Here is a 63,245-nt window from a genome sequence, read left to right as displayed (position 1 = left end):
TGGTTGGACAATTTCGATCAAGGTGTAAACGTGCGTAAATTTGAGCATTCAGTTGAATCCAGATAAAAAATTTTAACTTTCTATTTCAGACTCAGCTTTAAGGTTCCAATTCGAATTTTGAATCCAATATTTGAGATACAGAATGTAGATTTTAGATTCCATATCCAGATTACAAATTCAGATTTTAGATGTAGTATTCAGATTAGAAACAGATTTTAGATTTCAGAGTCTGAATTTAGATTCAGATTCCAAATTTAAATTCAAACGTTAGACTCAGATTTAATATTCAAAATTAATATTCAGAATTCAGATTTCAGATTCCAGATTCAGATTTCAGATTCAGATTTCAGATTCAGATTTCAGATTCAGATTTGAGATTTCAGATTCAGATTTCAGATTTCAGATTCAGATTTTTGATTCAGATTTCAGATTCAGAATTTAGCCGTACCCTAAGTTGCAATGGGTTAACGGCTGCGGTGTGTATGCCTGTGAAAATGATGGGTCAAACCATCTTTTTCCTGATAGTGTCGTTACACACAATCTTGTTAAACATGGTGTCATAATATGGCCTAAATTGGAAGTGGAGCTGGACATCTCTATTTAGTTTAAGTTTAGCGGTAGGTTCAACGATGTCTATTTTTTCATGATCCATGTTGATAAGATGAATGGGAGTTGAAACACTTGCCCTCCCTTCCGCAGAACAATCGCAACATTTTGTAGTGAAAGTATCACAATTTTCCATAATAAAAGTTGATACTTTCAATAGGGCATAATTCGTTTGGTTAGGTAGTTAGTTGGTTTAGTCTTATATAGAATTAAAAATAGAGAAAACGTGTAGAAGTATCACGATGTTAGGTGAAGGTTATGGTGTTCGCCTCCCCAATGCTCTAGTAAGTGTGTATTTGCGGTTTATGCATTTCGTTGGCTTATTCTTAAATCAAGCATTTTACAAGAACTAGAGGCTCATTGGATGGGAATGCTGTTGTTGAAGAATATTATATTTCATTTGGTAAGATGTTTTTTTTGCTTTTTATTTAATTATTCACTTTTAGCAGATCTTTACATTTTTCGGTTAAGTTTTGAAATTCATCTATGGAAGTAGATAATAGAATGTACGGTTTTGAAGAATAACAATGGTAGTCCAAATACTGATTTCGGGCATTTTAAAATACGCACACTGTATATTTTAATAGAACCCCTTATAGACTTAGCACAGTTTGTCAGAGAGACTGACCAGAATAAGTAATTAGGTTTTAGAAGAACAGCATTGTGCATTTCCAGTTCTTTTGATAAGTAGATGATATCGATCAAGATATTAAAGCTAGATTATTACTGGTTTGAGCTAGGCTTCATATTATATATTGATAGATAAAATGAACTAATATCCTATTTTTCTTTTCTTTTTTTTTCTCTTTTTTTTCTTTTTTGTATTTCTTTTCATGTGACCTTTTGATGATGACGAACGAGCCTTCAAGCCATATCCTCTCAACATTGGACCCCTAAGATGGTTTCGAATCCCAAGGATTTAATCAACACCTATTACAGAGTTCTATAACATGGTGAGAGCGTTCTATTTTATTTTATTGTTTTAAATTATATATAAATACTGTAGTTAGTTTCGTTGGGATTATTTAAGCGACCTGTCTCAAACCGCCAACGTATTTCCTCCAACTGGTATCATGAGGGGTTAGTTCACTGTCTTGTTCTGCTTTAAGTTCATATTCATCCGAAGTGGACTTAAGGAAGTGCAAGATGGTATAGCCAACGTCTCAAGATCGCTTACTATTCTAAGCTGCCTACTCTAAACTTTTATTTCCCTGACCCCTCTACCCACATTTCCTTTTCAGCGTCAGCTTCTCACAGCTATTTAAACGCCACAAAAAAAAAAAAAAAAAAAAAAAAAAAGATTTCAGATTCAGAATTTAGATTCAGATTTCAGATTTCAGATTCAGATTTCAGATTCAGATTTCAGATTCAGATTTCAGATTCAGATTTCAGATTCAGATTTCAGATTCAGATTTCAGATTCAGATTTCAGATTCAGATTTCAGATTCAGATTTCAGATTCAGATTTCAGATTCAGATTTCAGATTCAGATTTCAGATTCAGATTTCAGATTCAGATTTCAGATTCAGATTTCAGATTCAGATTTCAGATTCAGATTTCAGATTCAGATTTCAGATTCAGATTTCAGATTCAGATTTCAGATTCAGATTTCAGATTCAGATTTCAGATTCAGATTGCAGATTCAGATTTCAGATTCAGATTTCAGATTCAGATTTCAGATTCAGATTTCAGATTCAGATATCAGATTCAGAATTCAGATTCAGATTTCAGATTCAGATTTCGGAATCAGATTTCAGATTTCAGATTAAGATTACAGGTTCAGATTCAGATTTCAGATTCATATTCCAAATTCAGATTTCAGATTTCAGATTCAGAATTCAGATTCAGATTTCGGAATCAGATTTCAGATTCAGATTTCAGATTAAGATTACAGGTTCAGATTCAAATTTCAGATTCATATTCCAAATTCAGATTTCAGATTTAGGTTTCAGATTGCAGATTCAGATTTCCGATTCAGATTTCAGATTCAGATTTCAGATTCAGATTTCAGATTTCAGATTGAGATTTCAGATTTCAGATTCAGATTTCAGATTCAGATTTCAGATTCATATTTCAGATTTCAGATTGAGATTTCAGATTTCAGATTTCAGATTGAGATTTCAGATTTCAGATTCAGATTTCAGATTCAGATTTCAGATTCAGATTTCAGATTCAGATTTCAGATTCAGATTTCAGATTCAGATTTCAGATTCAGATTTCAGATTCAGATTTCAGATTTCAGATTCAGATTTCAGATTCAGATTCAGATTTCAGATTCAGATTTCAGATTCAGATTTCAGATTCAGATTTCAGATTCAGATTTCTGATTCAGATTTCAGATTCAGATTAAGATTCAGATTGCAGATTCAGATTGCAGATTCAGATTTCAGATTCAGATTCAGATTTCAGATTTCAGATTCGGATTCCAGATTTCGAATTCAGTTTTCAGATATCAGATTTTAGATTTTAATTCCAGATTCAGATTTCATATTAATATTTCAATAACACGTTTTAGATTCTGAATTCAGATTTCAGGCGCAGATTTCACATTCAAAATTCAGGTTTGAACTCTAAATTCAGAATAAGGTTTGGAATTCATAAACAACGTTAAAATTATAATTCTGTTTAAATTCTTGAATATTTTTGACAGGTTTTGCTTTTATACTTTCAGTGTTAAGAATTGATTGCTTGCGACTTTTCTGAAAAACGATCTACACTTCCATTATTCCACGGTAAACAAATCGTTCAAGCTGTCCGGACCACTTTTTCAATAATCACCTGCCCCAACAAAATGCTCAACTTTACGTCAATTGTCACAACATTTGGAACCAATTTTGCACCAATCTCCGTCTAACGATCAATCGTGATGATCGTTATTTATTTCAAGCTAGCAATAGTTTAACGCCGATTTGACGCTTCGATGTTCACACCAACTTCATCAACAAATCTTTCGTCTAAATTGAGCCGGTCTTCGGAGTTCAATCAACGGCGAGCCACTTGCACCACTTTCCGTACTAAAACTGCTCTTCCGTTGATCTTCGAAGGTTTTTCAACCTTTAACCGGGCGGAGGTCCATTATGACGTATGGTTGTTGCAAAAAAGCGTTTGAGAAACTAACAACGATGGGAACAACTAGTAGCCAAAACATAACATATTTTACCGCACCACGTTCGTTCGTTCGTTCGTTTTTTTCTTCAAGGTTCACTCGTGGAAAACAATACGGGAAACAGCGGCCATTGTTCGACACAAACACCGACTGATAAAAGTTGAGCTGAAGCTCTGAAGTTCACTTCTGGCTGATCGTATCACCGAGTCCCAGTTCCCATATCGAATAGCGAAACAGTTCTGGAACTAATCAGCCTTATCAGCGTTGGATCACACGTAAGAAGGTTTCCTCAACAAGAAGATCACGATCCAGAATTTGGAGAGAGCCAGCGGAACCCTACAAAGTCAGCCAACTGACGTTTTATTGACAACGGTACCACGGAGAAGGAAACACAAACGTACCGCTACTAAACCACGTGCAAAATCAAAACACAAAAATCGAACGCGCGCGCACAACCGTTCCATCCGATCCAAGCCCAACCGCAGTCGAATCGCGAATGATTTTACACCGGGCCCGGCCGAAATACAAAAAGGTACCAAACCAACCACCTGTGCGCCGCTTCTTGATACGCATGAGATAGTTTTGCGTTGCCCCTTTTGGTTGTTTTTTGTTATGTTTTTCGTCTGCGCTGCCTCTCTTTGTTTTATGTTTTTCCCCCGATGAGTCTGCTTGGATGAGGCTCTGGCTGGGGTTTTCCTTTCTGGGTGCTGACCAAACTTCATCAACACTAGTTGGTGCCCTACCTAGCAGCCGATCATTAGCGTATATAAAGCAACCTATGAACTTGATCGGTTTTCTCTTTGTTGCCGGTGTTCAGGGTTTTTTCTGTGTTTATTCTATGCTTCTGGAAGGGACTTTTCTCTTTCTTTCTTCCGTTCTTGTGGGAGTTGTTTTTTTTTTTTCATTTGTGCTTTCAATAAATAAACACTGGATCATCAGTCAGTTGCACATATGAATGTAATGGCGCTAGGCTACCTAATGTAATAAAGAGGACTTGGAAGAGTTAAAAACCGACATCGACAACAAAAAAAGAGAGACCGGTGTCAGAGTCATTCTTCACTGGATTCATCATTCATCAGTAAGTAATCATTAATTACAGAGGCGTGAGAGAATCAAACTTGTAATATTTATTAACTGAAAATACAAAAATGAAAAAAATTAAAAAAAACGACCAAAAATTTATTTTGTCGTTTTTGACATTTTAGATTTTTTTTTCAAATTTTTGTTTTTTTTCACTTCTGTCCCTTTTCTCACTTCTGTCAATTTTTGTAATTTTTGTCATTTGGTTTTATTTTTGTCAATTTTGTCTTTTTGGTAATTTTTGTCATTTTTGTCATTTCTGTCATTTCTGTCATTTTTGTCATTTTTGTCATTTTTGTCATTTTTGTCATTTTTGTCATTTTTGTAATTTTTGTAATTTTTGTCATTTTTGTAATTTTTGTAATTTTTGTAATTTTTGTAATTTTTGTAATTTTTGTAATTTTTGTAATTTTTGTAATTTTTGTAATTTTTGTAATTTTTGTCATTTTTGTAATTTTTGTAATATTTGTAATTTTTGTAATTTTTGTAATTTTTGTCATTTTTGTCATTTTTGTCATTTTTGTCATTTTTGTAATTTTTGTAATTTTTGTCATTTTTGTCATTTTTGTAATTTTTGTATTTTTTGTAATTTTGTAATTTTTGTAATTTTTGTAATTTTTGTAATTTTTGTAATTTTTGTAATTTTTGTAATTTTTGTAATTTTTGTAATTTTTGTAATTTTTGTAATTTTTGTAATTTTTGTAATTTTTGTAATTTTTGTAATTTTTGTCATTTTTGTCATTTTTGTCATTTTTGTCATTTTTGTCATTTTTGTCATTTTTGTCATTTTTGTCGTTTTTGTCGTTTTTGTCATTTTTGTCATTTTTGTGATTTTTGTGATTTTTGTCATTTTTGTGATTTTTGTCATTTTTGTCATTTTTGTCATTTTAGTCATTTTAGTCATTTTAGTCATTTTAGTCATTTTTGTCATTTTTGTCATTTTTGTCATTTTTGTCATTTTTGTCATTTTTGTCATTTTTGTCATTTTTGCCATTTTTGTCATTTTTGTCATTTTTGTCATTTTTGTCATTTTTGTCATTTTTGTCATTTTTGTCATTTTTATCATTTTGTCATTTTTGTCATTTTTGTCATTTTTGTCATTTTTGTCATTTTTGTCATTTTTGTCATTTTTGTCATTTTTGTCATTTTTGTCATTTTTGTCATTTTTGTCATTTTTGTCATTTTTGTCATTTTTGTCATTTTTGTCATTTTTGTCATTTTTGTCATTTTTGTCATTTTTGTCATTTTTGTCATTTTTGTCATTTTTGTCATTTTTGTCATTTTTGTCATTTTTGTCATTTTTGTCATTTTTGTCATTTTTGTCATTTTTGTCATTTTTGTCATTTTTGTCATTTTTGTCATTTTTGTCATTTTTGTCATATTTGTCATTTTTGTCATATTTGTCATTTTTGTCATTTTTGTCATATTTGTCATTTTTGTCATTTTTGTCATTTTTGTCATTTTTGTCATATTTGTCATTTTTGTCATTTTTGTCATTTTTGTCATTTTTGTCATTTTTGTCATTTTTGTCATTTTTGTCATTTTTGTCATTTTTGTCATTTTTGTCATTTTTGTCATTTTTGTCATTTTTGTCATTTTTGTCATTTTTGTCATTTTTGTCATTTTTGTCATTTTTGTCATTTTTGTCATTTTTGTCATTTTTGTCATTTTTGTCATTATAGTCATTTTTGTCATTTTTGTCATTTTTGTTATTTTTGTCATTTTTGTCATTTTTGTCATTTTTGTCATTTTTGTCATTTTTGTCATTTTTGTCATTTTTGTCATTTTTGTCATTTTTGTCATTTTTGTCATTTTTGTCATTTTTGTCATTTTTGTCATTTTTGTCATTTTTGTCATTTTTGTCATTTTTGTCATTTTTGTCATTTTTGTCATTTTTGTCATTTTTGTCATTTTTGTCATTTTTGTCATTTTTGTCATTTTTGTCATTTTTGTCATTTTTGTCATTTTTGTCATTTTTGTCATTTTTGTCATTTTTGTCATTTTTGTCATTTTTGTCATTTTTGTCATTTTTGTCATTTTTGTCATTTTTGTCATTTTTGTCATTTTTGTCATTTTTGTCATTTTTGTCATTTTTGTCATTTTTGTCATTTTTGTCATTTTTGTCATTTTTGTCATTTTTGTCATTTTTGTCATTTTTGTCATTTTTGTCATTTTTGTCATCTTTGTCTATTTTGTCATTTTTGTCATTTTTGTCATTTTTGTCATTTTTGTCATTTTTGTCATTTTTGTCATTTTTGTCATTTTTGTCATTTTTGTCATTTTTGTCATTTTTGTCATTTTTGTCATTTTTGTCATTTTTGTCATTTTTGTCATTTTTGTCATTTTTGTCATTTTTGTCATTTTTGTCATTTTTGTCATTTTTGTCATTTTTGTCATTTTTGTCATTTTTGTCATTTTTGTCATTTTTGTCATTTTTGTCATTTTTGTCATTTTTGTCATTTTTGTCATTTTTGTCATTTTTGTCATTTTTGTCATTTTTGTCACTTTTGTCATTTTTGTCATTTTTGTCATTTTTGTCATTTTTGTCATTTTTGTCATTTTTGTCATTTTTGTCATTTTTGTCATTTTTGTCATTTTTGTCATTTTTGTCATTTTTGTCATTTTTGTCATTTTTGTCATTTTTGTCATTTTTGTCATTTTTGTCATTTTTGTCATTTTTGTCATTTTTGTCATTTTTGTCATTTTTGTCATTTTTGTCATTTTTGTCATTTTTGTCATTTCTGTCATTTTTGTCATTTTTGTCATTTTTGTCATTTTTGTCATTTTTGTCATTTTTGTCATTTTTGTCATTTTTGTCATTTTTGTCATTTTTGTCATTTTTGTCATTTTTGTCATTTTTGTCATTTTTGTCATTTTTGTCATTTTTGTCATTTTTGTCATTTTTGTCATTTTTGTCATTTTTGTCATTTTTGTCATTTTTGTCATTTTTGTCATTTTTGTCATTTTTGTCATTTTTGTCATTTTTGTCATTTTTGTCATTTTTGTCATTTTTGTCATTTTTGTCATTTTTGTCATTTTTGTCATTTTTGTCATTTTTGTCATTTTTGTCATTTTTGTCATTTTTGTCATTTTTGTCATTTTTGTCATTTTTGTCATTTTTGTAATTTTTGTCATTTTTGTCATTTTTGTCATTTTTGTCATTTTTGTCATTTTTGTCATTTTTGTCATTTTTGTCATTTTTGTCATTTTTGTCATTTTTGTCATTTTTGTCATTTTTGTCATTTTTGTCATTTTTGTCATTTTTGTCATTTTTGTCATTTTTGTCATTTTTGTCATTTTTGTCATTTTTGTCATTTTTGTCATTTTTGTCATTTTTGTCTTTTTTGTCTTTTTTTGTCATCTTTGTCTTTTTTGTCTTTTTTGTCTTTTTTGTCTTTTTTGTCTTTTTTGTCATTTTTGTCATTTTTGTCATTTTTGTCATTTTTGTCATTTTTGTCATTTTTGTCATTTTTGTCATTTTTGTCATTTTTGTCATTTTTGTCATTTTTGTCATTTTTGTCATTTTTGTCATTTTTGTCATTTTTGTCATTTTTGTCATTTTTGTCATTTTTGTCATTTTTGTCATTTTTGTCATTTTTGTCATTTTTGTCATTTTTGTCATTTTTGTCATTTTTGTCATTTTTGTCATTTTTGTCATTTTTGTCATTTTTGTCATTTTTGTCAATTTTGTCATTTTTGTCATTTTTATCATTTTTGTCATTTTTGTCATTTTTGTCAATTTTGTCATTTTTGTCATTTTTGTCATTATTTTCATTATTGTCATTTTTTTCATTTTTGTCATTTTTGTCATTTTTGTCATTTTTGTCATTTTTGTCATTTCTGTTATTTTTGTCATTTTTGTCATTTTTGTCATTTTTGTCATTTTTGTCATTTTTGTCATTTTTGTCATTTTTGTCATTTTTGTCATTTTTGTCTTTTTTGTCTTTTTTGTCATCTTTGTCTTTTTTGTCTTTTTTGTCTTTTTTGTCTTTTTTGTCATTTTTGTCATTTTTGTCATTTTTGTCATTTTTGTCATTTTTGTCATTTTTGTCATTTTTGTCATTTTTGTCATTTTTGTCATTTTTGTCATTTTTGTCATTTTTGTCATTTTTGTCATTTTTGTCATTTTTGTCATTTTTGTCATTTTTGTCATTTTTGTCATTTTTGTCATTTTTGTCATTTCTGTCATTTTTGTCAATTTTGTCATTTTTGTCATTTTTATCATTTTTGTCATTTTTGTCATTTTTGTCAATTTTGTCATTTTTGTCATTTTTGTCATTATTTTCATTATTGTCATTTTTTTCATTTTTGTCATTTTTGTCATTTTTGTCATTTTTGTCATTTTTGTCATTTTTGTCATTTTTGTCATTTCTGTTATTTTTGTCATTTTTGTCATTTTTGTCATTTTTGTCATTTTTGTCATTTTTGTCATTTTTGTCATTTTTGTCATTTTTGTCATTTTTGTCATTTTTGTCTTTTTTGTCATTTTTGTCATTTTTATCATTTTTGTCATTTTTATCATTTTTGTCATTTTTGTCATTTTGTCATTTGTGTCATTTGTGTCATTTTTGTCATTTTTGTCATTTTTGTCATTTTTGTCATTTTTGTCATTTTTGTCATTTTTGTCATTTTTGTCATTTTTGTCATTTTTGTCATTTTTGTCATTTTTGTCATTTTTGTCATTTTTGTCATTTTTGTCATTTTTGTCATTTTTGTCATTTTTGTCATTTTTGTCATTTTTGTCATTTTTGTCATTTTTGTCATTTTTGTCATTTTTGTCATTTTTGTCATTTTTGTCATTTTTGTCATTTTTGTCATTTTTGTCATTTTTGTCATTTTTGTCATTTTTGTCAGTTTTGTCATTTTTGTCATTTTTGTCATTTTTGTCATTTTTGTCATTTTTGTCATTTTTGTCATTTTTGTCATTTTTGTCATTTTTGTCATTTTTGTCATTTTTGTCATTTTTGTCATTTTTGTCATTTTTTTCATTTTTGTCATTTTTGTCATTTTTTGTCATTTTTTGTCATTTTTGTCAATTTTGTCAATTTTGTCATTTTTGTCATTTTTGTCATTTTTGTCATTTTTGTCATTTTTGTCATTTTTGTCATTTTTGTCATTTTTGTCATTTTTGTCATTTTTGTCATTTTTGTCATTTTTGTCATTTTTGTCATTTTTGTCATTTTTGTCATTTTTGTCATTTTTGTCATTTTTGTCATTTTTGTCATTTTTGTCATTTTTGTCATTTTTGTCATTTTTGTCATTTTTGTCATTTTTGTCATTTTTGTCATTTTTGTAATTTTTGTCATTTTTGTCATTTTTGTAATTTTTGTCATTTTTGTCATTTTTGTCATTTTTGTCATTTTTGTCATTTTTGTCATTTTTGTCATTTTTGTCATTTTTGTCATTTTTGTCATTTTTGTCATTTTTGTCATTTTTGTCATTTTTGTCATTTTTGTCATTTTTGTCATTTTTGTCATTTTTGTCATTTTTGTCATTTTTGTCATTTTTGTCATTTTTGTCATTTTTGTCATTTTTGTCATTTTTGTCATTTTTGTCATTTTTGTCATTTTTGTCATTTTTGTCATTTTTGTCATTTTTGTCATTTTTGTCATTTTTGTCATTTTTGTCATTTTTGTCATTTTTGTCATTTTTGTCATTTTTGTCATTTTTGTCATTTTTGTCATTTTTGTCATTTTTGTCATTTTTGTCATTTTTGTCATTTTTGTCATTTTTGTCATTTTTGTCATATTTGTCATTTTTGTCATTTTTGTCATTTTTGTCATTTTTTAATTTGTTTTTAACTATTTTAAATATCAAATAATTCTTTTTTTTTCTACAGGTGTATAGGGTAAGTGAACCTTAACTTGGCATGCTCCTTATCTTGGCATGCCAAAATGCATTTTGGTGATTTTCATGTCAAACATACGCCTGAAAATGGAATAAAAATCAAACATAAAAGAAAATCGCATATGGCAACATTCTGCATAGCATTTTTCCACTATTAAATCCAAATGACTGCGTAATAATTTTTTTTTCGCATGGCAAACTGCAAATGAAATTATGATATTCGGAAAAAATCTTAAATGAACCTACCTTGCCAGTGCATCTGCCGTCTTCGTATTGATTTTAAAAACACACTTTCTTATGAAAAAATCACTAAAAATTACCACTGGTTACAGCAAAACATGGCAAATAATATAAAATTATAACTTACTCCAAATAACGTACATTTTCTATGTAGAATTGAAGAAAATATAAACATTTTTTTTGCCTAATCTTGGCATGCAATTCCACAAATAGAAGTATGTATGTATGTGTGAAAACGCCATAGCAGGCAGCCGGCAGCCGGCGGCCGTTCGTCGGCCGACGGTGCACAGTGGTCTGGAAATTAAAAAGTCGGTCGAAAGAAAAATGAGTGATTGAAATAATTTAAAATTATTATGAATGTATTTTGGACTATAATCAATTTATTTATCTCTCAAGCCGACTCAAGCGTATTTGGCATCTTAGTTAGAATTATAATACTACAATTTGAGCTGCTCTTTCATGGTAAATTTCGAGAACTTTTATTCTCATTAAAATTTACCTCTCAATAAATTAATTTCCAAATCCGAAATGATATCTTGGATCTCAATGTTGTTACTATATCCACACCTAAAAAAATCGACATTTGGAAAAACGGTTTAACATATTTTGATTTCATTTGATTTGTATTGAAGATGAACATTTGCTGCATATGTGTCGCTTTGAAAGGAATTGTTTTAAAGTTCAAATTATGACACTCTAAATAATAATATAAAAAAAAACTGCAATGCAATGTTGAAATACTATGTTGTAACGAGCTGGAATTTTTATTGTTTTCAATTTCATGTGAAATCAAAAATAATATTTTGACCCAGATTGTTTTTTATTATACATCACTGTGCATCAGCAGGAGGTGATGACGATGTTCTCTGTAGGAAAGAAATATGCGAAGGAAGCGCTGCCTAGTTCGGGTAATGATTTTGCATGAGTGCGAGAGGGATGCAGCCTTTATTTCATCCAGCTTTTTGCTATTTGCTGAATTTGCTATTCGCTTCCATTGCCTATAGCTCCCAAACGAACGAGTGAGATGCAATATATTTCTATCAGGCTGGCTAGAGTGAGCGAAAGTTTGTTTTGCTATCCGAGTGTACGCATATACGATTGCTAGAAAATTCCTAAGGGCGACATTTTAAACATTTATGATTCAAAGAATCGTTCGCTTACTTTAGCTTAAGCTTTAGTTTGCTTCTTGCCTCGGTCATAATGGTTTTAAAAATGTCGGTCCTCCTTTTAAGGGAGTGGAATAAAAAAAAATGAACATTTACTATCTTCTGTTAACCTGTTAACTTCAATGGAAACAGATCTTTCATGATGGTATGTTAAAAATTTAGCGAACGATTTGTTTGTTTCATTAATAAACATATTTATGTTAACCAGTGCAATAGTTTGGAACCTGTTTGTTTTAGATTTTCATTCTTATAATAGAAATTTTAAATACACAAAAACTGAAATAAACAAGTAAAACTTTTTTACGTAAGATTATCATTCTACATGCAATTATCAATTCTAAAAGTTGATTGACATTTCGTACTCCCGACTTTTTGAAAACAGTACAGAACATTCCTTCCGGGATAGTTTCAATGAATTCGTGGGGGCTGTTGTTGTATTAGTCAGGCAAGTTTATTCTAGAGACGGCCAATTTAAGGAACTCACAAAGGGCCAAAATTCGGCGCGGGGGCTACAATAAGGAGCATTTCAATCAAAAGTTTGATCAGGTTTATCTCAAATTATCAACCGCTTTCAAGCAAAGACATATTTTTGCTGCATTTCAGGCTAGTAAGCAATCATATTTGTCGAAGGACTTTTGAAGGTACACATTACAGGAAGACTACAATCATGGGAAATCTAGTCAACCATGCCTTAGGGGCCAAGATTGGGGACATTTACCCTATTCCCACAGTTAAAATTAAGATCGGCGCGAAGCGATTGGACGATTAGGCACACGCTCTTTTTTTTTAACTCAAAATTAAGTTCGACCGAGGTTCAAAACATAGTTCGATTCTATGAACTTAAAGTTAAGTACCCTTTTTTCCTCCTTGCGATGGATCAAAACGGAGTTCGAACTGCGAGCTCAAAATTGATCCCTTTTTTCCTTCGGCGAGGGATCAAAGCTGAGTTCGACCTTATGAACTAAAAATTGAACTCTCTTTGTTGGACCACAGAGAACAGAGTTCGAGCTGGAGCTCAACACGTGTGTGTGAATACCAACCTAAGTCTCAAACCAAATGCGTAAGTGGACTAACATACATAAGATGTCGCTACCGGTACACCTATTTTTTTTTCATTTTTTCGACACGCTTAGAAATTAATACTCATCACTTATCTCAAAGGAGGCAAGTGCAATGTACGACAGTAACATAAATTTTGATGTAATAAATTATAAAACATCATGATTTAAAAAAAATGCAAATCATATTTCAATCTCAATTGAACGCTGTCATATGCCCCATATTGTTCAAACAATTTTGGCACTGAATTGAAAGTTGGATTCCAAGTGTTAAAGTATGTGTTGGGATTATACTATCAGTTAACAGTTTTCTAGAACAGAAAATGTGAACATAAATGTTATAATTGTAAACTATGGATCGATATTCTGGTTTATGTTACCTGAGATCGATAGATGAGGACTTGTAACTCAGGGTTAGTAATCAGTAGAAATGATTAAAGTTATTCATAAACATGAGTTACAAGATAACATCAACCGGAATAACCGACCCATAATTAACAATTATAACATTTATGTTCACATTCTCTGTTCTAGAAAACTATTTACTGACAGACATACTTTAAAACTTGGAATTCATCTTTGAATTCAGCGCCAATATTGATTGAACCATATGGAGCATATGACAGCGATTAAAGTATTATTGAAATATGATTTGCATTTTTTTTTAAATCAAGATGTTCTTTAATTTTATTACACAAAAAGTTGTGTTACTCTCATACATTGCAATGGCCTCATTTGAGATAAGCTATGAGTATTAATTTCTAAGCGTGTCGAAAAAATGGAAAAATATGTGTACTGATAGCGACATCTTATGGATGTTAGTCCACTTACGAATTTGGTTTGAAACTTAGGTGGGTATTCTCACACACGATTTCAACAAATTTTTGTTCGGGGCCCGATGTCTGTTCTCTGTGGTTGGACTGAAAACACTTAGCGAGTTCAGTCCGAACCGGAATAGCAACCAATGAACACGTCGCAAAATTATGTCGTTCCGGAACAATTACCGGAAGACTATGAAGGAACTTCATAATGAAATGCATGTTCACCGTGTCAGCGTAAAATTCTGTCCGTCATTGTCATCATATGGTGAGCGGCTTGGAATGTCCGGAAACTTCCGGATGTTGTTTACTTCCCGTGGGAAGTAACATCCGGAAGTTTTCTTTGACCGGGAATGTCAAAACATTCCACCGCTCTGTAATTGCAATGCAATGTACCGGAACAGCAACATCCGGGTACAACAAATTTTAATCATCCTTTAATTCCCTGAAAATCAGCTACCCTCGAAAAAAAAAGGATAAATTCGAGTTCGGCTGCCGAACTTAGTATTGAGTATGCCTATCAGAACTTAGTTTTGCTATTGCCCAGTCAAACTCAAAGTTGAGGGAAGCCTCCGAAGAGCTGTTTTGAACCAAAACTACTTAATTTTGAGTTTAAAAAAAAGAGCGTGCAGCTTTCAAGGAACTGCCTGAACGCGCTCCAATGTGTTTTCATTTTGAGGCACGCTGCAACCAGTGATGCCATATTGAATATGATGCTCTAATTTAAACTTTTTTTATATTTTAATTCGGAAAACCTCCCTTAATTTCAAAAATCTCTAGCAGGAATTTAATGTAATAATCTAGTTTTAATTTGTGCGTCCACCAATTCCACTCTTTTTAAATGTTTACATCCAAGTTGCTAGATGAATGTCGAATCGGAATCATTTTTAAATTTCAGATAAGGTTTGTATAAAATAATGAACATAGACTAGCAGCACGGCACCTCAAGAAAAGAAAAGAAAAACTTTTTTGTTTTTGATGCAGCAACGCTGATTTTCGACTGCAGCAGACAAAAGGCAACGTGAAACGTATTTTATTGGTGAAAAAACCGAAAAACGGCAGTTCAGTTGTTAAGAAACATTAGCAAACTGCCTTCTGATGAACCCTTCCACTCGCAGCAAGCCGGTAAGTTGGGTAGCGACAGAAAAACGTGCATTTCCCCCGTCTATTGTTCTTATTCATTGAAGGAATTTCTCTTCCTTTTTTCCTTGCAGAAGAAGAACTCGAGCAGTTCCGACAGTGAGGATCATTCGAACGACGACATCTGGGACGATACGCTCATCATTCGCAACTACGACGAATCGTTGGCCATGGTCAAGGAAGAGGTAGCCAAACGTTTGGCCATGAAAACCAACAAAAAGATGCTGTCGGGGGGCGCTGCTGCCGCTGCCGAGAAGTCTGCTGGGGGATCGAATTCAACGGCTGCCTCAGCGGAAGAGAAGAACTCGAAAAAGGCTCCAGCACCGGAAACGGATGGTGCCGTGGCTGGTGTCAGCGGAACACAGGTTAGGTTCTAAAACTTCAGTTGAATTGAATCAATAAATAACAATGATTTTACTATAAATTTTCTTAGGACGAGGACACCGAGTCATCCGGATTGGATGTTAGCATTTCGCCCAACTTCGAGAAGGGGGCAAGCGAGACTGGGGCCAAGCCCGTGTACAAAGTCGGCGATTATTGTCGGGCCACCTACGAAGATGGCGTCGATTATGAAGCTAAAATCCTGGCCCTAAACATATCCGGGGACGCCTTGATTCGCTACGTTGGCTATAATAACGAGCAGACGGTAGTGATCGAAGATTTGGTACCCTCCTGGGGTAGAAAGGCTCGACGCAAGCAGCGGGAAGATGCCGCTGACCTGGCCGCTGCAGAAGTCCCTGCAAGTCAGATGGACATAAGCGACGAGGAACACGAAAAATTGACTAAGAAAGCCAGCAAAATCCGCATCAACATTGACCCGAACTTTAAAATGCCAAAAGGACCGGCCCCGAATCGGGCGGCTAACGCTGGTTTTAGTGCGGCCATGCGAGGTGCCGCTTTCATGGTTCCACCTCCACCTCCAATGCCCCCGATGCTCCAAGATGAAAACGATCTCGAACAGGAGAATCTGTCCGCCATGCTCATGTCCTGGTACATGAGCGGCTACTACACCGGACTGTACCATGGCCAGAAGATGAACCAAAAACGACCACGCCCATCCTAAGCAGGTGGTCGAGCTTTGTTTTAACGTTGAGACATATGACTTTTGTAGGTATGTAAGCATTATCATTATTAGTTGAACTGAAGTGAACTCCTTTTTTTCGTTTCTAATGAATTGAAACACTTTTATTATTTTTTCGTTCTTAAGAGATACAATTAAAACGCGAATATACTAGTATTAAAAGTTGCTTACCCATATGCTTAATTTTATTATTGAGAAATTTATTCCGGAAGCTTTAGGATTGATTGCCGAATTTTCGATTCCATTCGCGATGTTTTTCAATCAGATTGCACGACGCCGGTTGTTGTAGCTCAAGAGCTTTTTGTAGCTGTTCAAAGCCAACGTCCTGGCTTATCGAAGTACTTTTGTTTTGTTGTAACGAACCTGAAATATGAATAATATTTGTCATAAAAAAACAAATCCATTTTTTTTTAAAAATCATACTTTGTTCTATTTTCTCACGAATCTTCATCATCGAAGCTTCCTTGCAAGCAACCCTAATTTCATCTCCAGTGAAGTTTTCCGTCATCTTAATCAACTCCTCCATCTGCCTGGTATCCCATACGCAAGAAATCGGTAGCAAATCATTTATAATCTCCCGCCTTCCTTCAGCATCCGGTACGTCGATCAATATTTTCTTTTCGAATCGCCTCAAAAAAGCGGCATCAATATCCCATGGAATATTAGTGCTCCCCAAAAGAAAAACTCGTTCTTCCTCGCATCCCCCCTGATCCAATCCATCTATCAATGAAAGAAATTCATTTTTGAACCGCTTAGAAGCTTCATGTTCCCCAATCGAATCTCTCCTCGAAGCCAACCCATCAAACTCATCTATAAAAATGATCGACGGTGCGTAAAATCGTGCAACATCGTACAGCACCCTCACGAGCTTTTCCGACTCGCCGCGCCACTTGGAAATCAAGGTGCTAGCAGTGGCATTGAAAAACGTTATCGACTCCCGTGACTCTGAACAGAGCGTCCGAGCAAGCATGGTTTTACCCGTTCCGGGTGGTCCGTGTAGTAGGATGCAGCGCCATGGTTTTGCTAGACCGACAAACAGTTCCGGATATTTCAGTGGTGTTAGAACGCTTTCTTGCAACAGCTTGATGGCCGTGTTTTGTCCCTTTATCTGGTGCCACCGGTGGTTTAGGTCTTTTTTGATGAGGTCTCTTCAAATAAAATTGAGGAAAAAAAACATTGTCGTCTAGAAATCATTGTGGTACGAAAATGGCATCAAGGCTGACTGATTTTAGGCCCTTTGATTCGAGGAAAAAAACTGCGTACTGTAAATCGTTGATTACGTTACATCAGGTTTTTTACACGGGTATTTACGTTCCGCGTGGAAAAATTTGAGAGTAAACCGTGTAGTAAAAGCTATTTGCAGAAACCGTGTAAAAATTAACGAACTTATTCCAATTCTATGAAAAATGAGATGTAACTTGAGACCTGAGACGTTTAACCTGCGACTTGAGAGTTGAGATCTGAGAGCTAGGAAATAAGATCTGAGATCGGAGGTCTTCGACCTGAGATCTGACTAGGCGAGACATGAGAAATGAGACTTGAGCAGAGAGGAGTGAGACGTGTGAAGTGATACGTGAGACGCGCGAAATGAGATGTTAGAGGTGCGAAGTTTTTTATGAGAAGTGAGACGTCTCATTTTTCATGTCTCAGGTCTCATGGCCTCAATTCCTGGTCTTATATTCATGTCTCATTTATCAGGTCTCATATTTCAGGTCTACATGCCCATTTTTCATGTCCCCTGTTCCAGGTAGTAACGTCTCAAGTCTATGGTCTCATGCCTCAAGTCTCATGGTTTGGGGCTAATGTCTCAGGCCGCGTATTTCAGGTGTCATGTCTCAGGTCTAAAGTCCCATTTTCATGTACCTACGATTTCGAATTTAGGTCTCAAAACTGAGTCTCACTCCTCATAAATATCTCAGGTCTCATGTTCCAGCGAGTGTGCGTGAGAAATGTTTAAACTAGAGGTTGAACCATAACCCGTAATCTCTTAGTTCGCGCTAGTGTTACATCGCCAAAATTTCATGAAAGCCGATAGGACCTGATATTACACTGGAAAGGTAGTCTTTAAATTTACCCAAAAAACGTTTTGGAAGGCTTAAAGCGACAGTGATTCGAAAACTGTAAATGCTATCAATTTGACGATAATCGAATTTTAAAATGTGGTCCAAAAAATGAAAATAAAGATAACAGGTGCTTAGTAATAGGTATAACCCGTCTTTGCTTTTCTTCGTCGTTGTATTTAGACATGATACGGATATAGAATTTTTGTTGTAAAATTAAGCATGATTTGACTAGTTTGTATGCATTGACAGTAATGTATAGTAAAATAATCAACACTTGTACCTATATGAGAATACACTTACCAAGTGAAGTCTAGTCCGACTTGACTTTCAGAGCATTAATAGATTCTAAGATTCTACCAGAACTTATTAACTCACCTGCAAACTATATCGGCCAACTCTTTCCACTCACTGGAAAAATGTTCATGTAACCTCAGTAAGGGTTTCAAGTTTACGGCCGCATTCTGCGCTGCTCCATTTTCCACCGGATGATTTGAGGGAGACACTCCATTTGCCTCGCTACTATTTGCTGACGATTGAGTCAGCATAGAGCAAGACTTACTTGGTGATGGCAGTTGTGGTTCCGGTTTACCCAGCTGCGATACCATAAGATTGAAACTCAGTGCTTCCGGTTCCGGTTCGGCTCTCGAAGTGATTTGAGGTTGTGGTTGAATTCGAGCAGCCGGAGCTTGGGAACGTTTTCGACCGCCAGACGGTCTGCGCTGAGCAGAAATTGTCGCCGTCGATTGCGATGATAAAGACTCATTTTTCTTTACAACTCTGGGGAGTTTCCCAAATTTAAGCAAATAATAGCTGGAATATTCTTGATAGATAGTGTCTAGGTCGATGTTGTCGCAAATTTCGAATTCATCCGTTAGACGCGTTTCGTCAAGCAGGGCCTGGCGTGATTGTTCCAACCCCATCAGGGATAAATAGTTGGATATCAGGTACAGGATGTTTCGACGTCTCTCATAAATCGAACGCTTATCTAGCTGAAAATGTGTCCGATAGTTTCAATTGTAATAAGAATTCCAATGAAGAAAATTCAAAAAGTAGAATTACCTCGAAGGACATCTTTTACTGTTTGCTTTTATAGATTTCTAGTATTTTTTTCACTAATTACCGATCTATTCCACGGAAAAAAATCGAATAATCCAATCAACAAAACTATTAAACCCTTCAGCAGAAAGTCCTTTCCGAGACAGGTGAGTGGAGCGACTGCCAATCCAACTTCGCTACTTAACAACGCGGCCCACCAAAAGCCGGTTGGCGTGGCATGCTACCATTTTGCATAGTCAAAATAACAACTCGAAACACGTGCTTTCTCATTACCCAATGCTCACACGAAACGCGGTCTCGTAGCAAGCAAGACGGAGACGTTGGCGACGCACGGGCTCCAAGGAATATTTAAATTTTTTAATATTCCTTGCACGGGCTCAAAGTTTGGCGTTGTCATGTTACTGAGCACGAGTGATTAGCAACGATTCGACTCTGTGATGAATGGTTTGGGGAACTCATATTGCTGTGACCTTTGGTCTTTGGTTGTTGAATGAACTTTTCCTGTTTATAATTGGGATTGGGCCTGCTAAAAAGAATAAAGCTAGCTCTTTACTCTTACACAGATTTCCATAAGAATGACAGCTAATCGGAGTGAAATTGGAGTGAAAGCTATTGCTTTCTCTGTTTAACACACGAGAAATCGTATACCGGGATTGCGAGCGCGCCCATCGCCCATGGAAAACCTTCACTTGAAGGACGCTTCTTAGCATAGATGCCACACCTACCGATTTTTCGGTATTCATACCGATTTTTGGGCAAATTTTTATCCAAGAATCGGTATATACCGAATACCGATTTTTGGCAAAACCTACCGATTTCATACCGATTTTTGAAAATATCGTTCTGACAGATTTTTTTTTTCAAAATACTACTATAACTTTCGTTTTGCTTTTTTTTTTTGAATTTTGAACCAATAAAATTCTAGTGCCTATTTAGCTAGCAAGTCTCAGAGTATTCGAAAGCATCTTTGTAGGCATCTTGAGATTGAATTTTGATTATCATATTACATGGTAGATTTGGGAGTATAGCAGTTTAAGACATAAAAAGATCATGTCTTGCAGTTGTATGATAAAAATTTAGGAATTTAGGATAAGTATATGCGCTCTTGTTAAATAGCACAAGTCTAAAAAATAAAATAAAAACTCCGATGTTTTAAGATAACTTTTGAAATCTGATAAAAAATCTTTTAAAATTTGTGTTCTGTTTTGTCAAAGCTCTAAAACATTACAAGTATTTTAAAAATAAAGAGTTTCACACAACAATCAACATTCCCGGAAACCACGAGTTATTTTGATTACAAAGAAAAAAGTTATGGAAGTTTGGATTTCGTTATTTTTTTCTACACCGCAACAAACGGTAATATTAACGAAATTTTAGAGAAATTTTAATCAGAATAGAATTTTTGATATTTAAAAAAAATCAATAAGTCAAATCGTTTCGTAGTCTTCAACATAGTTTTTAAATGAGCCAAGATATATAAGGGGCCGTTCAGATACCACGTGGACAGAAAAATTGACACCCCCCTCCCCCTACGTGGACAAGCGTGGACATTTGGCAAACCCCTACCCCCCTCCCCGGATGTCCACGTGGACAGATTTGAAATTGTTTTTTTTTTTTTTTCAAAAACTCATTTGACAGTTAGAAAACACTACGTTTTGCCTATTTGTTAATGGAATGGCAGATTAAAAAAAAAGAAATAGCTTTACCTGGTATAAAATAATTTTCAAATTTTTAAATTTCTTAATAATCATATTTATTACATGCTTTCAAGTGGCTTTTTATTGTTTAAATTTAAACTGGAAAGCTTTGTAATTCTATGATTCAAACAGGAAGTATGTCCACGTGGACATGACCCGAACCCCTACCCCCCTCTCCGTGGACAAGCGTGGACATTTCCATACACCCCCCCTCCCCCTAAGTTGTCCACGTGGTATGTGAACGGCCCCTAATATAAAATACTCAATAACTTTCTTGAATGTGGTGAGAAATAGCTATAATCTTATCTATTCCAAATTATAAAAACTGTAGAAATAAATTTTTCCTCAACTTTGCATTTCCGAAACAAGAACATCCAGGCAAGATCTGGATTCATTAATGTAGAATAATAAAGTGATTCAAAATCATCACTAAAAATTCTGTTCCCCTGTGTAGTTTTCAGTATGAAAATACTAAATGATAATAGTGTTTAGAGTGAGTAACACAATAAAGTCGCAGTGGACTGTCTTTTTAACAGAAATGTTTTAAATCGCGATATCAGCAAAATAGCAATTTTTTAAATATTAATTTAATAAAAATGGTTTCAGTTCGAAAAAAAATCGGTATTAATACCGATTTTCGAAATTTTCATACCGAATACCGATTTTTTCGGACTTGAAAATACCGATTAAAATGTGGCATCGCTGCTTCTCAGTCTCGTTTTGAATGCGCTCACGTACAGACGTGTTTAAACCTCGCTCTTCCCAGTGCTTTTCACCCGAGTTTTCAAGTTGTTCCCGCGTTTTTTCTATCCCGGACATCGTTTTTAAAGGATTTTTCCTAAGTGTCTTTGCCTAACAAGAGACTTCATAGTGCTGCAATTTGCAGCCAGTGCTATGTCGGTGGATGGAAATCCACCATGGGGCTCCCAGGCGGATCCCCCTGGTCGTAGCAATCGGAGAACAATGCCCTCCTGGATGGACCGTGACGGAATGCACGGAGACGTCCAGTTCTTGATACTAAAACCGACATCCAACGCCAAGCTGCCATCCAATCCATTCATCATCGCCAAGACTATCGACCAAGCTGTTGGTCGAGTTGAAGCTGCCAATCCCACCGACGGCGGAACCAGCTACTTGCTGAAGGTTCGTAGCCAGGAACAAGCCACCAAATTAACCCGCATCGTTAAACTCATCGATGGAACCCCCGTTTCTATCAGCTCCCACCCAACTCTCAACACCACCCAATGTGTTGTCTCTTGCCGGGAGGTGGCTGGCATGTCCGACAAGGATCTCACCGAGGAGCTGGCGGATCAGGGTATCACCCGAGTCTACCGCTTTTTGAAAAAGTCTAATGGAAAGGAGGAACCAACCAACACCATGGTCCTCACCATTAGAGGAACTGTACCCCCAAGCCACGTCTTCTTCGGCTATGTCCGAGTTCCCACAAGACCTTACTACCCTCGCCCCATGATGTGCCATAAATGTGGCAAATTTGGACACACAAAACTGCGTTGCCAACATGCCGAAATGTGCCTTGCTTGTGGCGAACCTGGACCACACCCAGAATGCAAAAAAGATCCCAAATGCCTCAACTGTGGTGGACCACACACTGCCATAAATCGCACTTGCCCGAAGCAGCAGGAAGAACAATCAATCGTTCGGATCCGTGTTGACCTGGGAATCTCCTAGGGTGCTGCTATAAAAGAATTCCAGTCCCGATGTGCTGCCGCCAGAAATGCCAGCTCAGTTCAACTTCGTCTGGACACAGCCAGACGTGCCACCGTCAACGACGAGAAGGATCGCCGAATCCAACAATTGGAAAAACAAGTCGCTCAACTTATGGCCCTGTTAAGCAAACACCAAGAAAGTTCCAGACCAACAACTGATACCGAAGAAGACACGTCCGACTCCGATGCAACCATGACATCAGAAACCAGCTCCGCTCCTACCACGCCCAAACGCAACAGGAACCGCGGATCATCAGAGGACCGAAGCCCAACTTCTGTAGACCTGAAAAAGAAAAAGCCCCTACCAACAAATGGACCCAAACCTGCCAACAACCGGAACTCCCGAAGCAACAACTAGCCCCAACCCTCTTCCCAGATCGGTGAGTAACCAAATCTTTCTATCATCTTTACAAATGGCTCCACTTATTGCCACTCAAGTGAACCAATCCCCACCAATCAATAACAACTGTACAAGTACTACCTCACTGGTCTCAAATATCACCACATCTCCTACGCCCAGAAGTAAATTATGTTTTGCCTTGCAATGGAATTTACGAGGTTTGAGATCCCGTACAGCTGAATTGGAACTACTAACTAAAAAATTCTCTCCCATTGTACTTGCCTTACAAGAAACACTCACTCATCAAAACCAGATTGCTCAAAACCTTATCAATGGCTATTCTCTCCATTTGAGCTCCAACCAAGGGCAAGGGGCTGGTTTAGCTGTTAAAAACGGGTACCCATACACAACAGTATCAACCAACTCTCCACTAAATGCAGTCAGCGTCCAACTCAAATCACCCATAAACATCACCATAGTCTCGCTCTACATACCCCCCACGAAACATCTGTATGAATACACCCAAGAATTCGAAGAACTCCTAGAACAACTCCCCCAACCAGTCTTAATATTGGGTGACCTGAATGCACACTCCATCAGCTGGGGGTGCTCTCAAACCAGCCGAAAAGGAGCGTTCATTGAAAATTTCTGCTCCACCAACAATTTGGACATTCTGAACAACTCCTTACCTACAAGAATTGACCGCTCCACTGGGAATACATCTGCCTTGGACCTGAGTTTAGTATCCTGCAATCTCAGCCAGAAATTCTCCTGGACAGTTCTGGAAGACACTCACGGTAGTGACCATATCCCAATCGTTGTATCTCTCGAGCATTCCACCCCCCAAGTAGCCACAAGACCTCGGTGGAAATACGAGGATGCTGACTGGGTCGGCTATCAATCCGAAATCGAGCTGGCTTTGAAAAACAATTCCCACCACACTTATGATTCCTTCACCAGACTACTGTTCAACACTGCCTCTCTGTACATTCCGCGAACCACTGGGGTACCAGGTAAAAGAGCCGTGCCATGGTGGGGCCCAGAAGTTCGGGACTCCATCAAACTTCGGCGTAAAAAACTCCGAGCACTACGTCGCCTCCCCAATGATCACCCCCAACAAATTTTCGCCCTTGGAGAGTACAAAGTTGCACGATCTGCCGCAAAGGCTGCCGTTAAAACCGCAAAAAGAAATAGTTGGAGGGATTTTGTGGAGGAAATCAATCCCCAAACTCCATCCGCCATAGTTTGGGATAAAATCAAACGCCTGAATGGCTCCAATCGCACCAGCCGTTTCCATCTGTTGCTGGGTCAACAATACTCTAACGACCCTGCATTGCTCGCTGAATCCTTCTGCACACACTTCTCCTCCGTCTCTTCTGCGTACCCAAATTCCAACAACGAAAACGCTATCGACTTTGGTACTGGTTCAAACACCGATTACAACTCCGATTTCACCTTACAAGAACTCGACATCGCCCTTAGTAAGGTGAAAGGACGTTCCGCCGGTCAATACGAGATTGGTTATCCCCTTTTGAAACACCTCCCACCGATTGGCAAGATTCTGTTTCTGGAAATTCTCAACAACATCTGGGACGTTGGCGTAATCCCTACGCAGTGGAAAGAAGGCCTGATCATACCAATTCCCAAACCCCATCAAGACCTTCACCTCATTAACAGCTACCGTCCCATCACCCTCTTGGACTGTGCAGGAAAGATTCTTGAACGCCTGGTCAAATGCCGTCTAGTCTCCTTTCTTGAGTCCAACAACCTTCTCGACACAAGACAGTTTGGCTTTCGTCCTGGATGCTCTACCGACGACCACCTTACCACCTTTGAAAATCTCATTGCCGACGCCATCGATAACAACCAACATGTGGAGTGCTTATGTTTGGACCTCTCTAAGGCCTTCGACCGGGTATCCCGTCATCAAATTTTGTCCAGGCTAAAATAATGGGGTGTTCTGGGCAGAATGGGATACTTCATCCGCAGCTTCCTGACTGAACGTAAAGCTAGGGTCTACATCGATGGGAAGCTATCATCCCCCCACATCATAGCAAACGGTGTGCCCCAAGGCTCTGTTTTGGCCCCAACGCTGTTTCTTATTGGGATGCAATCACTTTTTGACGTAGTTCCAGAGGACGTCAATGTTCTGGCCTATGCCGACGACATAACCCTGATATCCGTGTCCCCCTACTCAGTACTATCCAGAAAGCAACTACAAATAGCCGTAAATAGGGTAGACAACTGGGCACCTTCCATGGGTTTTACCTTCGCTCCAGAAAAGTCAAAACTCATGCATCTTAGCAGCAGGAAGAAGAAGCTGAACAAACTTCCCCCACTTATTATGGGTAATAAAGTTATCCCCATTGTCCACTCATCCCGCATTCTTGGAGTCTTAGTGGATGATAAACTCAAATTCATCAACCATGCAAACCAAGTTCGGAAATCAGCCTCACTCAAACTCAACATCCTTAAAAAGTTATGTAGCGCCCGGGGCGCCGGATCCCGCACTTCACTGTTCCGATTCCTTCATGGATGGCTGATGCCTACCATGCTCCACGGACTGGGCCTATTTAGTCGCGGTGGCGACCGTATTAACGAAAAATTGGAGCCAATATACAACCAAGCAGTTCGCATCATCGGTGGCGCCTTCCGGAGCAGCCCAATCGTTTCTATCATGGCAGAAAGTGGACAGATCCCCTTTGACTACGTGATCGCAAGAAACCTTTCCAGCAAAACGATCCGCTGGTTATCCTACAACCGAAACCCCGAAGTACCTATGGTCCAGCGTACCGAAAGCTACCTACAAAAGTACGAAACATTTATCCCTGAAATATCATCCCGCCCTGAACCTAGACTTCGCAAATTCAATGCCCCTGTCCCAAAAGTCGATCTCAGCCTGCTTTCCGCGGTACGAGCCGAAGGAAGCTCTACCGTTGCCCTGGCCAACTATCATCAGCTCGTCAACCGAAAATACAAGGAAATACCCAAGTTCTTCACTGATGGTTCCAAGTCCATTGACGGCTATATTGGATGTGGCATATTCAGCACTACCGATAGTGTGGCCCTTGCTCTACCACCCAAGTGCTCCGTTTTCAGCTCTGAAGCTTTCGCCATCCTGAAAGCAGCCCAAGACCTCTGCCCGTCCACCGGAGCAGTCATCTTCTCCGATTCTGCAAGCGTGCTGAGAGCTGTCCAGGCAGCCAACACCAAACACCCATGGATCATTGCCCTTTCCAACATTGCAGCCGCGAAGAATATAACTCTGTGCTGGATTCCTGGTCACTCCAAGATTCCCGGCAACGAAGCAGCAGACCGACTAGCTTTCAACGGTAGTCAGCTAGAACCCCCCAATATGCCCATCCCTCCCTCAGATGCCTCCCACTGGCTTAAGAACCACCTGCTCCTCTTTTGGGCAAACACCTGGAACAATATCACCGAAAACAAGCTGAGGGAGGTCAAAAATTGCACCTATGCATGGAACGACCGGAATTCTTTCTTTGAGCGGAGAGCCCTAACCCGAATACGCATAGGACACACAAGATTAACCCATGGCTATCTCATGGGTAAAGAGGACCCTCCCATCTGCCCTGCTTGCAGCGTAATCATCACCATCAAACACATCCTCACGCAATGTCCTATACACCAGCAAGCCCGCCTAGACTGCGACCTAGCCGACAACCTTCGACTGATCCTGTCGAACGACCCTGAAGAAGAGGAAAAGGTTCTCTCATTCCTCCGGAGCAGCAGCATTTACGAGGAAATATAAACATCACTCTACCCATCTGTCCCTATTTCCTTTCCCTTTCCCCCTTCCTCCCACCCCCCCCCCCCCAAAAAAAAACAAAAAAAAAATTCCAAAAATAAAAACAAAAAAAGTACACTAGCCACGGTAGGAGATGGGATGAATCATCCAACAGGATGAAAATCTCTGAAAAAATAAAATAAAAAAAAAATAAAAAAATAAGAAGGACGCTTCTATTGATAATGCCTATGTACCTACCTATGACCACTGCAAGCTTTGTATGGAAAAAAATATTGAATTCATAAAGTTTTTTTTTCAAAATTCATTACCCGGAGTATGATATCCTAAAGATTGCATGTACTCAATCCTTCAACTCATTTGATTTTAGCTTATATTGCTGTCCTCTGTCCTCTGCAGTATCTTATGGATGTACTTCGCTATTAAATATCGATTAAGGGAGTTGTTCGGCAGTCTAGAATGAAACACATAAAGTTTACTACTGTGTCTCTACATCTACTCCAATCCAGCCAGTCTTCCAAACTATGCGTTCGGTCTTCAGTTGGATGTAGGAAAGGAGCTCGGGTTCGAGTGATGAAAATAGGAACGATACTTGTTTAAAAATATTGTTTTTATTTAAGTTAACAGAGACTTGATCCTTTAATCAGAACACCTCAACCTTGTTGAGTATAGCAACCATCAACTACATGCTTAGCGACGGAATAACACACATCGCAATAATTGTTGAATTTAGTTTAGTTAAATTTTCACTTCCACTCTATCCATTACTTAATAAAGACATCTTTTGTAAATGATCTGCCTAATTTATTAGGTTATGGGCCCAGAGCCAAAAGAAAGTAGTTCTTAGTTTTTGCTCCAGAAGGATAAACGTGGTTAGCAAGATGAGCGAGGAAACGTTGGGGCTGTTTGACGGCACGAATTCCAACTAGAAATTTCGTGTCGAGGTGCTAGGATAGAGGGCAGCTGCATTATTTGACGGATGTCATAGAGGACGAGGAATTCGCGAGGGATCTTTCGGACGACTCCGTTCAGGTGAAGGCTGAGAAGAAGAAGAAGAAAGTCAACGAGCGTCGTCAGACTCAAGACAGGAAACGCAAGAACCCATCGTATCGGCGAAGACCTGTTTGGACTACTTTGTAACCAACGGTTCCCCAGACTGCTCAGCCGAGCAAGAACCCCCCCTCTAAGCATCAGGGTCGTCACACTCGAGATTCGGAACAAGGAAACACCTTAAATGTGCGTTAAAGAATTCCCACCTTTATTTCCCTATCTTATTATTTATTTTATATTTATTTTATTTATTTCCCTATCTTGGGCTTACAATTATGGCCACTAGCACTTCCCCTAGTAATATTGGGTTGTCCTACCTTGTGGTGGCGACTTACAGGCGGCGAGCGGGAACAGCCGAGGCATATGGGCCTCGGAATGGCTTGTCCAAGGCGACGGGTGCCGGAAGGACTCTTGAATATCGGTCACAGGTAAGGTCCACGGTCTCTGCTGGCACTGATTGCACGGCTTGTCCACCTATGGACGTCTAGACCGACGATCGTTGAGGGCTGCCTGGTTGCACTACTCCAATTCCGAACACCACGAAGAGGGAATTCTGGTGCAGATGGTCGACTCCCGCGGTTAAAGTACGGGCGGTCAAAGAGCCAGGCCAGGCACAGCACGGATCCCAAGACGTTCAGCAAATTTGACGGATGCTGGTAATGCGGCCAAACCGGTTAAAGCCCTAGAACGGCCAGCATGGGTATACAGATGCTGATAAGGCGGCGGGCTGGAATCAACCTTACAACGGCCAGCACTGGTTGGCGGACGCTGGCAAGGCGGCGGGATGGTTTTCTAAACCAACAATTCGGGGTCCTGTAGGAACATGATGGGAGAAAGGATTGCACCAGCGTTAAATTCTTGCCTTTTTCGGGGTGGAGTCGGATTGCTGCCTGGATGTTCGAACGCTCTTCACGACTGCTAAATGGCGTTCACAGGATTGTGTGGCTTCGTCGAGATCTTCCATCCAAATGAAGTGGATCTTTCATGCGGTCTTTGACCCCGATCTCAGGTCAAAGGCTTTGTGGTACATCCATGGATTCCTCCCATCATGCCCTCTTGTCATTCTTGGTAATTTTTTTTTTAGTTGGTAACCACAGGTGGTAAATCCCGGTTTACGGATTGTATTCCAAGGCACGGCGAGCCACCGCGTCCCCCCAGTTTGCTACTCTGGGTCCATGGGTACAATGGGAAGACTCATGATATACTCCGTGTATACCCCCTACTCCCTAAACTCCACCTGGGGCCGCAGACCTGGTCATTCTTGGTAATGGTGCTACCAAGACGTACAGCACCTTCTATCCGCCAAATACGCCCTCGTTGACCTAATCGCGCTGGTTAGTGGTGCGCTAGGAAATGTCAGGTGGTCCTCCTTCGTTGCTCACTAAGGCGCTTCCCTACTTCCCTCCTATTCCCTACTAAACTAGGCAGCACAGTTTATGCTGGTTACAACTTCAACGATAAGCGAACCCCCGAGGACGCCTGGGACGCACTCTGTATTGCATTTGAAAGTGTCGGAATTGCCGGTAACCTTTATCTCCGGAAGTAATTTCAAGAACTGCGACTGCTGGAAGGAGAGGACGTCAAAGCATACAGGCATACCTTCTGAAGTTCTAATAGGTTCTACAAGAGTTGCGAGCGACTGGAGTGAATTTGGAAGAAGAAGACGTCGTTTGTCAGCTTTTGAACTCACTTCCAAAATCCTACGAGGCTCTGATCACGGCGGTGGAAACGATTCAACCGGAACAACTGACGGTGGCATATGTGAAGAAACGGCTTTCGGACGAGCAGGTGAAACGATCGAACCAAATCTATGTTGCTGTCGAATCTGTGTTTTCTGGAAAATTCTGTGGATTTAAATGTTTCGGGTGTGGGAGGTACGATCATAGGCGAGTTGGCTGGAAAATCCGTCGAGAAGAACCCCAAGTTTGCCTGGAAGCCCAGAAAGAAATCAAGAGGTGGGGTAAAAGTGGCGCTGGAATAGACATTTGTTTTCTAGTTACCACGGGCAACGCAACGGCACTCTTAGCACCTAGCAAGTCGACGAAAAAGTTTTGCTGGTTTCTTGACTCAGGACCACATGGTCAACGAAAAGTCCTTATTAGAAGAGCTGTATCCATTAAAGAAGAAGATTCACATCGTTGTAGCCAAGTGTAGTGAGACATTGGTTGCTGAATCAGTGCCGCATGAAGTACCTTATTCCGGCACCACCTCCAACACAAGTACACCTTGTGATCACCGTACCAAACGCAATCACAGTTCAACCACGTTTTGATAGACAGCCGGCACATCATCGACGTTAAATCCTTTGGAGGCGCCAACATCAAGTCAGACCACTATTCCGTGAAGGTTAAGATGCACCCAAAACTTTCCGTAGAGGACAACAGAAGAAATCGACGTAAGTGTCGGTTGAATATTGCACGACTTAAGCAACCTTGGGTCGCAGCACATTACGCGCAATCGCTCGAAACAGCGCTGCCGGCAGAGGGCGATCTCGACGAAGCCCCTCTCAGGGACTGTTGGAATACCACCAGGACAGCCATCAACAGCGTTGCGGAGAACGTCATCGGGCATGTCGAACGAACCCTACGGAACAACTGGTTCGACAAGGAGTGTAGGAGGGTGAAGGGTGAAGAGAACGCCGCGCGGGCGGCAGTAATGCAAAGATGCACCCTTCGATAGCGAGTCCGAGTTTTCAAGGAGAAAAAGCGTCGCTTTGAGGAGGAAGAGCTCGATGAGCGGGAGCAGCTGCATCGTTCTCAAGAAACACGAAAGTTCTATCAGAATGAAATGCCGGGATAAGGACGGGGGCGTCCTGATGGACGATCGTGAGGTGATCAAAAGATGGAAGCAGCACTTCGATAAACACCTGAACGGCGCACCAAAACAGTGGATGAAAGTACATTGCCGACGAGGTGGAGCCACTCCCAACGATGAGTGAAGTTAAGGAAGCCATTCGCCAACTGAATAGCAACAAGTTGGCTGGGAAGGATGACATTACAGCTACATTGGTGAGTGGATCTGGGACACAGAACAGCAACCGCAGGAGTGAAAGGAGGAGGTAATATCCCCCAACTACAAGAAGGGCGACAATTTGGACTGTGAGAACTACCGAGCGATTACTGTCCTCAATGCCGCCTACAAAGTGTTGTATCCTGTGTGAAGTGTGAATCCTACTCCGCCGCCTAATGCCACAAGCAAACAGATTTGTGGGAAGTCATCAGGCTGGCTTCGTGGAGGGACGGTCTACGACTGACCAGATCTTCACAAGTCCCTACGCATCATCTATTCATCGACTTCAAAGCCGCATACGAACTATCGACCGTGATGAGCTATGGAAAATCATGGACGAGAACAGCTTCTCCGGAAAGCTAACCAGACTGATCAAGACGACAATGGATGGAACGCAGTACTGTGTGCGGATTTCGGGTGAATTGTCGAGTTCATTCGAATCACGCAAGGGGCTTTGACAAGGTGATCGTCTATCCTGCATCGTCTGTGTTCAACGTGGCGCTAGAAGGCGTTATTGGACGAGTGATGGACGAAATTCGGGGCACGATTTTCAACAGATCCAGCCTTAACTTACCAGTGATTCAATGTCAAGGACCAGTCAGTGATTTGAATGAATCGGATGAACCTACAGCGAATGGACCAAGATGCTTATGGGCGTGCGAGAAGCGCTGCTGAACCTGCAGCAGAAATACACCTGGGCGGATCCAGAGTTTTGTGCGCCGAGAAATCACCGAAAATAACTGAAGTAAGTCAATTTTAAATTACACCTATTACTTTTGTTGAGGTCATCAGGTTTCTTTTAAAAAGTTATAATTTAAAAAGACATTTAAAAATCGTTAAGAGAAAATGTTGAAATGTAAAATTAGATGCACCGATGATGACTTAATCTGTAAGACTGAATCTTTGCAAAGACGTTGTTAGGTAAGACAGTTTCCGGTCAGTTTTGTTGTGCTTTTATCACATAATTAGCCTTGGTTATCATAACCATTGACCATCGATTTACAATTGGCCATTTCGAAATACGAGCGGCAAATGGATTCACATTTGATAAGCCGAGGGAAGCCATGTGTTTCGTGCTTAGGCCCGTGTGCGTCGAAAAACATCCGGACCAATAATTACAGCCGAGCGGCGTGGCACCGGACAAAAGGTTGTGGTCAATTTGGTTACTGATATCATAGAAATTCCGGAATTGCATCCAATATTTCCGTTTTATTGGATCGCGGCCATAATGATTGGAAGTCTGGAGTCCATTTTGGTAGATTTGTATAAAACACGAATGACACGAACCGGACAGGTTATGTTGTTGACCGTTATCCGTACCGGAAGCGGCCGAGTACTTTCGATACAGCTGTGATTAGAAATTAAATGTGAGTGTTTTCCCTCAATTTTTCAATCATTGAAATCATCCAAAAAATTAAACAGTGTTTAGTGAAAGTTATTACAGTTATTAGATATAGAAAAACCGAAAAAAAAATTCCAACGATTACTACATAACTCAGATAAAAAAAAAATCTTGGAAAGTTTTGTGAAACGAAAATTATTCTCAATACGTGATAAGTTATGATACCAAATAATTTTGGGATTATTTTCAACGTCAAGGGTTCTCACCACCTATAAATTTCACACGCCGTTTATCTCACATATGAGCCGATTGTGACTCAGCTTAATCCCCGATTGCGGCAATCCGTGAATTGGTGGTACCTATCTGAAAATTGAATGCATAACTGTCAACTAGCGTTTATCACGTGCTTATCGCCCCCGGTGTAATGATTCGTTGTGGATGAATCCAGTGCGATTAATCGAAGCCCATTGCTGGTGACTTAACGCTTATCAATTGAAAAAAAAACATGAAAAAAAAAACAGTGATCGTTAAGATAAAAAAATGAACGTTTTGTTACGGTCAGATTTTTGAAGATAATAAGAGGCTTATTTGAAATTGGCCTTCATTCGGGAATCAAAAACTGAAAATTCCTAAAAAGAGAGTACTGGGTTCTGAATTCGAATTCAGAATTATAAACTCCAAATTCTGGAATTTGGATTTTAAGTTCAGATTTTGATCACATTTTTTTTATTTAGGTCAGCGGCTTTGGCGTTGTGGTTAGAGTTCAAGTCATCTATACCAATCAGGGTGGCAGCCAAATGGGTCATGTCGAATTTAGAAACCCGGCCATATACATTTCGTAAATTGGCTCATAAACCTGACCTGTGCAAAATTTCAGCTCAATCGCACTTGATTTACGGGTGCCTCAAAGCGCTCAACGTTCTGATTTTTTACCCTTAAAAAAACACCAAAGGGGGAACCAAAAGAAATAGGAAAAATCAAAATTTTAATGTTGATGCCAATTGACTGGAAAAGCATGATATGTTGAGATCTGGTGTAACCTCGAAAAAAAATTGCACCCAAAATTGACAATCGGAAAACCGATTAAGTCCCAAAAAGTCGATTTTTGGTCAATTTTTTTTTGTGATAACATAAGATCTCGACGTTGTTTTGGTTCCCCTTTGGTGATTTTTGAGGGTCTTTGAGCGCTTTGAGGCACCCCAAAATCTAGCCCGAATAACCAGAAATTTTGCACAGGTCAGGTTTTTAGGCCAATCTACAAAACGTATTTGATCGGTTTTCAAAAACATTACTGTCAAGTTCATGAGATTGAATCCAGGCCATGGCACACATAATACTGGATACATAATACATAATACTTTCTGGAGCTTGGTGGTTTTAGCATTTGTAAGATGCTAGCCATCATAACCTCGAAATATGTACGCTTAGGTCAAACATGAAAGATCTTTTCAAAGAATCATGAAATTTTACTGAGATCATATGAGTGTGTTCGTTTTATTCCAAATGTATTATTTTGAGAAATGTTTGAAATTTCTCGAAGTTGGCTTTTTTTGTCTCTGGAGCCACTCCAAAGCTTGTTCTTTTAAATTAGTTCCGAAGTTAGAACTTAAAGAGAAGGTTTTTCGACATACACTCAATATGAGGTTTCAGTGAAACCAAATGACAAAAATTTTCTTTGCATTATCTTCAAAAAAAAAATTAGCCTTACAATGAAAGCGATCGTGGCCATCACTTTGCTGGTGGCTTTGGCTGCCTTCGTGGGGGCCAAAAATCTCAAAGAACCCAACGAAAAAGCAAACAGAATGTTGCTGTGGTGCCAGTAGTCGTGTGGCTCTCTAAGTCCCGGTAGTAGCCGACAAGCGTATTGTGATCGAGAAGTACTTCACAACCCGGCTGGATCATTTCAACTCTAAGAACACACAGGAGTTTCAGCTCCGATATCTGCAGGTGAGTGACTTCTATAGACCCGGTGGTCCGGTTCTGATCTTTCTGGCTGGCAACAATGTGCTGGAGGACTGGATGGTTTATCGGGGTACTCTGATCTACCAACTGGCCGAGAAAATGAACGCCCTGTTGATTGGAGTTGAGACACGGTTTTAAGGAAGTAGTCATCCCACTGAGTAAGTTTGTTCAGGGAGTTTGGGAAGAGTTTTAGCTTTTGAATTCTGTGATCCTACGTTTCCTGAACACCGACAAAATCTTGGCTGACGTGGCTGTGTTCGTGACTTACGTGAGGAACGAGTTCACGCTTTTGTCGATTGCTTCAATACGAAATTTTTGGAAAATCGAGATTGTGCCATCAGCGATGTCTACACAGTAAACGAAAATTACCGAGTTCGGTGATTTTTTTACCGAAATCCTAACATGTGTAAATCGTTAAACTGTTCGGTAATTTTTTCGGTAAAAAATAAACGAACATCGGTAAATGAAGAATCGATTTACCGATGTTCGTTTATTTTTTACCGAAAAAATTACCGAACAGTTTAACGATTTACACATGTTAGGATTTCGGTAAAAAAAATTTCCGAACTCGGTAATTTTCGTTTACTGTGTACGAGTTTGTCGAAAGATACACGCCAACGAACTGGGACGATCCCTTGAACGCGGAGGGAGCTCGTCAATGGGGCTACCAGGAGTGTACTGAATTCGGTTGGTTCTGGACCACCGATTCGGACAACTAGCCGTTCGGTAGCCGTTTCTTCTTGGAACTGTGTACGGAAATCTGCCGGCTGGTGTTCGGCGATTGGCTTACCTATGAATCGATCTACTACGCCACTAATCGCTTCGGGGGGAACAATCCTCGCATCGAGTACGCTCACTTCACCAATGGTGCTGAGGACCCTTGGCGTAAGGTTAGCGAGACCAATACCCTGAACACCAATGCGTTGGTTATCCCAAGGGAGCTCAGTAGTGCCGATATCTGGGCCACATCTGAAGACGATTCTGTCGAGTTAGCAGAGGTGAAAGATCGACTTCTTGATCTGCTGTCCTATTACCTGTACCCTGGAAGACCCCGTGGTGAGGCCAAATCGGTTGATGTGGCTGTAAACTAAGAGTTAGTCAACACACTCATGTGCGAATATGCAGTAATAAAATATGAAACCTTTAATTTTGGCTTTGGCTTTAAGTTATTACAAAATTTGTATTAGAACTTAAGTTCAACTATCTTCTATCTTCTATTTCCACATAGTGGAACATTTATTCTTAGGGATCTGTAGTCCAATAATCGAAATTTTCCTCAATTTTTCTGCCAAATTAATAGCTTTACAATGAGAGCGATCGTGGCCATCACCTTGCTGGTGGCTTTGGCTGCCTTCGTGGGGGCCAAAAGCCTCAAAGAACCCAACGAGAAGGTCAACCGTCTGCTGATGCAGCAGCTATTGGCCAAGCGTAGTGGTGCAAACAGCCGTGTGGCTCCCAAAGCCCCAGTAGTAGCCGACAAGCGAATCGTGATCGAGAACTACTTCACAACCCGCCTGGATCATTTCAACTCCCAGAACACACAGGAGTTCCAGCTCCGTTACCTGCAGGTGAGTGACTTCTACAGACCCGGTGGTCCGATCCTGATCTTCCTAGCTGGCAACACTGCACTCGAGGATTGGATGGTTTATCGAGGTACTCTGATTTACCAACTGGCCGAGAAAATGAACGCCTTACTGATTGGAGTTGAGTCACGGTTTTATGGAAGCAGCCGACCTACCGAGTAAGTTATTTGTCAAAATTTACGAGAATTTCACCTTTTCAAAACTATAATCCAACTTCAGGGACACGACTACCGAGAACCTACGTTTCCTAAACACCGACCAAATCTTGGCTGACTTTGCCGAGTTTGTGACCTACCTGAGGCATGAGGTAGTTGAGAATGAGTACGCCAAGGTCCTGGTGGCTGGTTCGGAGTACGGAGGATCATTGGCTACCTGGTTCCGTGTTCGGTATCCACACTTGGCTGACGTTGCCTGGTCTTCCAGTGGGTGGCATCAGGCCAACATGGACTTCCAGGAATTCACCGAAGCCTGGGGCGAAACGCTGATCGAGCATGGAAGTCAGGACTGTTACAACGAAATTTTCGTAGCCTTCCACGTGATGCAGAACCTGTTTGACGCCGAACGATCCGAGGAGGTTTCGGAAATGTTCAACATCTGTACCCCGGTTGATCCCGAGGATAGGTTGCAGGTCATGTTCTTCTTCAGCATCATGATGACCTCAATTGAAATGTACACCCTCAGAGATAACCAGTAATTATAGCTATCTCAAAAATCAGTGTACCAGAAGTAATTCACTCTATAATTTTTTTCTCAGACTCGGCGACTTCCATGAGGTCTGTGACGATCTGCTCGAAGGAGATTATCCAACGGCCGTTCACGCCTTTGCCGATTGGTTCAACACAAAGTTCTTGGAGGATCGAGGTTGCGTTATCAGTGATATCAACGAGCTAGTCGAACGATTCAGCCAAACCAACTGGGATTCGCCCTACACTGAGATGGGAGTTCGTCAATGGGGTTACCAGGAATGCAATGAATTCGGTTGGTTCTGGACCACGGATTCGGACAACCAGCCGTTCGGCAGTCGCGTCTACTTGGAACTCTACTCTGAACTCTGCCGTATGGTGTACGGCGATTGGATTACCTATGAGTCAATCTACTACGCCACGAATCGTGCCAACAATCGCTTCGGAGGAAACAATCCTCGCATTGAGTACGCTCACTTCACCAATGGTGCTGAGGACCCTTGGCGTAAGATTAGTGTGACCAATACCTTGAATACAAACGCATTGGCCGACGTAATCCCAAGAGAGCTGACCAGTGCCGATATCTGGGCTACCTCCGAAGATGATTCCGCCGAGCTTGCTGAGGTAAAAGATCGACTTCTTGACCTTCTGTCTTATTACCTGTACCCAGGAAGACCCCGTGAAGAAGTCAAATCGGTTGATGTAGCTGTCAACTAATCCTTTCCCCCCCGATAGCATGCCATAATAAATTATGAAACCTCTAAATGTGACTCTGGATTCAAAATTATCACCCGAAATATCCCTTATCAGCTGATAAATGACAATCTGTTTTCGATTTTGTTTTTATGGGTGGATTACGCGATGAGCTTTATGGGTGATCAGATGACCGATATCGGAGGTAGATGAAAAATAATACTTTCTGTCAAATTTGTAAAACTTTACTGCAGCACACAGACATTGACACAGAATTTTAAAATCAAAAACTTTAAATTCTATTTGTGGCCTCCATGAAGGTCATTTGGTCCATGTCGACAGTTTAGTTTCTAATCCACGCATTAGTGCTCCTTCTTTCGATTTCGTCAAAGTGGCTTAGTATCTCGTAGTTTTACAGTAGTTGTTTGGTGATAAGCCCGTACTTTCGGGAGCACCTGATATAAAATGAATCAGATAAGGTGGCTCGCGCTGAGTTTTGATTGGATTTTTGACCTAGGTGGCTCCCGAACAGTGTGGTAATTAACAATTGGTGACCAAATTGATTAGTGGATTCAAAGCTTTGATCGATTTTTTCTAGAACGATGAGGGCTATATTCGTGATAGCTCTGGCCCTGGTGGCCGTTGTGGCTGCTGGAAAAATTCCCAAAGCGAAACGGGAGATGACAGCCAGTCAGAAGAAGTTGATGCAAGCTTTCGTCGGATTACCGGAAATACGTGAGGCTGAGAAGCCCAGTGAACATGTGGTTTTTGAGAACTACTTCTTAACTCGGGTCGACCACTTTGATCTGCAGAGTACCGATGAGTGGGCCATGCGGTACTTCACCATTCCCGATTACTACACACCGGAAGGTCCAGTTTTGATCTACATCAGTGGCTTTGGGCCGCTGTTTCCACAGTTACTTGAAGAAGGTTCTTTGATCTATGATATGGCCAAAGATTTGGGGGGAGTTGTATTTGGTTTCGAAACTCGATTCTATGGACAGAATCACGTCGGATTCACGTAAGTTTTAGCTTTATGAACGATTACTTAAAATTCCAGAAGTTCAAATCAAAATTACAAATCTATTCCATAGAGAGGCGAGCACGGAAAATCTACGTCTGCTCAATACCGATCAGGTGTTGGCCGATCTTGCCGAATTCGTTCAGTACATTAAACGAAACGTTATTTACAATGACAATGCACGTGTTCTGGTTGCTGGTTCGAACTATGGTGGAGCTCTGGCCAGCTGGTTCCGAGTTCGTTACCCACATTTGGCCCAAGGTGCTTGGGCTTCTAGTGGTTTCACGCGAGCTATCATGGAGTTCGAAGAGTTCGCCGAAGCCTGGGGAGAGTCGTTGATCAACTTGGGTAGCCAGCAATGCTACAACGATATCTTCGTTGCCTTCCACGTGTTGGAGAATCTGATTGATGCTGGACGTACTGATATTTTGAATGACCGATTCAACCTTTGCAATCCGATCGACGGTGAAGACGAAATGCAGGTTGAGTTCTTCTTCAGCGAACTGATGCACTCTCTCGAGTTCTTTACTCTCCTTGAAAATAAGTAATTTGATTCACAAGCGTCAAGAGATTTAAAGTCTAATTTAAACATCTCTTTCTCAGTGTAACTGCATTCGAACGAGTTTGCAACGACATAACTGGGTCCAATGCTACGACCTCATTGGACGCCTTAGCTAACTGGTTCAATGAAAACTTTGCCGAACCATCAGGTTGCGCCATCAGTCGATTGGAAGATCTCGCCGAGTGGTTCCGTGATGATGGTTGGAACGATTTCCTCGTTAGGACGGGTTTGCGTCAAAGTCTGTATCTGGAGTGCACCGAATTCGGATGGTTCCGTACGGCCTCATCGGACAATCAACCCTTCGGCAGCCGTATCGATTTGGACATTTATGCTGAAATGTGTCGGCAGGTCTTCGGCGATTGGTTCTCGGTAGACTCGATGCGAAGTGCAGTTGTTCGGACCAACAACCGTTATGGAGGAGATTCTCCGGCCGTGCGCAATGTTCATTACTCGAACGGTGCTGAAGACCCATGGCGAACGGTTTCGATTAGCCGGCCCGTTGGACCGGACACCTCGGCCCAGTTGATCCCGCGAGAGCTGTTGAGTGCGGATCTGTGGTCCATTTCCGAGTTCGATTCCGAGGCACTACAGGCGGCAAAACTTAAAATTAAGGCTGAAGTAGCGTCCTTCTTGTATCCGGCCACTCCTTATGAGGGCGTTCAGGAAGCTTAGGGCTTTTGTATAATGACAATTATAAACAAATAAATATTAATTTTAACAACTTCCCTTAGCTTTCAAAGGAAAGGTTGCTGTTTCACGTTGACTCCAAAAATCATATCCCTCAATAGAAAGCTTAAGCCTGTAAACCGTCATATTGAACATCGATTTGCGAATTCGCTAAGATAGTTTTTGGACTTATGATATAGCTCAGTTGGCAGTCAGTACAGTCAGTACACAGTAAATTTATGCTTCGATTTCCATAAAAAAAATTGCTGGAAAAGTCCAGCAATCCAAATTTTCGCTGGAAACCAGCAAACATTCATCATTTTGTTGATTTTTTCAGCACTAGATCTTTATTGCTGAAAAAACCAGCAATCGATCTGTCAAACTTGAATTTGGTTGCGCGCGAAAAGTGTTTGACTCAATATGCCAGCAATGAAGCATTATTTAAACCAAAGGAAGATTTTTTCCGAAGAGATTGGGTATTTCGTCAAAGAAACTAATATTTTTAATTTTTATTTCAGATGGAGATTATTAATTTTTTTTTAAATAATAAATGTCGTTCAAGTAAAAATAACTAGCACATTTCTCTTTGTAATTATGACTACACCATGGGGGTTCAAATTTAAAATCTAATTTAAAATCCGAAAAATTCCGGTTGTTTTATGAAAAAAAGTTGATTTCCAGCAATTGAGATAGCTGGTTTTCAGCAATTGATATTGCTGGAGTTCCAGTAATTTAGTTCGCTGGATTTTCCAGCAATCAAAATCACTGGAAATTTTGCTTGAAAGCCAGCGGCACAAAATCCAGCAAAATAAAATTTGCTGTGAATCGAGCTAGCAAACAGTCAAATTGGCCATCATGAAACAAAACAGTGTGGCCAAAATCCGTGCTTGGGATACAATCAAAAGTCGCAATTTTACTTAAAGAAGTTCACATTTGGCTGAAAAAATGTTTTACGGGAGCTTCAGGTGACTCTTGTCGCGTAAAAGTTACTCGGGAACTTCCATCGCCCTTTGAAAGGTTAAACTATCGATAACGGAACTTCTAAGCGCTTTTAATGGAACTTCTTTCAAGAAGCATAACGTTCGCGTAACATTCTAAAACGCACCATTAAGATACTTGAAGGTGTTTTAATGAACCTGTGTGGGAATTCTAAGCGACATGTCAAAAATGTATGTCAATTTCTTGTCATGGTATTTGTTTTGTTTGTATCTGTACTGATATTTACAAATGGAATTCGATTCAAGATTATTTCGATTTTTTCTTATAAATGTTAAGATATTCGAACAAATTTTTGATGATGCGAATTTTTGTTACTATTCATATTGTGTACTGAAAGTCCTTTAAACGAAATTAGGTACAATCTATTGACCAACCTATTCAATCATCTCAAATGACATTAAGTTTAAATACTAATTATTACAGTGGCAATGAACTATTGCTGGATTGGTCGAGAGGCTGGTGAGTTTCATTGCAACCTAGAGAGCAGCGGTTCAATTCTCTGGACGTTATCAAAACAATATAATTATTTAATCAAAACCAATGAGATAGACCATGATAGATCGGCAACCTAGCAATCTGACATCTGTAAGACTGGCTGTTAGCCAATCTCTAGAAATGCAGTGAACCCCTATCAATCCCTAGGGTCGGTTCGCTTACCACTCTATATGCTATGTTGCAGTAGACTGAGTCGATTTGGGGTCATTGTTGAATTTCTCAAACCCTGGGGTCTCAAAAGCTTCGTTTTGCTCCAAAACTCATCCATGATTTTTTGCAGAATTTTTAAGTAACGTTTACATGAGTAAATTTGGACTTTTAGGTTTGTATGGGAAAATTGAATATTTTGTACTGAAAAATCAACATCATTTTTGTTTCTTCTGTGCAACCAAGCCTGCAAATGTTTTTTGTGCCAATTTATAAATTCTTCAAAGAAAATTTTCCGCTGAACAACTTTGTCGAAGACCATAAATTCGTATCTTATTGGACAAAAAAGTTATTAGCTGTTCAACAGAGGTATGTCTTTTGGCATTGATAAACAATAAATTTAATAGACACCACTGCTGGATGCCTTGCGAGGTATTGCGTGACTATAATACTTTTCATGCAATACTTCGCGGGGCACAAGCAGTGGTGTCAATTGAAATTATTGTATATCAATGCCAAAAGACATACCCCTGTTAAACAGCTAATTACTTTTTTGTCTAATAAGATATGAATTAACGGTCTTCGACAAAGTTGTTCAGCGAAAAATTTCCTTTGCAGAATTTATAAATTGGCACAAAAACCATTAGCAGGCTCGGTCGCACAGAAGAATAAAAAAGATGTTGTTTTTTTAGTACAAAATATTCAATTTTCCCATACAAACATAAAAGTCCAAATTTACTCATGTAAACGTTACTTAAAAAATCTGCAAAAAATCATGGATGAGTTTTGGAGCAAAACGAAGCTTTTGAGACCCCAGGGTTTGAGAAATTCAAAAATGACCCCGAATCGACTCAGTCTAATGTTGCAGGGAAGTTCGGGAGGACTAAGGTAAAACTCCTCAGTTACAATAATGGTACCGTTTATTCAAAGTTGCAGTTTGTTCACCCACCACTTTCTTAACTTATCTAACCTGACAATTTAGTTGCGGCTACTTCCTCTTCTCCTGTGTCGTCAAGCTCGGGTTCCTAGTCGATAACTTGGAGATCGGCAGGGTCGTGACGTTTGTACCCAGTCCCACCTTGGGTGCTGAACTGGGCACGGCTGGTCCTCAGACGGCAAGCGGCTTGATAAGGACGTACCTGGCCCCACCTTGGGTGCTGAACCAAGTACCTTGGTAAGTAACACCGACTATTGGCGGTCGATGTTATGGAGTCACGCTATGCGGTGACGTGGGGTTGATTTCACACCGGAAAAGCGAGTGGCTTTCTTAACCCAAAACAGCGGGGTCCTGTAGTATTCAGGGACAAATTAGGGGCCGGTTATGGACAATGGCAAAATGGCGAAGGTTAGTTACCTGTCGTTCAATCGGTTAACGTTCTACGTTGAGTGTTGGTTCGGTTTTGTCCTACCAATCGTTCACTATATCGCACTTTTAGATACGATGGTTTTAGGATTCCAGAACATAAGTAAGCTATATTTTTAAGCTGATGTACAAACTTTAATCAGCGTTCAGATGTCGTTCGCAAACTTCCATAATGACCGGAAATTTCCTGATTCCCCGGCCTTGAACTCTAAGCCGTTCGTTGCCCTCGTCCCGCGTTCTTTTTCGCTTCGCTCAACCGTCGATTTCGCCGATTCGCTTCTTCGCTCTGCGTTTACGGCTCACATCTTCTTTTTGCCCTCTGGTGGTAGGTTGTAGAACGACTCTTTTTTGAGAGGTCGTTCGTCTGGTTAGGGTGGCTTGGTGAACTGCTTCACCAAGGAGAAACCCTTAACCCCCACGGACAACACTGCAACATTATTTAATTCCAATTATACATCAAGATCACTGCGAAATCCTTCGACTGACTAGCAACGCTTACACATCTGAATGTCAGAGCAATCTGTCAATCAGATTTTTTTTTCGGCGCGTAGAAGTTCCTTGACATTCTCTTAGAAGCTGAATAGCGTTCTCTACAGCCACCTAAACGAACTTGAAAGTAGCTTTAAGAACTTAAATTTTGGGCTGATTAGCATTCTCTTCAGACACAAACGAGAGCTGATTAAGCTTCTATGGAACCTTTTTAAGGGAATTCTGGTTGCTTGTCAAGGCTGCCTTCAACTGAATTCAAACTTGTTTTTGCCGACAAATTTGCACGAAAATTTATGATTTGGCAGGGCATTTGCAGCTAAGGCCAAAAAAACGAAAGTTTTCGTTATAAAAAAGACAATGGCGTCGGAACTATACCAAAAAGAGTGCCTCCGAAAATGAATTTAGCCGTTCATTTGATCCCTCGACCATCCCGTGATGTTTTGGCCGGATTTGGCAAGCTACGTCAAAAACGTCCAGTTTGTTCCGAAAAACCTTAACCCAACCAACTGCCTCCAGTCCCACCTTATTGAGAAATACTGAACAATCATGAAGAGAAGACTCAAGAGTCAAGGCAAAAGGAAATGTTGTCGAAGACATCAAGCAGATGAAGACCTGGTGGAACAAGATAGCTGAAACGATGGCGAAGAAGATGTGCGCCGCCTAATGAGCCGTGTTTCAGGAAAAACCTTAGAAATCGTTAATGATAATTTTATTCATATGTTTTCTTGAAAGTATGAAAAATTATATATTTATATTTGTATGAAAAAAGATCTGGAATCCAACACTCAGAGGAAATCTTATTATAAATTTCATAAGATACATCTTATGAACCACTTTTTTGCGTCCAAACTAATTTTTCATAAGAGTCTTATGAAATTCTTTCAATTTTCATACGATGTTCTTATGAAAAATAGAAGAAACGGCATTGTGAAAAAATGATGAACACATTCATTCATAGCATCAGTTTTTTTTTTCATCATCTAACAGTACGAAGCAATAGCCAGTTCATAGTTATTATAGTTTTCCTTCAATGTTAAATTATATTGTTATCTCCGGAATGGTAAGTTCGATTTGATGTTTTTGGTGTGAACGTTGAATATATTAGTAAACTAAAATACATTATTTGTTTACTTTTCAGGAAGCTGATCGGCAAAAAACGAAAGGTCGAAGATTAAGATGCGGCAAAAAAAACTTTGATGGAGCCGTCTGTTGATACGCTGCTGATGGTGACCATGAAGAATTTAATTTTAAACAAATTTGGCAAACAATAAAGTGAATATTTTCAGCATGAAATATCGAGAATTTTTCTTATTAGAAAGTGATTTACTGTTTCCATAAGGTCGAATTCACAGTGAGCGCGGTGCGAAGTGCGAAGCGAATTTCCAATTCGCGCGAAAAACCGCTTCTCATTGAAACACGTTGAAAAAAACATCGACCAGCCACAGTGCAAGCGAATTTTCGTGCGAAGACCCGGCTGGATCGCGCGAATTCATCCTGTTCATCCGGACATACACTGAAAATATTCTCTTGGATATTTTTTATCGTAAAATGATTTATCAAAAAAATCTTTTTCAAAAGTTTATTTATTTAATTATCATTGCCGTTTCTGTGTTGGTAATGAAAAATGCGCGGTTTTTTAGCGCGACTTTTCGAAAAAAACGCGGTTTCATTCTTTTTCAATTGAAACAAATTATAACTGGCAATAAACGACCGGTGGCATGAAAGCCCCACAATATGTGTATAGGGTGAAGAGGCTGAACGGATAGAAGTTGGAATTTGTTATCCGACGCCATCTTGAAATCCAATATGGCCCCTTCCACTCAACTTTAAAATACTGGAAGTGACTGAAAAGTACACGAAACTCCCACAATATGGGTATTGAATGAAAGTACTCAATAAGTAGAAGTCTCTTTGGATGTCCGACGCCATTTTGAAATACAAGATGGCGGTTTGCGCTTAATTCAAAATGCAACAAATAACTGAAAATCGTAAGTTCCATCCACAATATAAGAAATGAGTAAAAGGGATAAAAAAGTTGATGAAAAATTACTGACAAAAAATTAACAAAAATTTTGAGATAACTGCAAAAAAGCACTGAAATGAATAAACAAAAATATAACAAGTGTTATTAAACTTAAGAAATATTGACAAAAATAAAACAAAACTGTGGGAAAATATGAATAACTATTACTAAAATTTAAAAATATGACAAAAAAAATAGTGACAAATGACAAAACTTTGAATAAAACACGCCAAATGTGGTTATAAATTAAGCCAAAAATATGACAAATATTACAAAATAAGACAAAAATATGAGAAAAAAATCACAGAAATGGCAAAACTATGACAAATGAAAAAAAAATTTATGACAAAATTATAATCAAAATTTGACAATAAAATGACCTGACAAAACTAATATAAGGGCCAATATTTGACAATAAATTTACAAAAATGACAAAATATTAACAGCAAATTTACAATAAAATCACAAAAATAAGGCAAAATGGCTAGAATATGAAAAAGTTCTGAAAAAAATATGACAATTTGTCAAAAATAATCACAATAATCTAACAAAATTATGAAAAATGAGATAAAAATATAACAAAATACTTTCAAATATATGTGAGAAAAATGACAAAATGATGACAATTACGACATAAAATCACAAAATTTAAAAAAAAAGACAAATCCGAACATATAATAATAATTATAATAATAATAATAATTTATGAATGATGAATATGTAAAAAATATATCGCAAATACGACGAAAACTGACACAATCTATACAAATCTATGGGCTTGTGATATGTGTAACTCAAATGGCAAGTTAGTTCCCTCCTAAGCCAATGTCCGTGAGTTCAAATACAAGAGTAATCATCGAATGCAGTTGTACTGGAAAAGACTTTCAGTATGAAGAGAAGGTAGTAAAACGAATATAATCGAACGAAAAAAGACAAAACTATAAAAAAAACTTACATTCAAATGAACAAAATATCTGACAGAACTATGACAAAAATATGACAAATGAAAACATGACAAAATTATGACAAAATTTAAAATAAAATGAGTAAAATCTTACAGTACTATGACAACCCTTGTCAATTGTCATAATTTTGTTTTATCATGGTTTTGTAACATTTTTTTCATATTATTTGTTGCATATATTTTTATCATATTTGTAAGATTTTGGTCATATTATTGCCAGATTTATGTTATTTTATTTCAAAATTTTGGTCATAGTATTTTTTATTTTTGATTAGTTATTATATGTGTCATATTTTTATTTCATTTTTCATATTTTCCATAATGTTGTCAAATATTTGTCAAAGTTTTTATTTCGAGTTTTGGTATTATTATTAATTTGTTGTTATTATTTAGTCAATTTTTATTAATTTTTGTCACATTTTTTTTAAATTTGGTCATGACTTTGCCATTTCAATGTCAAATTTATCATAGATTTGGTATATTTTTCTCATATTATTGTAATATTTTTATCACCTTTGCCATATTTTTATTAAAGTTTTGTCAGCGTTTCGTAAAATTTGTTATTATAATATTGTTTTTTTTTTCTAAATTTTGTTATATTTATGTCATAGTTTTAGTAGATTTTTTCTGCGATTTTCAGTCATTAAAAATATTTTAAAGTTGAGCGGAAGCCGCCGTATTGGATTTTAAGATGGCGTTTCATAGCGTCAGACTGCAAAATTCGACTGTTACTAATTGATTGAGTTTTTCGGAATTAACGCGCTCACAGTTTTGTTAATTTGCAAAGATTTTTTCACGTGTGATTAATTTTTGCAACACCGAAGGTTTTTTTCAGTGTTGAACCGCTTCGCAATTCGCGTGCACTGAGGCCGGCCTTCAAAAACGAACTTGCGAAATTCATCCGGTGAATGAATATTTCGCTTCGCAGTTCGCTTCGCGCTCACTGTGTTCGTACCCTCTAAGAATCTCTTATGAAAAGCAACAACCTTTCATTGAAGTAGGCGTTCATCTTCAGAATTCATTCGCGTCATAAGACAATCTTATGAATTTCATTAATTTTTCTTATGGCGCCACTTCATAAGAGAATCTTATGGCATACATAATAGTATTTTTCTGAGTGAATAATAAATAACTGAAATACAGGCAATTATTTTTGTTCCAATTTTAAATGAAGCAAGCTTTATATCTTTCATGAAATATCTACCAATCCAATCAATACTCACCCTTGATTTGGTGTGTGGTTGCCAGAATATAGAAGAAAATAAATATAATTGTATGATTTATTGTAACCTTGCTTGAGCGTACGAAAACAGACAAACTTCAATTTGACAACTCGAATGCTGATTGTCTAGCAAACTAGACCAATAGCTGGAAAGCCAGCAGTTGAAAACCGATTGCTGATTTTACAGCAATTTTGAATGCTGAAAAATCCAGCAATTAGAAAACCGATTGCTGTAGCGAATGACGAACCAGCCCTGTTGATACGGATCGGAATTCGCGATCCTACATCAAGAGGGCTACCAAAAGTGAAAATGACTAGCCTATGTAATGTCCATTTTTTTTTTTAAATAGTTTATTGACGCTTTAACCTTTAGCCGATGTAATGTCCATTGCAACCATTGAGAAGAATTGAATTTCGCGAGCTATTTATCTACAATCAACCTGTATACATTTCTAGAAAGGTGGTGCAGATCCCCACAAAAAGAAAAACAAACCCTACGTCACTACTGACGAAGCGAATATTTCCTAGGCAACAGCAGTTTTTGTTTGGTTAGCGGATGTCGTTGTTTTGGTGCATGAAAAAATTGAAAGAATTGATCAGGAAATCAAACGACTTGAAACGGCCCAAGATGTTGGAAGAACTGAAAAGCTACGGATCCAGAAAGTTCAAGCCCGGTTCAATGAGTTGGCAAACATATAGGGACACTGGAGGATTTAGTTAAGATCGATGAAACGAGCACTGAGGGCCAGCTTCTGTCTAAGAATGATGTACTACTACTGGCTCCTACGGGAGGATGCAGAATTTTGTGCTATCAACTGGTGCTGGTTGCCGAACGTATTCCGATGATAATATCCCCTTTTGATTTTGCTGGTAGAACATCAGGTTTTTGCGCAGAATAAGAAAGAAATAAATGTCAAGAGTTTGAGCATCACCGTGGACATAAAACGTCCTAAGTTGTTAAAAAGCATTTGATGGAAGAAGCTGACGAAAGTTTACGGATGCTTCACATCACGCCGCAGAGGATTTCTAAGAATAGCCGGTTAATGGCCACCTTGCAGAAATGTTGGTCATTACATTTTTTTTCATTGTATGATTAAATCACTGACCACAATTAAAGCATGTTTTTTCTAGACGAAGTTTACTGATGCTCACAGTCTGGTCATGATTATCTAACGGACTTCAATCTGTACTACCATGTGCTGGAAAAAAAGAACGGCCGAGCAATGCTCCAACTGCTGGCACATCTGTAAAAGTGAAAGTTACGAAACATGAGCTGTAAAATTTATAAGTTTTCCGTTAAGGATACAGAGGAAATTCAAACCAGTTATTGTAGCAAGACGTCAAAGTTCATTCGTATCATACAGCGAAGAAAAACATGCCAGTTTTGACCATGCTTTCGGAATAAGTATTGATAAACCGGACGTGCGATTTGTTACTCATCATGAGCAAAAGAAAGAAAACTCTTACCAGAAGAATGGTCTTTCCGGGCAAGATGCAAATGAGTCCGACTTCGATGTCCCAGGAGGCTTTTCCAATGTTCACTCGATATTTAAATACTGAATCAATGGGAAAATGTAAGTATGTATTCGAACTTTCTAAGCTTGAAAAAAATGACTGCAATTCTATTTATCTGCTACTTTGGTTGTCTTCTGATTACTTTCAGCTTGTCACTTTGCGGATGTTTGTGACGATAGTCGTCAACAGTGTAATCAATCCTTTACCGAGATGTGGATTATTTGCTGAACGAGAAATCAGCACCAGACCGTTACCAGACTGTGTTGGTCATTCTGTGTCGCCTTTAATACAAATAAAACTTATTAAAAATCGAAATTATAACAACTGCCCTGATGACTCAGAAAAGAAACGACTGAGTATTCAGCAAAACAGAAAATTTACTTGAAAAGAAGAACTAATCAATGAAATCATGCAGTAAGAGAAGATACATTCAGATAACCATTTTGTTCTGTTCGCTCTAAACGATGTTAATTTAATTTAATAATTTAATGTTATTATTTAAGCGTGTCGGTTCGGGCGCTAACGTTTGAGCCGAACAAAACAAAAATTGAAAACAGAGTTGAGCAGCTTAAATAAACAAGCGACTGGAAGAGCTGGTCTCTTTTTGGTTTAGGCTACGTAACAAGTTAAACGCGACTTATTAATACTATCCGAAAAAGTTAGAGTTTTTAGTGGCGACGAGGATGAGATTGTGCTAGTGAACTAGTAGTTTTGCCTGCGAACGAGTGGCATCCAACCGGCATCGAACCAACTTTGCGAATTCCGAGTGGCGTGCAAAACGGTAGTAGCTTCGAAGATTTCGGTTCCGGTTTTTAGGTTGAATACCGGAATTGGGTAATTTCCCGGATTTGGTAAGAATACCAGTTGTGTTTTAAATATTGGTTTTATTTTTTCTTCTTCTTCATATTGATACTTGTAAATTTACAAATCAATCTGAATACTTTGGGTTTTTTTCCTTATTAACTATTACGAAAAATGGCCTCAGCAAATGCCTTAATAGCCATTATTGAGCCTTACAGAAAAGGAACTCCATTTTCTGATTGGGTGGAGCGTTTCACCCAAAATCGACTCTCTGGGACTTTTTTCGGAAAACCAATTAAGTCCCATAAAGTCGATTTTTGGTCAATTTTTTTATGATAACATAAGATCTCGATGTTTTTTTGGTTTCCTTTTGATGATTTTTGAGGGTCTTTGAGCGCTTTGAGGCACCCGAAAATCTAACCCGATTGACCAGAAATTTTGCACAGGTCAGGTTTTTAGGCCAATCTACAAAACGTATTTGATCGGTTTTCAAAAACATTACTGTCAAGTTCATGAGATTGAATCCAGGCCATGGCACACATAATACTCTTTCTGGAGCTTGGTGGTTTTAGCATTTGTAAGATGCTAGTCATCATAACCTCGAAATATGTACGCTTAGGTCAAAAATGAAAGATCTTTTCAAAGAATCATGAAATTTTACTAAGATCATATGAGTGTGTTCGTTTTATTCCAAATGTATTATTTTGAGAAATGTTCGAAATTTCTCGAAGTTGGCTTTTTTTGTCTCTGGAGCCACTCCAAAGCTTGTTCTTTTAAATTGGTTCCGAAGTTAGAACTTAAACAGAAGGTTTTTCGACATACGCTCAATATGAGGTTTCAGTGAAACCAAATGACAAAAATTTTCTTTACATTATCTTCAAAAAAAATAAAATAAAAAAGCGTTACAGTGAAAGCGATCGTGGCCATCATCTTGATGGTGGCTTTGGCTACCTTCGTGGAGGCCAAAAGCCTCAAAGAACCCAACGAAAAGGCAAACAGAATGTTGATGCAACATCTCTTGGGCCGACGCAGTGGTGCCAGTAGTCGTGTAGCTCCCAAAGTCCCGGTAGTAGCCGACAAGCGTATTGTGATCGAGAACTACTTCACAACCTGGCTGGATCACGCAGGAGTTTCAGCTCCGATATCTGCAGGTGAGTGACTTCTATAGACCCGGTGGTCCGGTTCTGATCTTTCTGTCTGGCAACAATGTGCTGGAGGACTGGATGGTTTATCGCGGTACTCTGATCTACCAACTGGCCGAGAAAATGAACACCCTGTTGATTGGAGTTGAGACACGGTTTTAAGGAAGTAGTCATCCCACTGAGTAAGTTTATCCAGGGAGTTTGGGAAGAGTTTCAGCTTTTGAATGATGATCTAACTACAGAGATACGAGTACCGAGAACCTACGTTTCCTGAACACCGACCAAATCTTGGCTGACGTGGCTGAGTTCGTGACTTACGTGAGGAACGAGGTAGTTCAAAACGAGTACGCTCGAGTCCTGGTAGCCAGTTCGGAGGACGGAGGATCATTAGCCACTTGGTTCAGGGTTCGATATCCGCACTTGGCTGATGTTGCGTGGTCTTCGAGTGGTTGGCATCAGGCCAACATGGACTTCCAGGAGTTCACTGAGGCCTGGGGAGAGACGTTGATCGAGCATGGAAGTCAGGGCTGTTACAACGAAATTTTCGTAGCCTTCCACGTGATGCAGAATCTGTTCGATGCCGGACAAGCTGAGGAGTTATCGGAAATGTTCAACATCTGTACCTCGGTCGATGCCGATGACAGGCTGCAGGTCATGTTCTTCTTCAGCGTTATGATGTACTCAATCGAAAATTTCACCATCAAGGACAACCAGTGATTATACCTATCTTATGAAATTTCTAAGGCAGCAATGATTCCTTTTATACCTTACAAGCTGAGCAGCTTCCAGAAAGTTTGTGAAGACATACTCGAGGAAGATTACCCAACGGAAGTTCACGCTTTTGCCGATTGGTTCAATACGAAATTTTTGGAAAATCGAGATTGTGCCATCAGCGATGTCTACGAGTTTGTCGAAAGATACACGCCAACGAACTGGGACGATCCCTTCAACGCGGAGAGAGCTCGTCAATGGGGCTACCAGGAGTGTACTGAATTCGGTTGGTTCTGGACCACGGATTTGAACAACCAGCCGTTCGGTAGCCGTGTCTACTTGGAACTGTATACGGAAATCTGCCGGCTAGTGATCGGAGATTGGCTTACCTATGAATCGATCTACTACGCCGCTAATCACTTCGGGGGAAACAATCCACGCTCACTTCACCAATGGTGCTGAAGACCCTTGGCGTAAGGTTAGCGTGACCAATACCCTGAACACCAATGCGTTGGTTATCCCAGGGGAGCTCAGTAGTGCCGATATCTGGGCCACATCTGAAGACGATTCTGTCGAGTTAGCAGAGGTGAAAGATCGACTTCTTGATCTGCTGTCCTATTACCTGTACCCTGGAAGACCCCGTGGTGAGGCCAAATCGGTTGATGTGGCTGTAAACTAAGAGTTAGTCAACACACTCATGTGCGAATATGCAGTAATAAAATATGAAACCTCTAATTTTGGCTTTGGCTTTAAGTTATTACAAAATTTTTATTAGAACTTAAGTTCAACTCATTTTCTATTTCCTCATTGTGGAACATTTATTCTTAGGATCTGTAGTACAATAATCGAAATTTTCCTCAATTTTTCTGCCAAATTAATAGCTTTACAATGAGAGCGATCGTGGCCATCACCTTTCTGATGGCTTTGGCTGCCTTTGTGGGAGCCAAAAGCCTCAAAGAACCCAACGAGAAGGTCAACCGTCTGCTGATGCAGCAGCTATTGGCCAAGCGTAGTGGTGCAAACAGCCGTGTAGCTCCCAAAGCCCCAGTAGTAGCCGACAAGCGTATCGTGATCGAGAACTACTTCACAACCCGGCTGGATCATTTCAACTCCCAGAACACACAGGAGTTCTAGCTCCGTTACCTGCAGGTGAGTGACTTCTACAGACCCGGTGGTCCGATCCTGATCTTCCTAGCTGGCAACACTGTGCTGGAGTATTGGATGGTTTATCGAGGTACTCTGACTTACCAACTGGCCGAGAAAATGAACGCCCTACTGATTGGAGTTGAGTCGCGGTTTTATGGAAGCAGCCCAAGTTCACCCTTTCAAAAGTATTTATTATCCAACTTCAGGGACACGACTACCGAGAATCTACGTTTCCTAAACACCGACCAAATCTTGGCTGAATTTGCCGAGTTTGTGACCTACGTGAGGCATGAGGTAGTTGAGAATGAGTACGCCAAGGTCCTGGTGGCTGGTTCGGAGTACGGAGGATCATTGGCTACCTGGTTCCGTGTTCGGTATCCACACTTGGCTGACGTTGCCTGGTCTTCCAGTGGGTGGCATCAGGCCAACATGGACTTCCAGGAATTCACCGAAGCCTGGGGCGAAACGCTGATCGAGCATGGAAGTCAGGACTGTTACAACGAAATATTCGTAGCCTTCCACGTGATGCAGAACCTGTTTGACGCCGAACGATCCGAGGAGGTTTCGGAAATGTTCAACATCTGTACCCCGGTTGATCCCGAGGATAGGTTGCAGGTCATGTTCTTCTTCAGCATCATGATGACTTCAATTGAAATGTACACCCTCAGAGATAACCAGTAATTATATCTATCTCAATAGATCAGTGTACCAGAAGTAATTCACCCTATAATTTTTTTCTCAGACTTAGCGACTTCCAGGAGGTCTGTGACGATCTGCTCGAAGGAGATTATCCAACGGCCGTTCACGCCTTTGCCGATTGGTTCAACACAAAGTTCTTGGAGGATCGAGGTTGCGTTATCAGTGATATCAACGAGCTAGTCGAACGATACAGCCAAACCAACTGGGATTCGCCCTACACTGAGATGGGAGTTCGTCAATGGGGTTACGAGGAATGCAATGAATTCGGTTGGTTCTGGACCACGGATTCGGACAACCAGCCGTTCGGCAGTAGCGTATACTTGGAACTCTACTCTGAACTCTGCCGTATGGTGTACGGTGATTGGATTACCTATGAGTCGATCTACTACGCCACGAATCGTGCCAACAATCGCTTCGGAGGAAACAATCCACGGATCGAGTATGCTCACTTCACCAATGGTGCTGAGGACCCTTGACGTAAGGTTAGCGTGACCAATACCCTGAACACAAACGCATTGGCCGATGTAATCCCTGGGGAGCTGACCTGTGCCGATATCTGGGCTACCTCCGAAGATGATTCCGCCGAGCTTGCCGAGGTAAAAGATCGACTTCTTGACCTTCTGTCTTATTACCTGTACCCAGGAAGACCCCGTGGAGAAGCCAAATCGGTTGATGTAGCTGTCAACTAATCCTTTCCCCCCCGATAGCATGCAATAATAAATTATGAAACATCGAAATGTGACTCTGGATTCAAAATTATCACCCGAAATATCCCTTATCAGCTGATAAATGACAATCTGACTTCGTTTCTGTTTTTATGGGTGAATTACGCGATGGGCTTTATGGGTGATCAGATGACCGATATCGGAGGTAGATGGAAAATAATCCTCTCTGTCAAATTTGTGAAACTTTTCTGCAGCACTCAGACATTGACACAGAATTTTAAAATAAAAAATTTTAAATTCTATTTGTGGCCTCCATGCAGGTCATTTGGTCCATGTCGACAGTTTAGTTTCTAATCACGCATTAGTGCTCCTTCTTTCGATTTCATCAAGGTGGCTTAGTATCTCGTAGTTTTACACCTTTGCTTGGTGATAAGCCCGTATTTTCGGGAGCACCTGATATAAAATGAATTGGATAAGGTGGCTCGCGCTGAGTATTGATTGGATTTTTGACCTAGGTGGCTCCCGAACGGTGTGGTAATTTACAATTGGTGACCAAATTGAACAGTGAATTCAAAGGTTAAGTGATCGATTTTTTCTAGAACGATGAGGGCTATATTCTTGATAGCTCTGGCCCTGGTGGCCGTTGTGGCTGCTGGAAAAATTCCCAAAGCGAAACGGGAGATGACAGCCAGTCAAAAAAAGTTGATGCAAGCTTTCGTCGGATTACCGGAAATACGTGAGGCTGAGAAGCCCAGTGAACATGTGGTTGTTGAGAACTACTTCACAACCCAGGTCGACCACTTTGATCTGCAGAGTACCGATGAGTGGGCCATGCGGTACTTCACCATTCCCGATTTCTACGTACCGGGAGGTCCAGTGTTGATCTACATCAGTGGCTTTGGGCCGCTGTTTCCACAGTTACTTGAAGAAGGTTCGTTGATCTATGATATGGCCAAAGATTTGGGCGGAGCTGTATTCGGTTTTGAAACTCGATTCTATGGACAGAATCACGTCGGATTCACGTAGGTTTTAGCTTCATGAACGATTACTTAAAATTGCAGAAGTTCAAATCAAAATTACAAATCTATTCCATAGAGAGGCGAGCACGGAAAATCTGCGACTGCTCAATACCGATCAGGTGTTGGCCGATCTTGCCGAATTCGTTCAGTACATCAAACGAAACGTTGTTCGCAATGACAATGCACGAGTTCTGGTTGCTGGTTCGAACTACGGTGGAGCTCTGGCCAGCTGGTTCCGAGTTCGTTACCCACATTTGGCCCAGGGTGCTTGGGCTTCCAGTGGTTTCACGCGAGCTATCATGGAGTTCGAAGAGTTCGCCGAAGCCTGGGGAGAGTCGTTGATCAACTTGGGTAGCCAGCAATGCTACAACGATATCTTTGTTGCCTTCCACGTGTTGGAGAATCTGATTGATGCTGGACGTACTGATATTTTGAATGACCGATTCAACCTTTGCGATCCGATCGACGGTGAAGACAAAATGCAGGTCGAGTTCTTCTTCAGCGAACTGATGCACTCTCTCGAGTTCTTTACTCTCCTGGAAAATAAGTAATTTGATTCACAGGCGTCAAGAGATTTGGAGTCTAATTTAAAAATTTCTTTCTCAGTGTGACTGCATTCGAACGAGTTTGCAACGACATAACTGGATCCGATGCTACGACCTCATTGGACGCCTTAGCTAACTGGTTCAATGAAAACTTCGCCGAACCATCAGGTTGCGCCATCAGTCGATTGGAAGATCTCGCCGAGTGGTTCCGTGATGATGGTTGGAACGATTTCCTCGTTAGGACGGGTTTGCGTCAAAGTCTGTATCTGGAGTGCACCGAATTCGGATGGTTCCGTACGGCCTCATCGGACAATCAACCCTTCGGCAGTCGCATCGATTTGGACATTTATGCTGAAATGTGTCGGCAGGTCTTCGGCGATTGGTTCTCGGTAGACTCGATGCGAAGTGCAGTTGTTCGGACCAACAACCGTTATGGAGGAGATTCTCCGGCCGTGCGCAATGTTCATTACTCGAACGGTGCTGAAGACCCTTGGCGAACGGTTTCGATTACACGGCCCGTTGGACCAGACACCTCGGCCCAGTTGATCCCGCGAGAGCTGCTGAGTGCGGATCTGTGGTCTATTTCCGAGTTCGATTCCGAGGCACTTCAGGCGGCGAAACTTAAAATTAAGGCTGAAGTAGCGTCCTTCTTGTACCCGGCTACTCCTTATGAGGGCGTTCAGGAAGCTTAGAGCTTTTGTATTATGACAATTACAAGGAAATAAATATTAATTTTAACAACTTCTCTTAGCTTTTATAGGAATGGTTGCAGTTTCACGTTGACTTCGAAAATATGTAAACCATCATATTGAACATCGATTTGAGAACTTGCTCTGATAGTTAAAACTTGCTGTGCCCAGTTATCTTTCGCCTAGTTCGGTGGTTGAGACTAAAATAAGTTTATTCGTTCGAAAGGGCTTCCTCAATTTTCTTGTATCTTCTGGACACCTTACAGCCTATCCTTGGTCTCGAAGCCCGTCAGTGAACTTCCGGGATTTCACACCAAGCGGCAACAATACGTAGATTCCGTTCGGTCCAATGTCATCTTTAGGTAGCGAATGATGAACTGGCCCTGTTGATACGGATTGACTTCACGATCCGATATCAAGAGGGCTACCAAAAGTGAAAATGACTAGTCGATGAAATGTCCATTGCAACCGTTGGGAAGAGATGCTTGAATTTCGAGCCCGATCTACAATCATCGCCTCGGCCTAAACCCCAAGACAAACTCATAGGAGGAGGCAATTGGCAAGCTTTCTTGCTAGCACATCAAATTGCATCACGGAAAAAACGCTGAAGAAATTTATTTTTTAGGAATTATATCTTCAGCTTTCGCTTATAATCAGATAAGATTGTATAGATCACGTTGGCCATGCTTCACTGTCAATTTTTGGTAAATTTTAAAAAATGTCGTCGAACGAAAAAGAGCGTTGTGTATTAATCCTGCGCACTCATTTCGAGAATCCGGAGTTGTCACATCGGGACATCGGTAAGATCCTAGGAATCGTCCAATCCACGGTCAGCAGAGTACTAAAACGATACTTCGAGCACCTAACCATTGACCGGAAGGTGAAGAACGGCAAAAATGAATGCTCCGTCAGTGAAAAAGATCACAAGCGCGTTGTTAAGCAGTTTAGACGTGATCCAGAAAGTTCGATCCGGGATGTCGCCAAAAAGCTGAATTTGTCAAGTTCGTTCCTCCAGCAGACCAAGCAACGGGAGCGCCTACGTACATACACGGTTCAGAAGGCTCCTAACCGCGACGAAAGGCAAAACATGGTGGGGAAGACGCGAGCCCGAAAGCTGTACACCGAAATGCTGATGAAGGCTGCATTGCCTGGTAATGGACGACAAAACCTGCGTCAAGCCGAACTCTCGTCAGCTGCCGGGCCTGTTGTTCTTCACTGCAGAGGACAAATTTAGATAGAAGGTATGCTCTAAGACGCTGAGCGGGAGGCATCGGCGCGTACAGATTTGAGTCTGAGGTTCTAAATAATTGCTGAGGTCAACTTTGGTTCATGCACTGAGAAGGACGACCTGAGTATCTAAATAGGAGTGGAAACAGCTTCGTAGGCAAATCATATTTTGCATGCAATCGAGTCGATAGTCTTCTTCTTGGTGAAAAAGTTCTACCATAGTTAAAACTAAGGAATGAAATAGTTCTTGAAACTTAAGTTAGATATATGTTATCGAGACTAACATGGTTCAAAAGTCTGATACAGGAGATATGAGGATTTTCTCGGAAAACTCTCTGGAGCCACACAACTCGGTGTTTCGTTTCCGTGCACTAAGGAAGATCCCCCAACAAACAAAAGGAAACAAATATTTATAACAATTTGACGATCCTTTCTGCTTATTATGATCGAAACTAGTTGTCTTAAATCATTTTTTGACAATTTACGATAAAAATTTGATAGTGGCATGTTTTGCTTGCTGCGCTTGCTTGCATGGAAATTTTCCAAAGTAAAAGGCGATGGAAGCGCTGCCGAATTTGGGTGATGGTTTTGCATTAGTGCAAGTAGAATGCAGCTAAAATTTCACCCAACTTTTCACAGATCTTATGGGTTTTTGGGTAAAATTTCAGCTGCATCCCACTTGCACTAACGCAAAACCATCACCCAAATCCGGCAGCGCTTCTATCGCCTATTGGACAAAAAAACTGAATACGGTACAACTTTCAAAGCGCTTTAAATCTCTTTGTTTCAAGATATTATAACTAAACTCTTCAGAACTTGTTATCACATACCTGAAACATGTATAAAACTTTAATTTTAGCCTGGATACATGCACACAGAAAAAACACGTCCAAAAACTTTGAAATTTCTATTTTTTATGCGTTTTCCATGCGATATCTTCTTTTTCTGAACTCCAAAGTCTCACAAAACTATCTGTTTTGAAATGCTTGATTTATAAGGTTATCAACGATGTAGGTATAACATTTGTAACTTTTTTTTTGTTATTAGTGTTCCTAAATAGGATATTTCAAAATTTTATTTCTTCCGAAAATTTATTATTTTTTTCTGCCATTTTTCATCTTTAAGCCCATTTACGCTTCCCGTGGAAATGAACTTGAAAAATTTTTTTCGTCAATAACTCAACAACGCGACTAAACAAGATTTTGTAACATGGTGGAATCGATGGGGAATGTTTGAATGATGGATATCCAACTGGTTTTATTGTTTAAAACCTTCTAGAACTACGACGTAGATGAGCCACTCCCAACGATGATTGAAATTAAGGAAACCATTCGCCAGCTGAATAGAAACAAGTCGGCTGGGAAGGATGGCATTGCAGCTGAACTCATCATAACAGGCCCGGACAAGTTGGCCGACTGCCTACACCGGTTGAAGGTCCGGATCTGAGACACAAAACAGCTACCGGAGGAGTGGAAGGAGGGGTTAATATGCACCATCTACAAGAAGGGTAACAAATTGGACTGTGAAAACTACCGAGCGATCACTGTCCTCAATGCCGCCTACAAAGTGTTGTCCCGAGTCCTACTCCGCTGCCTAACGCCACAAGCAAACAGATTCGTGAGAAGTCATCAGGCCGGCTTCATGGAGGGACGGTCTACGACGGACCAGATATTCACATTACGGCAAATCCTCCAAAAATGCCGTGAACACCAAGTCCCTACGCACCATCTATTCATCGACTTCAAAGCCGCATACGACACGATCGACCATAAACAGCTATGGAAAATCATGTACGAGAACGGCTTTTCCGGGAAGCTGATCAGACTGATTAAGGCGACGATGGATGGAACGCAGTGGATGGCGCTAGAAGGTGTTATTCGACGAGCGGTGGGCGAAATGCGTGGCACGATTTTCAACAGATCCAGTCAACTTATCTGCTTTGCCGATGACATTGATATAGTCGGCAGATCATCTGCGGCGATGGAGGAGATCTACTGCAAACTGAAACGCGGAGCAGGAAGGATTGGATTGATGATTAATACGTCCAAGACAAAGGACATGCTGGCTTGCGGATCCGAGACCGACCGAACCCGCTGGTCCAGTAATAACAAGGTCACGATCGACGGCGACGAGCTGGAGATAGTCGAAGACTTTGTCTATCTCGGCTCACTGGTGACCGCAGACAATGACACCAGCCGTGAGATCCGGAGGCGAATTATCAGCGGAAGTTGTGCCTACTGCCTACTCCACAAGCAACTGCGGTCGAGAAGACTTAGCCCTCGCACGAAGTGTAACTTGTATATGACGCTCATTAGACCGGTTGTTCTCTACGGGCACGAGACATGGATATTGCTCGAGGAGGACCTGCGTACACTCGGAGTATTCGAGCGACGAGTGTTAAGAACCATCTTTGGTGGCGTACAGGAGAACGGAGTGTGGAGGCGAAGGATGAACCACGAGCTCGCGCGACTCTACGGCGAACCCAGTATCCAGAAGGTGGTGAAGGCTGGCCGGATACGCTGAGCGGGACATGTTGCGAGAATGCCGGACGACTGTCCTGCAAAACAGGTGTTCGCTACGAATCCGGTAGGAACAAGACGAGCGGGGGCGCAACGAGCGAGGTGGTTAGACCAAGTGGAGCGTGATCTGGTGAACGTGGGGTGCCCGAGAAATTGGAGAACGGTTGCTATGAACCGAGTGAATTTTAGGAATTATGTTCGTCAAGTTATGTCGTAAGACGGAATACTATGTAAATAAAAATAAAAAATAACTGAACTCATCTCCATTTCTTTTACCCGTTTGAAATCTTTTGTATTCTCTGGGATAGCATTTGAAAAAAATTGAATCATAGGGCCCCCCCGAGAAAAATCGCCCCGGGCCCCCCGATGGCTTAATCCGGCCCTGCTGCCAAGAAAAAAAATTTTCTCGTGCGGAACTCCTAGGCATGGGGATTTGTCTTTCGCACATTCGAACACCGGGTGGTTTAACTAAATCAATATCACATGGTTGGATGGATATCAATTGACTGGCCACAGACAGTGTATAATGCATGTCATGACCGGGATTCGAACTAATGGCTTGAAAAAACTTAAACGCTACGGACCCCTAGCAGTTACCTTTGAAATGCTCTCTGGAGCCACTTGTACAGTGGCTCTTCGAACAGATTATCATCATTCGGCTTTTCACTTCCTGAAGTAATCCTAATCCTGTTTCTGTCAAATCGACCAGAGGCTTCAGTCCGTGCAATAATCGAAAATAATAATCATATATTAGAAAAGGTGTAACTTTTGATCATTTTATTGTAGAAATGAGAGTGTGATGTAAAATTGTATAATAAACTGTTCTAAGTTCACCATTTAAGGTAAGGTTGAAAGCAAACATTGTATATTGATTTGATTTTTCGAAAAACCTTACGAATGATTTCGAATGACCGGCAATAAAAATAGCTGAGCTGAACTCCAACCACGCATTCTGTTTTTCGTTCAAGGTGGCTTAATATCTCGTAATTTGCTTCAATCTTGAGCGATAAGCCACGTTTTCGGGGGCAACTGATATAAAACGAATTGGATTAGATGAGCCCGGTTGAGTATTGATTTTATTTCGAACCTATTTAGGTGGCTCCTGAACAGTGGGGTAATTGACGATTGGTGGCCAAATTGAACAGTGGATTCTAACCTGAAGTGATTGGTTTTTTTTTCTAGAACGATGAGGGCTATTTTGGTGATAGCTCTGGCCCTGGTGGCCGTTGTGGCTGCTGGGAAAATTCCGAAAGCAAAACGGGAAATGACAGCCGGTCAGAAGAAACTGATGCAAGCATTCGTGGGTTTACCAAACGCCACACCTAAGGCTGATAAGCCCAGTGAACATATTATCGTTGAGGATTACTTTACTACCCGGGTCGATCACTTCAACCTTCAAAGTACCGATGAGTGGGCCATGCGGTACCTGATCGTGCCCGATTACTACGAACCTGGAGGTCCAATTTTGATCTCTATCAGTGGGTTTGGCCCGCTGTTTCCTTTCGCGATCGGAGAAGGTTCCTTGATCTATGACATGGCCAAGGATTTGAAAGGAATTGTGATCGGTTTTGAACCTCGTTTTTATGGACTGAACCGCGTTGGCTTCGAGTACTTATTTCATATTCATAACTCATGTCCTTTTCTCAATAAATAATTTAAAAATTATTCCAGAGATACACGCACGGAAAATCTGCGTCTGCTCAATACCGATCAAGTGTTGGCTGATCTTGCCGAGCTTGTCCAGTACCTCAAGCGTGAAATAGTTCGCAACGAAAATGCAGGCGTTCTGGTTGCCGGTTCCAACTATGGTGGGGCATTGGCCAGCTGGTTCCGCATTCGTTACCCACATTTGGCTCAGGGCGCCTGGTCTTCCAGTGGATTCCAGCGGGCAGTCATGGAGTTCGAAGAGTTCAACGAAGCCTGGGGAGAATCGTTGATCAGCTTGGGTAGCCAGCAATGTTACAACGACATTTTTGTTGCCTTCCACGTGTTGGAGAATTTAGTGGATGCAGGACGTACCGACATTTTGAATGACCGATTCAACCTTTGCGATCCGATTGATGGCGAAGACGAATTGCAGGTCGAGTTTTTCTTCGGAGAATTGATGACTGCTCTCGAGTTCTTTACTCTGCTGGAAAACAAGTAATTTAATTCACAGGCGATAAAAGAAAGTTAGTCTTAATCGAATGTTTATTCTCAGTGTGACCGCATTCGACCGAGTGTGCGATGAGTTAACGGGATCCGATGCTACGACCTCCGTAGATGCCCTGGCGAATTGGTTCAACGAATACTTTGCCGGTGAAGAATGCGCTCTCAGCCGATTGGAAGATCTCGCCGACTTGTTCCGTGAGGATGACTGGGACGATTTTCTCGTTATGGCCGGATTACGTCAAACTCTATACCTAGAGTGTACCGAATTCGGATGGTTCCGTACGGCCTCATCGGACAATCAACCCTTCGGCAGCCGTATCGATCTGAACATTTACGCTGAAATGTGTCGACAGGTTTTCGGTGATTGGTTCACGGTAGATTCGATGCTCAGTGCAGTTGTTCGTACAAACAATCGTTATGGAGGAGATTCTCCGGTCGCCCAAAATGTCCATTACTCCAACGGTGCTGAAGACCCATGGCGAACGGTTTCGATTACCCGGCCCGTTGGACCAGACACCTCGGCCCAGGTAATCCCACGGGAGCTTTTGAGTGCGGATCTGTGGTCCATTTCGGATTTGGACTCCGAAGAACTTGCGGCTGCGAAAACGAAAATCAAGGCTGAAGTAGCATCTTTCTTGTATCCGGCCACTCCTTATGAAGTTGCTGAGGGTGTTCAGCAAGCTTAGAGTCTTAGAAATAGATCATGAATAACGTGATAAATATATTTGTCCATTTTTGGTGAAACTTCTTATTTGTTCAGTCATTTTCCATTCGCTGATAAGATAATAAACAACATCCCACAAACATATCAGCATAGTTCTATTTTTCGTGAAATTGCCAATTCATGGAATATATTGCGTAAGTTGAATTGCACAAATCATTCCGATTATCAATTGGGAAATTCTGATTATATTTATAGAATATGATTTCGGGAACACTTGTGAATGCGATCATTGATGTGAAATACTTCAATTTCTTTGAGCAGCTCCTGGTAGTATCTTTCGCTTTTTTTGCCAGGATTTTCCATTTCTCGTCATTTTTATACTTCATTTTTTTTCTCATATTTATTTTAAATTTTCTAAATTTTTCTTGTAAGGTGTTTTCGCCCTGTCCACCCAATGAACAACGCTCGAGCAACGCTCGAGGAGGAAAAGAAGCTGAAAACTGACTGTGAACGTACTCCACCGAACAAAAGCTCTTCACCAAACGCCTGAATGTAGGCAGAGAAACAACTCCCCAGCAAGCTTGAAATTACGCACGCACAATTTGTACTAGAAATTTATCATATAAAAAATCGTGTTGTTTATTTTCAACTTATTTGAAAAGCAGTTTGAAAACTATCAATTTTTCATTGTT

The 63,245-nt window shown here is 39.6% G+C and overlaps 7 protein-coding genes and 3 pseudogenes across 8 annotated transcripts; 9 read left to right on the top strand and 1 right to left on the bottom strand.

The window, feature by feature from the left end:
* Window positions 1–14,869: 14,869 nt before the first annotated feature.
* Window positions 14,870–16,500, top strand: LOC129754453 (survival motor neuron protein). Its single transcript, XM_055750542.1, has 3 exons — window positions 14,870–15,045; window positions 15,135–15,425; window positions 15,494–16,500. Exons 1-3 carry the CDS (start codon window positions 15,019–15,021, stop codon window positions 16,121–16,123), a joined length of 948 nt encoding a protein of 315 aa, XP_055606517.1. The 5' UTR covers window positions 14,870–15,018; the 3' UTR covers window positions 16,124–16,500.
* On the bottom strand, window positions 16,261–19,526 carry LOC129754452 (katanin p60 ATPase-containing subunit A-like 2). The gene is made up of 4 exons (XM_055750540.1): window positions 19,264–19,526; window positions 18,580–19,193; window positions 16,565–17,289; window positions 16,261–16,504 (listed from the first exon to the last, which is right to left on the bottom strand). The coding sequence occupies exons 1-4, from the start codon at window positions 19,273–19,275 to the stop codon at window positions 16,356–16,358; spliced, it is 1,500 nt and encodes a 499-aa protein (XP_055606515.1). The 5' UTR covers window positions 19,276–19,526; the 3' UTR covers window positions 16,261–16,355.
* Window positions 19,527–24,993: 5,467 nt separating this feature from the next.
* Window positions 24,994–26,793, top strand: LOC129753892 (uncharacterized). Its single transcript, XM_055749739.1, has one exon. It carries the CDS (start codon window positions 24,994–24,996, stop codon window positions 26,791–26,793), a length of 1,800 nt encoding a protein of 599 aa, XP_055605714.1.
* A 3,121-nt stretch (window positions 26,794–29,914) lies between these two features.
* Window positions 29,915–35,282, top strand: LOC129753891 (putative serine protease K12H4.7; annotated as a pseudogene).
* LOC129756683 (putative serine protease K12H4.7) lies at window positions 31,930–37,169 on the top strand. The gene is made up of 4 exons (XM_055753622.1): window positions 31,930–32,213; window positions 35,451–35,891; window positions 35,953–36,423; window positions 36,488–37,169. The coding sequence occupies exons 2-4, from the start codon at window positions 35,458–35,460 to the stop codon at window positions 37,131–37,133; spliced, it is 1,551 nt and encodes a 516-aa protein (XP_055609597.1). The 5' UTR covers window positions 31,930–32,213; window positions 35,451–35,457; the 3' UTR covers window positions 37,134–37,169.
* Window positions 37,170–37,610: 441 nt separating this feature from the next.
* LOC129758253 (putative serine protease F56F10.1) lies at window positions 37,611–39,378 on the top strand. The gene is made up of 4 exons (XM_055755723.1): window positions 37,611–37,645; window positions 37,708–38,130; window positions 38,204–38,674; window positions 38,734–39,378. The coding sequence occupies exons 2-4, from the start codon at window positions 37,712–37,714 to the stop codon at window positions 39,362–39,364; spliced, it is 1,521 nt and encodes a 506-aa protein (XP_055611698.1). The 5' UTR covers window positions 37,611–37,645; window positions 37,708–37,711; the 3' UTR covers window positions 39,365–39,378.
* A 10,932-nt stretch (window positions 39,379–50,310) lies between these two features.
* On the top strand, window positions 50,311–51,949 carry LOC129753890 (putative serine protease K12H4.7; annotated as a pseudogene).
* Window positions 51,950–52,116: 167 nt separating this feature from the next.
* LOC129757014 (putative serine protease K12H4.7) lies at window positions 52,117–53,790 on the top strand (annotated as a pseudogene).
* Window positions 53,791–54,238: 448 nt separating this feature from the next.
* LOC129757871 (putative serine protease F56F10.1) lies at window positions 54,239–56,044 on the top strand. Of its 2 annotated transcripts, XM_055755224.1 has the most exons (4): window positions 54,239–54,273; window positions 54,339–54,761; window positions 54,835–55,305; window positions 55,365–56,044. In XM_055755224.1, the coding sequence occupies exons 2-4, from the start codon at window positions 54,343–54,345 to the stop codon at window positions 55,993–55,995; spliced, it is 1,521 nt and encodes a 506-aa protein (XP_055611199.1). In that variant the 5' UTR covers window positions 54,239–54,273; window positions 54,339–54,342; the 3' UTR covers window positions 55,996–56,044. The 2 variants fall into 2 exon arrangements, with proteins under 2 accessions (XP_055611199.1, XP_055611200.1); XM_055755225.1 differs by lacking the exon at window positions 54,239–54,273 and having other exon boundaries at window positions 54,280–54,761.
* A 4,674-nt stretch (window positions 56,045–60,718) lies between these two features.
* Window positions 60,719–62,684, top strand: LOC129757404 (putative serine protease F56F10.1). The gene is made up of 4 exons (XM_055754616.1): window positions 60,719–60,852; window positions 60,921–61,346; window positions 61,410–61,880; window positions 61,939–62,684. Exons 2-4 carry the CDS (start codon window positions 60,925–60,927, stop codon window positions 62,573–62,575), a joined length of 1,530 nt encoding a protein of 509 aa, XP_055610591.1. The 5' UTR covers window positions 60,719–60,852; window positions 60,921–60,924; the 3' UTR covers window positions 62,576–62,684.
* Window positions 62,685–63,245: the final 561 nt, after the last annotated feature.

The sequence above is a fragment of the Uranotaenia lowii genome, chromosome 3 (genome assembly GCF_029784155.1).
Source record: "Uranotaenia lowii strain MFRU-FL chromosome 3, ASM2978415v1, whole genome shotgun sequence".
Taxonomy (NCBI): domain Eukaryota; kingdom Metazoa; phylum Arthropoda; class Insecta; order Diptera; family Culicidae; genus Uranotaenia; species Uranotaenia lowii.
Note: the sequence above shows the minus strand (reverse complement) of the source record. Positions and strands in the feature narration are given on the sequence as shown.

Bases quoted from the DNA above. Each gene is read 5' to 3' on its own strand.
- LOC129753892 (XM_055749739.1), top strand. From the start codon at position 24,994: ATGGGATACTTCATCCGCAGCTTCCTGACTGAACGTAAAGCTAGGGTC.
- LOC129758253 (XM_055755723.1), top strand. From the start codon at position 37,712: ATGAGGGCTATATTCGTGATAGCTCTGGCCCTGGTGGCCGTTGTGGCT. The intron at 38,131-38,203 runs GTAAGTTTTAGC...TCTATTCCATAG, and splicing joins CAGAATCACGTCGGATTCAC to AGAGGCGAGCACGGAAAATC. The intron at 38,675-38,733 runs GTAATTTGATTC...TCTCTTTCTCAG, and splicing joins TTTACTCTCCTTGAAAATAA to TGTAACTGCATTCGAACGAG.
- LOC129757871 (XM_055755224.1), top strand. From the start codon at position 54,343: ATGAGGGCTATATTCTTGATAGCTCTGGCCCTGGTGGCCGTTGTGGCT. The intron at 54,762-54,834 runs GTAGGTTTTAGC...TCTATTCCATAG, and splicing joins CAGAATCACGTCGGATTCAC to AGAGGCGAGCACGGAAAATC. The intron at 55,306-55,364 runs GTAATTTGATTC...TTTCTTTCTCAG, and splicing joins TTTACTCTCCTGGAAAATAA to TGTGACTGCATTCGAACGAG.
- LOC129754453 (XM_055750542.1), top strand. From the start codon at position 15,019: ATGAACCCTTCCACTCGCAGCAAGCCG. The intron at 15,046-15,134 runs GTAAGTTGGGTA...TTTTCCTTGCAG, and splicing joins CTTCCACTCGCAGCAAGCCG to AAGAAGAACTCGAGCAGTTC. The intron at 15,426-15,493 runs GTTAGGTTCTAA...AAATTTTCTTAG, and splicing joins CTGGTGTCAGCGGAACACAG to GACGAGGACACCGAGTCATC.
- LOC129756683 (XM_055753622.1), top strand. From the start codon at position 35,458: ATGAGAGCGATCGTGGCCATCACCTTGCTGGTGGCTTTGGCTGCCTTC. The intron at 35,892-35,952 runs GTAAGTTATTTG...ATCCAACTTCAG, and splicing joins GGAAGCAGCCGACCTACCGA to GGACACGACTACCGAGAACC. The intron at 36,424-36,487 runs GTAATTATAGCT...TTTTTTTCTCAG, and splicing joins TACACCCTCAGAGATAACCA to ACTCGGCGACTTCCATGAGG.
- LOC129754452 (XM_055750540.1), bottom strand. The intron at 17,290-18,579 runs GTGAGTTAATAA...TTTTATTTGAAG, and splicing joins TTGGCCGATATAGTTTGCAG to AGACCTCATCAAAAAAGACC. The intron at 16,505-16,564 runs GTATGATTTTTA...TTCATATTTCAG, and splicing joins TCGTGAGAAAATAGAACAAA to GTTCGTTACAACAAAACAAA.
- LOC129757404 (XM_055754616.1), top strand. From the start codon at position 60,925: ATGAGGGCTATTTTGGTGATAGCTCTGGCCCTGGTGGCCGTTGTGGCT. The intron at 61,347-61,409 runs GTACTTATTTCA...AAATTATTCCAG, and splicing joins CTGAACCGCGTTGGCTTCGA to AGATACACGCACGGAAAATC. The intron at 61,881-61,938 runs GTAATTTAATTC...GTTTATTCTCAG, and splicing joins TTTACTCTGCTGGAAAACAA to TGTGACCGCATTCGACCGAG.